The following is a 72089-nucleotide window of genomic DNA, read 5'->3' as shown; positions in this document are numbered from 1 at the left end:
CCCTCCCTCCTGGCTTGCCTGGTCCATTGTAATGCCCCTGATCCGTCCCTCCTGCCCTTTATGGTCTGTTATGCTGCAGCTTTCTCTCCTGTCTGCCCATTATGGTCAGCTAGCTACCATTGCCTCTTTCCCCTCTGTTCTCTGTTGTCCATGTGCATGGTCCTGTCTCCTCCCTATTGCTTTCTATGGATTGTTGTGCTGCACTCCTGTCCCGCATGCGCTGTGTGGTGTATTGTGCTGCTGCAAACCCTGATGCCTGCCCTGTAGGGTCAGTTTGGTGCACCTCTCCATGTCCCTCCTGTCCTCTGTTATCCGAGTCCATGTCCCTACCCCAATTCCTCCTGCCTACCATGATCCAATGTACCATACTTGCGAACATTTTGAACTTGGTAAGAGGGAGATTTTGAAAAAAAACTGGGGTATTGAATTTCCCCTTTGAGTTACATTGAAAAAGAGGAGATTGTAGACAGGAGAGAGATCAAATAAAGCCCATTTGAGCTTAAAAACATTGGACGTTTCCTGGCTGAAACGGGTCTGTTGGCATGTATGGTTGTACTACCACTGCCTCTTCCTTCTGCCCACAATGGTGTATTATATTGCCACAGCCTCTCTTGCCAGTCCTGTATTGTTGGTTTGTTGCCCCGGCCCCCCTTTCCACATCCCTCCATAGTCTGTTGTGCTGCCACTGCCCTTCCTGCCTGCCCAGTGTGGTCAAATTGTTGCATCTGCACTCTCCTACCTGCCTTGAATGTTCAGAGTCCGTACCCCTGGCCTCTGCCTCTCAACAGTATCCCAATGAACAACTAGATTGCTAACATTCTACATTTATTACGAAAGTGTGGAACGCCTGACGTCATCTTGATGTAATCAAAACTCTAATACCTAGAGTATTTCCTTTAGAAATTACATATATGAGAGGGTCTTATTTGCATCAAAATTATGGTTAGTGCTCTAAAAAACTAAAATGAGGACATATTTTCTGAGTTTTCAAATAGCGACAAAGAACTTTTACATTATTTGTATTCTTTATGTTTTTTATCCAGTTAACCACTTGATTAAATGTTGCACCTAGGGGAGAGGATGTGGTGTTACTTCCAGAGCTGCAGACTTTGCAACTGGGGAACCAGGTTGGAGTTTCTGCTTCAGCTCAACATTCTGTGATTCTGGTCAAATCACTTAATCTCCAATGTCTACAACCAAAATGAATTTGGTCTTGTGTGATGTAACCAATGATCATGTAAAGCACTCCAATACCTGACAAGTCTGCACTATATAAAACTGCAAATACTCAAAAAATAAGTGTTTTGCACACTTCTGTCATTGGGCTACATGTGGGCTACATTTGGGTGATATTTGTGCTGCATTTGGGCTCTTTTGTCTCTGGTTGCCATCTTGGGAGATTTATTTGTTATGAAGTTTCCTAATTTCCTCATTTACTGCAGTCTCCTCAGTGGGAATACTTTCAGTTTTTTATTTTGGTTCAATCAAGAAGGCATTCAGATGTGTCACACATTTGCCGTAAATTCTGAATGTTAGCACTCTAGTTGCTCATTAGATCACTGTAGTAAAACTACTGCTCACCAGGGAAGTCTGCTGCTGGTATTCAAAGTGCATGTTTCAGTCTGCATGTCAGAATTTTTTTATGAAATAGAAGAGGATTTGAAAAGTCAAAATGTGCCCTAATTTTTCTTTCTGCAGAACTAATCATAATTTCTATGGCAAAATGAACCCCCTCATTTTGTTCCTTTGAAAATTAAATGTTTTAAGTGTTACCACTTTATTCCAATCAAGATGGCTTCAGGTGTGCCATACTTTTGTCATAAGTAAGACTGTTAGCGCTCTAGTTGTTTGTTAGAACACTCTGGGACATTCTGTCATTGGGCTATACTGGGCTACATCTGGGTGATATTTGGGCTACATTTGGGCTCTTTTGTCTCTGGTGGCCATCTTGGGAGATTTATTTGTAATGAAGTTTCCTAATTTCATGCAGTCTCCTCAGTAGGAAATACTTTCAGTTTTTTACTTTGGTTCCATCAAGAAGGCATTCAGATGTGTCACACATTTGCTATAAATTCTGAATGTTAGCACTCTAGTTGCTCATTAGATCACTGTAGTAAAGCTACTGCTCACCAGGGAAGTGTCAGAAGTCGAGCGTCTTGTACCCTTGTTGTCTGTAAATCACCTTAAAACATCAAGTCCCAGAATGCATTGCATGAGGTAGTACATTGTATGCCTTCCCATGCTGCCGTAGGACAGGTCAGGTGACTGCTATAGGCATATAGACTGTCTGCTCTCATTCCTAATTGCTTGGCCTTCCTTCCTGCCTGAGGACCACGCCCCCTTCTTCCTGTGTGGATCTCGCCGTAATGGCTACTCGCCATTCTCCCTCTTGACCTGTTTTCCTTGGAACCTGCTTTGGGAACATATCCTTCGTCTCGCGCTGGAAGCGCGCTCCTGCCTTGCTTTTGTCGACTGCGTGAAGCCAACGCGGTTGAAACCAATCAGTGTTACATTGTATCCAGCCTATTGTCGACTGCGTGAGGAAACGCGGTTGCAACAATTCCTTGTTACTTTGTATCCCGCTTGTTGCCGTCTGCGCGTGGAAGCGCGGTGGACTAATCTTCGCTTGAGATCAGCTTCTCTACATTCGGTAAGCGCTGGGATATCTTTATGGACATGACCTGAGTAAAGCGTTGTTGAAATCGTACGGGACACAAAAAAAAAAACTGTGTAAACGATATTGAAATCTTTATTTGGGTAAAACGTTACTACAGGATTACAAGCCTTGCCCTGCACAATAATTCATCAGCTCCTGGGACCCTGTCCTGTTTCTTTTTACTTATTGAAACCACTATAAGTGCACAGCATCACGTCGAGATTGAGAAAGGACTACAGACCCTACTCTGTGGGTGGCGGAACACTAAAGACAGCGCGTTGTAAGACGCTGCATGCTCATATTGTTTTTGGGTCCAGCCTTTCTCGCATTGGATTCAGAGCAGTGCAAACTCCTTCTTTTAGTTCATTTCCTTTACAAGAAGAGACCTCAGTTTGTTTGCTACCACCCTTGTTTATGTAAGTATGAGAAGGCATATAATGTAAGAAATCAGTGGGGTTATTAACACAGAGATAGGGTTTATGTATTCCTTTTTGTTTTCTGTCTCCCTGTAGGAACCTGATGTCCTGTGCCTGACTTCTATGTAGAAGACCTGGTGGTCCTTTATGGTCTCTTCACTCTCTGAGGGGTCTACGTCTTACTGTAGTGTGTTCTAAACCTATAGAGGAGTAGACTCTGGGAGAGCGAAAAGATATTATCTTCGCTCCCGTGGATATTGGACTCTCTGTCATTGGAACAAAGACCGGACAGGAAGTCTGCTGCTGGTATTCAAAGTGCATGTTTCAGTCTGCATGTCAGAATTGTTTTATGAAATAGAAGAGGATTTGAGAAGTCAAAATGTGCCCTAATTTTTCTTTCTACAGCACTAATCATAATTTCTATGGCAAAATGAACCCCCTCATTTTGTTCCTTTGTAAATTAAATGTTTTAAGTGTTACCACTTTATTCCAATCAAGATGGCTTCAGGTGTGCCATACTTTTGTCATAAGTAAGACTGTTAGCGCTCTAGTTGTTCGTTAGAACACTCTGGGACATTCTGTCATTGGGCTATACTTGGGCTACATCTGGGTGATATTTGGGCTACATTTGGGCTCTTTTGTCTCTGGTGGCCATTTTGGGAGACTTATTTGTTATGATGCTTCCTAATTTACTCATTTACTACAGTCTCCTCAGTAGTAAATACTATCAGTTTTTTACTTTGATTCCGTCAAGAAGGCATTCAGATGTGTCACACATTTGCCATAAATTCAGAATGTTAGCACTCTAGTTGCTTATTAGATCACTGTAGTAAAGCTACTGCTCACCAGGGAAGTCTGCTGCTGGTATTGAAAGTGCATGTTTCAGTCTGCATGTCAGAATGTTTTAATGAAATAGAAGAGGATTTGAGAAGTCACTCAAAATGTGCCCTAATTTTTCTTTCTGCAGCACTAATCATACTTTCTATGGCAAAATGAACCCCCTTATTTTGTTCCTTTTTAAATTAAATGTTTTAAGAGTTACCACTTTATGCCAACCAAGATGGCTTCAGGTGTGCTATACGTTTGTCATAAGTAGGACTGTTAGTGCTCTAGTTGGTCTTTAGAACACTCTGGGAAGCTGCAGTAGAACACAAAGGAATCAACTGACAGTCTCTGCCCTTGTTGGATGTACATGTTTTACTGAGAATGTCAGACTTCATTCTCACATGACTGAGAAAAATAATGTGAATTTACAGAAAATATGCTCTCAGTTTAGCTTATAGATCACCTTCCAAACCTCTGTGGGAAAAGCATGAGAAAATAGTTTTCTCTCAAACATGATTCATGATATCACAGCAGAAGGCTTTTTCACATGGTAAAATCACCTTAGAACACACCACAATTCCTAAAATGAGTATGGTACCATCAACAAATGATTTATAATGTAACTAAAGTCTTAAAACCTTCTATTAACTGCAATGCTTTTTAATGAGGTGCTAGCATGTATATTGGTCCCAAGATGGCTGCCAACACTTCTTGGATGAAGTGCTGACAGCCAATCAGATCTCACGATGAGATGTGTGGTTAGGCTCCGCCCAGATATATATGTGAATTTACTTTTGATTTTCTCAGGAACTACTGAACGGATTTACACCATATATGCAAAAGGCACATGCCTGACCTGAGACCTACCTCTTTGCCAAATTTCAAGTAATTCTGTTCAGCCGTTCGGGCTGTACCTTCAACTAAAGGTCCTATGGGAAAATGCATGGGGAAAACGCGTTTTGGGACCCCCCCCTTTTTTCCGTTGGAAGGCAATGTTAAAATTAAACAATGTTATCTCTGCTTAGGGAACAGCTACAAAGTTAATTCCTGGACTTTTTAAAATGTATATCACTATCCGAATTCGTTGGTAAATTTGGATCTCTAATAAATATTTCACAAAGGGAAATGCATGATATGGCATGTTTTGAACGCCTCATTTGTAAGCTAAATGATAAATTGCAGAGATTTCTTCTGAAAATATTGATGTGCCAAACTCACCCATACATCCCTGGTGCCTAGAATCACATCCTATTTCATGTTCCATCTAGATTCCTATGTTTCGTTCCCAGCCTCCTTCCTTTTGTGGTTCCCCAGTCTCTGTCCCCTATAAAATCGTTATTTATTTATTTTTCACCCTCGTTATAGGAGGTTGGGAAAAGGGGATTTTCATGTTTCATTTTTTCCTTTTTTGGTGTTTATCCTCCCAATCTCCCTCTTCCGTTGTTATACAAACAGGACTCTGACTTCTGGAGCAATGCACTAGTCCCAGTAATAGGACAGGCATTAAGAACTACAACAATCCCAGAGTCATGGAGAGACTCAATCATCAGTCCTATATTTAAGCAAGGAGCAAGAACGGATCCAAACAACTATCGCCTGATAGCCTTGATAGACACCGAGGCAAAATACTATGCAGGGATTATACTCAAAGACTTGGTTGCCTGGTCCATAAGAAACAACATAATACCAATAATACAAACAGTTTTCCGTCAAGGGCACCATAACCAATATTATGGCCTTAACCATGCTCATGGATGCAGCAAAGCAAGGCAAATATCCCCTATACCTTTGCTCATAGATTACACAGCAGCCTTCGACCATATCGACCGATCCAAGTTTGAGCAAAAGCTGAAGGAATGGGGGATACCGCCACTCTTCCTAGACCAGCTCATAGAGCTGCATACCGATACATGGATAAGAATTAAACTAGGCACTGGAAAGCATGTCTCAAACAAAATCATGACCACAAAGGGATTAAAGCAGGGATGCGTCCTCACCCCCTTGCTTTTTAGCCTCTTCCTGGCAGACCTGCCGGCAGAACTGGACGCTTGCTCCTCACATGCCCCAAAGCTAGGTGCCATGACACTGACAAACCTACTTTATGCCGACAACCTAGTGCTGATCAATAGAACTCCGATAGGTCTCCAGCACCTTCTAGATGCCACCCAAAATTTTTCACACCGGAACGCCTTAAAAATACATTTCAAAAAATCAAAAGTTATGGGCGTAAACCACCACAAGAAGTCAAATCTTCGCTGGCACCTGGATGGGAAATGTCTGGATCAAGTAACAGCCATTAAATATTTGGGCATGCTTTTAGACAAAAACAATTCTTTTAAGCTACAGCTAGAATCCTTAAAAAGGATGGGAGTAATTACCTGCTTGGCGTTAAAACCTCTGAAAAAACTGCTTCCGGACTTAACACTGGACTTCTTTTTAAAAGTCCTGCGAGCGAAACTACAACCAACAGTCACCTATGGGAGCGAATCCACGACAGGAAGAGACGCAGCTATCCTCGACTGCATAATTGCAAACTCCTAACGTGCGATTTTCTAACTCCCCAAATTTGTTTCACCTGCTCAAATAAGACTGGAATTCGGTATTCAAAAACAGGAAGTAGAAAGGCAGCGCACCTTTTTAAAGATCTGGCACAAAATCAGAGCTGCTCACACAGGGTCCCTGAACTATCAGCTCTGGCATGAGCTGACCCGTACCGGAAAGTTGCCAGCTAATGACTACCTTCAGAAATCCTTGCAGGCTCTTGGTCTGACAGAGGCCTGGAACACCCCGATGGGCCACTTGGTTTTCAATAAATAAGTCATAAAATCAACAAGACTCACATCGGTCATAAAGGATAAGAAAGTGGTATCCAAGCGAGCTCATGGTTGGGTCGTGCTTAACAATTACGAAGTTCTTCAATCTCAGCCCTCCCTCAAGGTCGGATACAACCTTATTATCAAAGAAAAATTCCTAAGGCTTCGGTTGGGAGTAGGTCCGATCAGCCCGCTTTGCCACCGTGGGAAGGAAGAGGGAGCGATCAGACCTGCCGTCTGTGTGCGAAAGACACTGAGACTCTGATCCACATCATATGCATATGCAAGAAGCTAGAGGACATTCGGAAGGCACTGTTAAAACCAATATTTAACCAGCATGGAGTGAGGTCCTGCAGGCAGGCAGTGATACTGTGCTTTAACCCAACCTTAGTGCAGCTAAACTGCCGCCTTACAAAATTCGTCGATCTGACAGCACTGAGACTGAAAAAACCTGCTGCCAACAGTTAAGACCTATTACAGAGAGTTGTAGATGTTGAACTGGATAACACCACTGGATAACCAAGAAAGTTTCCATAACTGACCTTATGCTGGCCTTCATGTCTGCGCCAGCAGTGCTAACACAGCTGAAACAATTTTTTTTGTCTTTTAAACACAAAACCAAAGCATTTTTAACCTTGTATTTTATCTTAAATTGTTTTATTAATGTTATATTTTTTTAATTTACCTTTAATGTTTTGAATGCAAAGGTTTTAATTAATCATGCATAATAAATTTACCCTTACCCTCCTCATTGCGGGTGCATGCTTCTTTTTTCCCCTCTCCCTTTCCTCTCTCGATGGTTCTGTTCTGTTCTTCTTTTCCTCTCGTTTGTATTATTATGCATTAACTGCTTTTCTGGGGAACTGGCTTGCAGTTGGATTTTGGGATTGTTTAAAAAAAAAAAAAATGTTGGTTGTAACTGTGAACTGATAATGATGATGTAAAAAAGTCAATAAAAACGATTTACAGAAAAAAAAATGTTACTTTGTTTATATTTCCGCCCTACGTGGTGATTGGTTTGTGTGTCTTTATTATGCCCCACTTCTTACTGTAATGAGAAAAACTCAATTAAGGATTGAAACACAATGGGTGATTTTAAATAGTCACCTTTTACCTGCCTAAATCCTCTTTCTGCCCATTTGCTTATGTTTAAAAGTGTCTGCTAGGAGCTGAATAGCACCTTGATGAGGTGTGAACTTGATTCCGGAGCTGACACAAAGGCCTAAAGGCCTTGAGTATGGGGAAGTATATGCTCTGCTCCTCTGAAAGGATGACAATCTTGAAAGTGCCCATGAACTTAATTAATTTCAAAGAGGCCTACCCTGTCATAGGCAAATGTAGCTAGCACCAGTGCCTCCCTCCTCTTTTGTCCACCTAGCCAACCAGGCACCAATTTCAGTAAGAGAGGAGCTGACTCTAAAACTGATTTTGAGTGACTACAGAAGAGGGATTGCTCATTTCCCTGATCACACCTCTGCGGTGTGCACAGGAGCTTTGCACAAGGGTAGAAGTGTTCTGCCATGTTGGATTTAGGTAAAGAGGGTCACTGTGGGATTGTTTACAGTAAGGCTCTACTGCAAATGTGGCTAGGGTTACCACTAGGAATTCTTTCCCTATTGGTTAAGGAGGTGTCACTCCCACCCACAGGCTCGTGACAGACACAAATGTGGCACCCCTGGGAACACTCTTCAGAACACTACTGAGCGGAAGACAGAACACCTGCAGTTGAGACCTGTGAGAAGAACCATAAGGGTTGGACCTGCTCTTTCTTATACCCAGCATAAAGGAGTGAACTGCAAGGATCAGCTGGCTGACCTCCTCTTAAGCTACAGGGCCATACAACTGCAAGAAGCCCCCTTCCCTGGAAGAGCCCTGCTGACTAGTTTTCACTAGATCTGGCCTGAACCTTGCTGGTGGCGTTTGTGGAGTGAGTCCTGACCACCAAGTGCTGTTCCTGAGGTTCCTGGAGAACTTGGCTGGTGTCAGAGCGTAATCCTCTTGCCAAACTCTAAAAGTTGAAACTTTTTTGAAAAATGTCTGCCTGGAGAACTATTGTAATACCTGGATCAACCTGCCAGCCAATCTCATTGGGCCTCACTTTGCTACATCTCTTGCTTCATCCTTCTCCGCAGCAACAAATCGGATTGAGCGGACTGTTAGGTTTGAAAACCCCATTCTCGTTATACACCTGTTCCGTGTTATATTAGGTTAGCAGTGTGCGGGTAAATTAGACACCATTCGTATCGACGTTATGCAACCCACTGAGTTCTCCCTGCAATGTGCGAGCTTCAGTTAGCAAGTGTGACTCCATTTTGTATTTCGCAATCCCTATTGGGCTGTGTCTGAACTAGGCCCCGTTATTCATCTTGCTTGCCTCAGCCGAACACTGCAATTAGTTATTTTTTTCTTTTCTGTTCAAGGTTACCTTCTGACTTACTAAAGAATAGGACATTCTGACTTCGCATACCTATCCGTTTGTGTAGCTCTGCGCCCACGTTAGGAGACTCTGAGAGCCAGCATGGCAACCTTGAGACTGTGATACTGTGTACCCATCTAGCAGGTGGTAGCCCATCCTTCTGTGCCTCCTTTGTTCATGTTCGGCCTAAGCAGGTAACTTTCCACTGTGGGCTTGGTTGGAGGTTTCTGGGAAGACTGGTTATGCGTTGCAGACTGTTGGGGGGCCAGTCCCTCGGAAGACATCTTAGGGTGCAGGTCAGATTGGACTCCTCTGCAGAGTATTGCTAATAAACAACTGTTTGCATTCTCTACTGTCTGACAGACTCTTCATTTTGGCAGAAGGCGAGTAGGAGTTTGTCGATAACCCAGGTGGCCCCTAAGGGCCACTTCCTTCAGGACTTGATGTCAACGGAGCTCAACCAACGTCAAACTCTCTTTTGCTGCAGCCTATAGCATTGCCCTGCTGATGAAATCTGGCTTTCAGAAAAGAGTGTAGATCCAAAGATAGAAATCCTCACTGTACATGTCATCAAGTACCATCCAATCAATGTCTTTGACTTCCTGGGCGCCGGACCTTTCCTGCTCTCAGCTTTTCCCGTCTTCATCAATGGCTTCACCGAAACCTTGTCCTACGTAAAACCATTGTTGGCAAGCCCGTCTTTGGAGCTAGCCTGCAACCTTGCCTGGCTAAAGACTCTATCTTCTTGAAACGTTTATGAGTGAGAAGAACTTTTCAACTGGTACGAATCCAACCTGTGCACCCAACTTGCATTCTATCGCATCAGCCTTAAATGTCACATTTGTCCCAGTTGCTCGTGGCTGGCACTTTTTGGTGCTATATTCATTTAAAACTTTAAAGATTTATCTCTCCAGCTCCTCTAATTGGATTTTTTTATGTTTTGGTCTCTTGTGTTTTTGACTTTTCATCTGTTTTGGTACTTCTAAATGCTTTACAGTTTTCTTAAGTTAAGCCTGTTTGCCATAGCTACCTGGGGTTGAGATCTGGTTTAAACTACTGAAACCTTTACTTTAGCTAGCAGGAAGATTACCATTATAACATGTTGTGGACTATCATCCTACCAACAAATAATCTACTTTCTCACAAGTTGCAAATGAATTAGAAAATATCACTGTGGTAATTGTCATCAGGCAGTAAACCTGAGTGAGAAGTTAGGTACCTAAGGATGTAAGGAGACACAGTCTGTGAAAGGTAGGACAGGGTGATGCTGTGAATAGAGGTTGGAGGAGCACACGGAGTTGAACTCCTCGTAATTCCACAAAGTTGCACAAAAACTCAGTTGAATTCTGCAGAGTTCTGCAAGCTGACCGAATTGTGGAGGCTGATGTTGAAAGGAGTTGTCAGGCTCCACCATGTAGAAACGCACCTCATCACTCAGAGCCAAGTACTTCTTGAACCCCTGTTACCCCTGCTTCCCTCACAGCCCATGCGCACTCACTCACTGTGGTTCAGCTGGAGCCTCCACAACACATATCCGAGGCCTGGCATGACTTTTTTTCTCCCTCACAAAGCTCCTCTTTGACTGGTGCTGACGTGCACGTTAGCACCTCAGGCCATCTATTGGTCGCAGGCTTCAAGGCTGATGGCAAGGATCGGAGCGGAGCAGCCAGTGTACACTACTGTGTGCCGACTGCTGAGCCCGGACATGGAAGGCAGCAGAGCTCAGCTCGGGTGGGCAGAGGAGGGCAAGGAGGGGCAGGATTTCATGTGACCTTGAGTGCGACTCGAAGGGAGCAGTAAGCCAAGGCAGGACTAGCTGACACACAAGCCACTTCGGCCGTAGAAAGAGCTTAGAAACAAGCCCCGTCCACACAAGTGGATGAAGAGATGTGCTCGCCTGACTATCAGTCTGACTCTGCAAAGCACGCATCACCAGAAAGAGGCCCAAACAATATCTTGATTTCTCAACAACAGGTGGAGGCTACAAATTTAATTAAATTTTCTTATGTCTGGGCGCAAGTAAATTCCATTATGCCGAAGTGGCAGAGTTTCTTTCAAACTCTAAAGCGTGGAGTGAGCAAAACTCCACAACCTGGGTGGTGTCACCGCCCACCACTAGCTGTGAACAACTTTGAGGACTAAAGTTAGTAATTTACAGCAGGCATACAGTGCCCTGATTCAGATTCTTCCTGTGTATAGGAGAGAGATCTAGGGATGTTGTACAGCATGTGAGGCCTTTGCTCCATCTCCCGGGGCAGTGAGTGGTTACTGGGTATTCTTCTTGGTGAGATCTGTCTTTTACCAGATGTTTCAAACAGCATTTGATGCAATAGCTCAAATGACCAACTACTCCTGATTCTCCAAAGATAAATTTAGCAAACACTCATCATTCACTCCAGGAGTTGATACTAGGTTCTGGTGTCTGTACAGGATGACACAAATGTACAGGATGTACAGGAACACACATAATAAAATCCATATAAAAATAGGCTGTTTTACATGAAGTAAATGCAGGGCCTTTAACGGAAGGCACAACGCATAAGGGCAGATGATCCAGGCACCTTGTGGGCCCAACATGCTACCCCAATTACAATTTTAGTGCATAGATGTAATTATGAAAGCTAGATTTAACAGAATAAATTGTATTTTATTTGAACTGATCACAGTCTGTAACATCCTATAGCAGTACGTCTTTCTATCATTGGGCAGCCCTTAGACTAAGTTCCAGACACTTAAACTAACTCAGTCAGTGGATCATAGCACTATATCTGCAATAATATGGTCTCCTTATTGTTCAAGTGTCCACTACAGTTGAGTTTCAAGAACGATTGTTAAGTATGCTAGAACCAACCCCCTGTGATATCATGACCAGTACTAAATTGGCCACTACCCAAAAATGAACAGGGAACCTAAACTATACAAACAGTGCAACACTGGTTTGCAATGCAAAAGTGGACATAGACTTAATTTATTGGGGTGTCCGGTGTAATAGGGCTTCTAAACTCTGGTATCCGTAAATGGGGTTATCAGACTGGCGGGATCAGCACAGATGGCATACTTCTCCCAAACTCATTGAAGAACTTGGAGTAAGGAGAAAAGAGCAGTGGCAGGTGTTTCATTCACTTCTTCCAGTCTTATCTCTTAGTTCAGTGCATTAAAAAGCTTATTCACCTCCAGAAATATAACTCTTTCACTTTCTGATCTCTGACATTCACTTGCCTCTTGAGCTTTCTCATTCTGCAGCTGTGCCCTGATATTCTCCTGTGTAAGCTCCTTGGCTCTTCTTACTGACACCGTCCAACTCAAGCCATTTAAACTCTGTCAAGATTCAGATGATAGAGGAACTAGGAGCAGGAGCTCCCTGAAAGGGTTCTGTACTAGAGTTACCTGCTAGAGTTTGTTTGATGTGTTTGTGAGGTTATAACCAATAGAAGGATTTCACATATATGAATGGCTGCATACTTAGTATTCCAGTGGTTACAGAAATTCAGAATTTCTCTACAGTTATGTAGCACAACACTGAATAACAGAACATGTCTTTTCTGAAGCGCAAGTTCCTCTCTGAGAGGGAATCCTGGCTTTAAATAACAGATATTTATCATTATCCTGAGTTATGAGTTATATAATAGTTACCTTGCACATGGCCAACCATTTTAAATGTACTGACCATTATTTAGTGCTATCACAGGTCTTCTCATATCTGCAAATGTAGCCACAGTTCTTTAACATCTATGTGAGGCATTTTAGCCAAGTCCTAGGACTGTCAGTGAGTATGTCTATCTATGTCTATGTGTAGGTATTTGTAGAGCGCACTGTTACTCAGCAGAGTGTCCTGGCGCTAGGCTGAAAGATCGCAGTATGGGAAGATAACTTAGGGGCAGGAAAACAGCCACGTTTTTAGTTTTTTATCAAAACAATGCTTCATGACTGCAGGGGCATTTTGTTCAAGTGGAAGGGCTCTAGGAAGGAGAGACACTTACCTCCTACCCTGGACTTTTTAAAACGGAGAACATTAGCCAACAACAGATCAGCAGATCGAAGATTTCTGCGAGGAGAGTAAAAGGAAATCCTACGTTTGAGGTAGCTAGGTCCTTCCTCGTAAAGTGCTTTCTGTGTGACAAGCAGAGTTTTAAAAATTATTCTTTTCCTAACAAGGAGCCAGTGCAGGCTCCTCAGAAGGTGTGACACAAGCGAGTTTCGAGGAGCTCAAAAATGGTGCGGCCAGCGGCATTCTGAACCAATTGGAGCCTGTCCAGCAGAAAAACAGGCATGCCGAGGTAGAGTCCATTCCCATAATCCAGCCTTGATATAATCAGAGGCTGGATCACCTGTTGTCTGGGCTGTATCCATGTTGGATAGTTCATTTTACCACTGGTGTCCCAGGGCTCAGGTATAATCACACTCTAAATGGATACGTAATTCCCTTTTACTTCCCAATTTCCTATGGTATACAAGGCTTACTCTATACTTAGGCCTGATTTAGAGTTTAGCAGACAGGATACTCTGTCACAAATGCAACAAAGTATCCTGCCCAACAAATCCTTGGTCTCACCACCTCATTTAGAGACAGGTGGACCATACGTATTTAGTTTATGGAGTCCCTGTTGTCTTTGTGAATCAAATACTTAGGGTGAATGGTTTAATGCCTTTTCTTTCTTGTCTGTCACCACCAGGAAAAACTTGGCAGTGAGAGAAAGGAAAAAAACAATAATGGCCCCTAAACCCTGGAAGATCCACTTCGGAAGTTTGTTTTTGAAAATGAAAAACGATTGGAAAATTGGATGACTGGCCGTCATTGCTGACAGAATTGTCCATCAAACCTTTCCTACATTGACAGGAACCGCCATGACAGTGGTTGCTGTCAATGTAGAGAGATGTCTGTGGGGCCTGCAGACATTTCTAAAGTTGGTGGACAGGATGTCTGTAAGGGCGATGGAGTAAAGTACTCCATCCCCTTGACGGACATTAATCTATCCGTTAAACTCTAAATTAGTCCTTTAAACATGAGATATAAGTTTGGAATTCAGTCGACTCAATGTATAGTTTGTCTTACATCCCACAAACAGTAATCAGCTTTCATTTACATGTAGGACTAGTAGGAAAGTTACAATAAGTATGATACATTAAGTTAGAATGTCCCCTCTTGGGCTGAGATACAACCCCAAATATCATGTGACATATTAGAACCTGAAGCCATGAGAACTAGATTAAACAGACACCTTTGTACCGAGCTTAACAGTGCTCTTTTATTTATGTATTTATTTAGTGCCTGAATCGACCCCCGGAGGGGTATCTCTGCACTGCGTACACGGCTACAGGGTTAGCTGAAGAGCAGGATCAAAACAGAATGGTCTTAAGGCGCTTCCTGAACTGAAGATGATCCGAACATAGTCTCAGGTCAATGGGAAGCTGATTCCAGTAGAGGGGGCCAGGTGGGAGAAAGCTTTACCACCCAACCTGGCTCTTCTGACTCGGGGAACTACGAGCAGGGATTGAGTTCCCGAGTGGAGGGATCTGGAGGGCACATAGAGAGTGAATTTCTCTGCAAGGTATGAAAGGCAAATATTATATAGGGCCTTATGTACAGTGCAGCAGATTTTAAATTTAACTCGTTTCCGAACTGGGAGCCAATTCAGTTGGCGAAGGAGGGAAAGGGAGGAAGTATTTGGGGGGGCATTTAAGACCAGGCGTGCAGCAGTGTTCTGGACCACCTGCAATCTTCGTAACGTGGACTCATTGGCTGAGACCAGTAAGGCATTGCAGTAATCCAGGCAGCTCAGTATAAGTGTTTGCATCAGAGTTTTACGGGTAGAATCCGGGAGCAAGGGAAAGACCCGGCGCAAGAGACCCAACATGTGAAAACAGGCGCCAGCAGTGTGCGCAACATGTTCTTTCAGAGTGAGTGCCAGTTCCAAACATATGCCCAAGTTCTTGACAAGGGACTTAGGGTCAGAAGGGGTGCCGAGATGTATGGCTTTCTGTCCTATGTGTAGCTCAGCCAAATTCAAGATATTATGATTGGTCTGCCCTTTGTCTTAGTTCCCCTTGCTGCTGGTGGTATACTGCATTGTTGAGATAATGCAGCTGTGACAAAGACCGAAAATCCCACCATCAAAAAGTGAGCCAGAACCTCAAATACTGAAGGTATGCTAAATGCTGGAAAAAGAAAACGGGCACACACTGAAGTCAATGTGGAGTCCTTAAAATATGTGCCACCTTGAAATGGCCACTTCCCTACCAACCAGAGCATGAAACACCCTTTTATAACTCTTTCTGACTTTTCTTCAGTAGAAGGGGAGGAATCACAAATAGTCACGGGCATGTTAATTGAGAAGTCTGAGGCCATATTTCCCAGGCTCCTGATGGGCCAACCAAGGAATTAAGGGCCTCATTTAGAGTTGTGTGGATAGGATACTCCATTGCAAGTGCAACAGAGTGCAATACCCACCAAACCCTTGATCCCCCTGCCTGATTTAAGGGCAGATGGACTCTGTGGCGTAATACAGGCCCCGCTGCCCCGCAGTGCAGGGGGCCCCTGAGCTCCAGAGAGGCTCCTCAGCACAGTACCCCAGCCTGAGAGCTCCTGAGTGAGTCTGGATGGGGTCTCCTCCATGTACTTTGCAGGGGGGTCCCCTCACGGTTCTTTATGCCACTGGATGGACTGTAAGTATTCTGTCATCAGATCGTCCGTCAGCTCTGTTGACAGAATACTTCCTCCGAAGGCCCTATACAGTACAAGCCATTGGAGGAAGGACATTACACCATCCGCACTATTTAGGGAAGCTGGTGTAATGCTTTTTTCCTTCCAATCACGGCCAGGAAAAACCTGTGGCGGTGAGGGACAGGAAAAAATCAATAATGACCGCCAAAGAGTGTGGGAGTATATTTTTTTCTTTCATAAAAATAAATCCTAGTTTGAGAGTTTGTTCTTGAAAAGCAAAACAATTTGAATAGTTTGATGTCTGGCTATCATTCCTGTACAGTCAGTTAAATCTTTTCAAGATTATCAGAAACTGCCATGACGGCAGTTCCTGTAAATGTAGAGAGATATCTGTGTGGCCTGTGGACATCTTTACATTTGGTGGGTGGGATATCTGTCAAAGTGATGGAGTAAAGTACTCCACTGCCTGTCGGACATTAATCTGTCCACCAAACTCAAAATCAGGCCCTAGTTTTCCCAGCAGCCACACCAGGTGTAACAAAGCAGGCATCTGGCAAGAATTAGATTGCAACTCGGAATTCAGTCAATGGTGAAGCTACAATGATACAGGTCCAGGTATTGCTTCAAGAATAGTAAAACTACAAGAGCCTTAACCTTGATTCATGCAACCTCCTACTTGTTCAGTATGCAATGTGCCCTAACGGAGAACACCAATCATACATCTCATTTCTTTAATCGTCCATTACACTTATAGGAAAAATGACAAAGTACAGATTCAATAGAATCCAGTTACAGGGAACTGAACAACTTTCATGGAGAGGATTGGCAGGCATCTCTGCTGGCTGTACAAATTCCAGTGTCCTTGACCATCAATCAGTTGCCACCAATAATTGATCTCCCCACGTCCTGGTTAGGGTACATTAGCCAGCCTCTACCTTGGGGATAAACATTGGGTGGCTCTTAGCCAAGTTGCGACTTGTGTTCTGCTGGGGAGCAATGCAAAACATTATACAGCATTTATGATGAGCTTGTAAATAGAAAGTCAGCCAGAAAAGCCAAAAACTGTCACATTAACAAAGCTGTCTGCACAACATAATGACTTATTAATGTGTTTATTTGGTAAATGAACAACACTTGGCTTTTTTGTATTAGAAATGCTTCCTTATGAGGATCAGCAGTGAGGTACAGATATCAGTTTGATTGCTGCAAAAATACATAAACAATGATCACAAATAGTGACAAATGAGAATTAAGTCATGGTTAGACGAAACAGCATTTCAGTACATGATGCGGTTAGGGAAATAGCTATATTGTCCCTAGATCTAATATTTAATATCCAAAAAATGGGTTATTTTATGAGTGATTCTAAATAAACATTTTAACAGTGAAGAAAATTGATTTTGAAGCTCTCTACCATGCTTTACAAATACCTAGTCGAGCTTTTCCCCTATTGTCGAGTGCCAAGCGATTCATGGATGGCCAGTTGCCTTTAGTGAATCCCCAGGGGATGGCAGTATGGAGACAACAGATAGGGTCTTTCTAGCCTCATCAATGAGATATTAGAACATTAGCAAAGGAGAAGAAAAGAAAACTGAACAAGATAAATAGTTTCAATATTATGGAAAATCAATCTCATAAATTCCACATTGAAAATTGCCATAGTGCGGAATATAGCCAAAATGACTACGTATCTGTCTCCTACGACCAGAATATTCTAGATGATCCAAGGGAAGTGCTCTTTTTGTCCTTTGCAGAAAATCCAAGCAGGATCAATTCCTCGTTCTGCATCTTTCTTGTCCCTAGCTGCCTTAAAATTAGAAAAATGTGAAAGCAGTCCATGCTCCCCAACATGACCCTGGAAATTAGTTGAGAGATTACACATGCACAGAAACCTATATAGTAATATTATATCATATTGCATTATCATGATATGGTCACAAGAGGAAAGTTAATTGGTCAGAGCTCCTTAAATTATTAGTAAATGTCATATTGTTCAATCCAATCAACATTTGATAGAGCAGTAAAACTTATCTTTGGGTAACAAATAAGATGAGGTGGGGAGGAAAGGGAATATGGATCATTTCTATTGGTAGAGAGAAATTAATTTTATCCTAGATTTTAAACACTCATTTGTAGTCCAGCTAAACGTTCCATGTTAATTCCCACAGGCATTTTGGTATAGTAGGACAATATAAGGTATCCCAAAGGTGTGGTAGTAGAGTCATGTTCATGGACTGTTTTGCAAGTGAACATTTTTCACCCCATGACATGCTTTACCCACACATTTGCAGTTGTGTTGAATCCCATTGCCATATTGTCAAAATAGTAAAACATGAGTTACAGCATTCAAAACATGCACTTGTGGTGTACAGATAATCTTTCCATGTGAGACTGATTGATGGGTTAGGATGCTAAACATAATGATAGTTAACAACAACATTTTAAATTTTGTCTGGCACTGAGATCATTTGACAAACTGCAGAGAAAAACATCCACCCCCTCCCCAATTCAGTCCATAATCAGTCCTTCTCAGCATTTGAACTAGGGAAAACTAGCTACTTAAACTGAAAAAAACCTGAAAGTTTTAAGATGATACTTAAACTTCAACCCCACATATATGAGGGCAAAAGAAGGCATGGTGCATGCAACTCTAAAGAACCACAAAGAAGACTGAAGTCCTTAGCACTAGCTACTCTCTTTAAAGGGCTTTATGCAGAAGACTAATTTACCCCTCACATTTGGGTGGACACACCAGGAAGACCTGGACCTGCCCTAAGTACACCTTTAGACCCAAGTAAACTATACGGTCACAAATGAATCCTTAACACATAAAATCATTAAATATGTCCTTCCTACTACTGATTTCCCTAACATAATTTAAGTCGTAGTACTCTCTAGATTGGACTGCTCAAAAAGTCATTCACAGATGAAGTTGCTTTTGGCAAACTGAGCTATACATTAAAGAGCACAGAATGTTACCAATTGGAGGAGTTTATCAGTTTTTATCGGGAAATAAGCATTTTGATAAACATATTACAAAACAATACATGTGCACTGAATAGAAAATACATCACACATTCACCCAAAGCCCATAGACCAACAGCCCACAACATGTGGTGGTACTCCGCATTCTCTCAGTGTCAACATAGCGACAAGCTATGCTTAGTGCTATGGTCCAGTGTTTGTAGATTTAAATGGGGTGCAGCCCATGGTCTCCCATGTTACGTCTCAATCATGTGCATAATGTTTTGGGTTGGCTGCAGTGTTCATCCAAAGTCTTTGTCTAGCCTCCATGACCAATGCATCTTTGTGCAGACCCTGAAAAAAGACCTGTGGGAAGAGCATGGCTGATTCTAGGTGCTGGATCACAATGGATACTGGGCCCAAGCAGGGCAAGGATACTAGGGATCCTGGCAAGAATCACATACAGCTAGGAGCCACAGTTCCAAAACAAGACCCAGTTTTGCAGAGCAAAAGAAACGCAAGGCTTGATTAACCATTCCTACTCATGCCGGCAGCTATAATGTAGATCTATGGGCCTGAATCTCCCACAAAGGTTACTGCTATGTGAGATCATCTGAGCAAGGGTTTGGCAGAGGTGGTGCCCCCTCCCCCACAGATGTATAATATCATTGAAAGCATGCTTTTAAAGACCCTCCTATTACTTCATTGAATCAGGACTACAACAATCCCAAATGATAGACCTGAGGATCCTACATTGTGAGCCACTCTACAGTGTGGGCCTGGGAAGGCTGCATGCAGAGATTTTGATAGGACTATGTGATGTACTGTCTAACATAGAAAAGGGCACCCAAACCACCTACAATCCAGCAAAGATTTGTTGAGCACCCAAAGACATTAAAACATAGTGTATGAAGAAGGGGTGCCAAGCAATGAATACAACTACAATGCTTAAATCCGTGTTTCCGCAACAATTTAGGCTAGGAACCTGTACATATGAGCATATTTAGATTCTTGGTCCCAGGACACTGCAAAGGGGAAACCCTTGCAAACCAATAGGCTAGACCAGCATGCAGTGGTTACTGTAAGTGGGAAGACACTGCTGATGCTATCTACTGTGCGAACACAGAACAGCGTGGATGTACCTTCACAATCTGACTTGCTGAAAGCTATCTATTACCCAAGAATAACTCTCAAAATTGAAACTGATATAATTTCAATAGAGCTTTTGACATGTATTCTGTATTTTCTTGAACGGCAACTGCCCAGAAATGGGTTTTCTAGACCCTCTGGTACTAAAGACTAGTCAGCGCACCACCCTCAGAGAGAAACCTGATGGACTGCAACCAACCAGCAACCCAATGACTACTACTTGAGTGAGATGTGTTCAAGGTAACAATCAATTCTGTGAGATGTCACAGGAATAGTTACAGGAAACCAAACCCCCTTTCCTCATGGGAAGGCACACTCAAACATTAGGAAACCAGGACTATATTTGTATGGTTTATTTAAAACCAAAATCATATCCTAGTACATACAATCTGAATAGTTAATATTATAAAAACTAGCAAAAGAGTGGTAATGATACTTATCAGGATGGTGAATAAAAATATTGTAAATTTGTGACAATATCTTTAGATCAATATCTCCAACCCTACCTTCCTTTGATCTAACTTAGCAAAATGTATCAGCAAAAGAGGCCTACTTTGAATTTCAGAGATGGTTCACACCCCCATATCTTTTCTAAGCAATAGAACCGATGTTTGGCAAAGTAACAGCATTTGCTATTGTCATCTGAGTTTACAAGCAGCGGATAAGTGCACCGAACAAAGGTTAGATGTGCCCCGGGTAGTCTTCAGCAAAGGAAGTTGATTATAGTTCTGTATGACCCTCAGTAACAAGTCTCTGTACAAAGTTCCTCTCTATCTCATTTCATTCCGTTTTTAGTTCATATATTGTCTCTGAACATTGTTGAATATTTTCAGAATAAACAATTAGCAGTAATGCCATGGCTGCATTCACTTACACTTTTTTAAACATAGGCAGTTTTTTAAAAACAAGTAATGAGAAGTGAAGCTTTTATGAAACATTGTTCGTTATTTAAAACAATCACTGGTATAGAAAATGCAGTCCATGAAGAAAACCATAAATACATTAAAGCTGACTTAATTATCACTTTGCAATGAATAAGGACATGAATATATATACAATTATATTTTAAACCTTTTATACCTAAATGGACAGTTTATATAATTGGAAAAGGAGGATACATAAAAGTGAAAATATAAGATGATTATAACATGTCTTGGAAACGATAATAAAGTATATGTTATGAATATATATATCGGATGTATGTCGTTACAACGCACACTTTTACAACGCATGCACTTACAACGCATTTTTTACAACGCACAATCCATTACAACGCATGACATTACAACGCAGGACACTACAACGCATTTTTAAAAACTACCTTTACAACGCATTTCCATTACAACGCATACTACCTTTACAACGCATACCATTACAACGCATAATATTAAATTGCATTTAAGGTAAGTATTAGATAGTATAGGGGCAAAAATTACTATTCTAACTCCAGGGGGTGCAACAGTAGGGTAAGTGTTGGATAGTATAGGGTTAAAAATTACTATTCTAACTCCAGGGGGTGCAACAGTAGGGTAAATGTTGGATAGTATAGGGGTAAAAATTACTATTCTAACTCCAGGGGGTGCAACAGTAGGGTAAGTGTTGGATAGTATAGGGGTAAAAATTACTATTCTAACTCCAGGAGGTGCAACAGTAGGGTAAGTGTTGGATAGTATAGGGGTAAAAAATACTATTCTAACTCCAGGGGGTGCAACAGTAGGGAAGTGTTGGATAGTATAGGGGTAAAAATTACTATTCTAACTCCAGGGGGTGCAACAGTAGGGTAAGTGTTGGATGGTATAGGGGTAAAAATTACTATTCTAACTCCAGGGGGTGCAACAGTAGGGTAAGTGTTGGATAGTATAGGGTTAAAAATTACTATTCTAACTCCAGGGGGTGCAACAGTAGGGTAAGTGTTGGATAGTATAGGGGTAAAAATTACTATTCTAACTCCAGGGGGTGCAACAGTAGGATAAGTGTTGGATAGTATAGGGGTAAAAATTACTATTCTAACTCCAGGGGGTGCAACAGTAGGGAAAGTGTTGGATAGTATAGGGGTAAAAATTACTATTCTAACTCCAGGGGGTGCAACAGTAGGGTAAGTGTTGGATAGTATAGGGGTAAAAATTACTATTCTAACTCCAGGGGGTGCAACAGTAGGGTAAGTGTTGGATAGTATAGGGGTAAAAATTACTATTCTAACTCCAGGAGGTGCAACAGTAGGGTAAGTGTTGGATAGTATAGGGGTAAAAAATACTATTCTAACTCCAGGGGGTGCAACAGTAGGGAAGTGTTGGATAGTATAGGGGTAAAAATTACTATTCTAACTCCAGGGGGTGCAACAGTAGGGTAAGTGTTGGATGGTATAGGGGTAAAAATTACTATTCTAACTCCAGGGGGTGCAACAGTAGGGTAAGTGTTGGATAGTATAGGGTTAAAAATTACTATTCTAACTCCAGGGGGTGCAACAGTAGGGTAAGTGTTGGATAGTATAGGGGTAAAAATTACTATTCTAACCCCAGGGGGTGCAACAGTAGGATAAGTGTTGGATAGTATAGGGGTAAAAATTACTATTCTAACTCCAGGGGGTGCAACAGTAGGGAAAGTGTTGGATAGTATAGGGGTAAAAATTACTATTCTAACTCCAGGGGGTGCAACAGTAGGGTAAGTGTTGGATAGTATAGGGGTAAAAATTACTATTCTAACTCCAGGGGGTGCAATAGTAGGGTAAGTGTTGGATAGTATAGGGGTAAAAATTACTATATTATGCGTTGTAATGGTATGCGTTGTAATGGTAGTATGCGTTGTAATGGAATGCGTTGTAAAGGTAGTTTTTAAAAATGCGTTGTAGTGTCATGCGTTGTAATGTCATGCGTTGTAATGGATTGTGCGTTGTAAAAAATGCGTTGTAAGTGTAGTGCGTTGTAAAAGTTGCGTTGTAAAGGTTGTTCCCCATATATATCACACAGTGACAGTCACAACTGTGTCATGATAATTGGGTCAGGCTTTCCATAGCAAGAGCAATGTTTGTTTTGCTAATAACCTTGTTACATTTTGACGAATCTTCCCAAATGTTTTCAAAAAAAGTTCATCCACCTCAGCTACTTCCTGGAATATTTTAATGTGAACCGTCAAGTGCGCACCTTGAAAATGGGGCCCCACATTTTTTTTTCCCCATCCAATGTCCATAGGGGAAAATTAGGCAATGATTCAGAAAAAATAACTGAATAGACTGACATCAAATTTGGGGGACAGCTAGATTTTTACTCAGTGCATTATTTGATCTGATGTCATTTTGTTCAGACGTTGTTAATTAAGGTAAAAAATAAGAGTTAGGTAGTGTACTTTCACGCTGTTTGGAGGCTTCGCAAGAGGACGGATGGACTGTGATGCCATGCGTGTGGGTGGAGATAGAACCAGAATCACTGAGCTGCTGAACTGGCCGGAGACACAAGATGCTTGGCAAGAGAGGAAACTCTTATCCTCCAGCACACGCTATGATCATCATGCAATAAGTACAGTAGGATATGTTAAAAATTTCCACAAATGTCTTTATTCTTGCAATCTTTTGTTCAGCTCTTTAGTCCTTAGCCAACACATGTTTCGACGCATAAGGGAGCTAAGCCCACGACTTCATCAGGGCTAAAAGATACAGAATACACAATTGTACTGCGACTTTCTGTCCTTTATATCATTTAGACCTCAAAACCGGTGACATTTGAGCAAATCAATGCCATATATTCATTTTCTCAATGTGACTTATGGTGGAAACCCATGCACATTTATAACATACATAGTTGGATATCCTATCTGCAAAATCTGTAACAATATATTATACACCTATGAATCCTTATGATAAGATCATACGTTCTGTATTCTGGTGAATCAGTAATCACTTAATATACTGTTTAACATTAAATTGGTGTAACGTAAAACAACAGTTACTTTAGGTTAATTCAGAAGTTTTAATTAGTGGTGCCGAGATATCGCATCTCCAACTATGTTTCCCAAATCTGTGCACATAATAATTTCAATAAAATATAGAAAATCGCCCCTGTGTGTTTATAAGTTGAGCACAGTATTGCTATAGATTATTAGGAAAGTGTACCTGTTTGCTTGTTAAGGACTATCCGTTTAAGAGAAAATATATAAGAGCAACATAAAAACACTCTGCACTTAATCCTAATCCTATACCCATCATGGTAATATCTTATCCAAGTGTCTCAAACAAGTAATACTAAGACCTCCTACCTTAAAGGCGGTTGAATATCCGTCCCGGTGTGGACATAAGAAATCTCTAGATGAAAATGAAAAATTGCAGTATCTTCATCAGATATTGGCATCAGTGAACTAGGGGTCCAGAGTGTTATGTCATACTATTTTAAAAGAAACACTCACCCCGCTCTCCAGATTAAATCGTGCTCTTGATAGGAGCGTGTCGAAGTCTTCTCATGACATGACTTGCATTTCTTGCACACCCTTCTCCTTTAAATACAATCACATATAAGATGGGAGAAATCTATCTATTATTTTACATGCTTCACTGAAAACAGAAAGACACTTGGCTCTTGATCGTGAGCATAATAAATGTATAGTGCTTACCATACTGCGCCCACTATCTTCGTGCCCAGCGAGTGAGTATGCTCTGTCTTCCGCATGTGACCGGCCGGCATGCAGCCTTCATAGATCAATTCACCAAAAGTGAAAGAGGACTACGGTGTAACTATTACAACTTGCCATCCAGAATTTTGGTTGCCATGTTGGCAAATACTACTGAGAGAATATCATCTATTTCATTATTTAAATCTTATTGTCCATACCCATCTCTATTTGTACTAAGAGCCAGTATTGACTATCAATAATTGTGAGGTATAACTACATTCCTCTATCTTGTCTGAATATCGTTTACTCAAGAGTTTGTTTCTTGTGTATGCACAGTTGGGCCTGTCATATTGTCCAGCAGTATCAGTTATTTATAGCTTGATCAGCCAATTTTCATTTACTTAGTATACAAATTACCCTTGTGGTGTATGGATGACAAAACCTAGTACTGGGGATTTAAAATTACATCGAAATAATATTTAGGTCTATTTGTTAAAACATGCACAGTTGGACATATCATATCATCGAGCAGTATCCGTCAATCATAAATCGTTCAGCCAATTTTCCTTTGCTTCGTATAGAAATTATTCTAGTGGTGTACTGATGGCAAAAACTAGTATTAGTGATTTCAAGCGATGACATAGTATTATGTGAGCATCAGTGCGTCCTCAATGAGGTGTTGCTACTAACAGTACATATATGTTTAGTTTATTCATTCGCCCAGAAAATATTGAAGCTCATGATCTGTGTTGAGACCCATTTCAACTCATCTCAAGCGTAAAATCCACATTGCGTCCTTTCTCCGTAGAATGAGTTCTCTGTTCTCCCCTCAGGGGTCCCTTGGCACCTGCTCCATGCCATAAAATCTGAATGATCTCTGTGTTTGTCCTAGATCTCACAAGCCACGTTATGCGCAACTATGGGATATCTCATATGATTGTCTTTTACTGCCCTCATATGCTCACTGATCCTATCTTTGAGAGACCTAATAGTACTCCCCACATATCTGCATTTGGCAAGAAAGGACCTGAAGAACCTGGGGGGTCGTTGGAGGACTGAGACCTGTGGTGGTGCCCGAGTGCCGTGAGCACCGTAAACCCCATGAGAGTCAGGTGTTCTGACGTAGGAGTGGTGTGATGCAGTGCAGTACACTGGACTCCTCCCCTGAGCCCTCCTCCTCCAAGCCGCCTGAGCAGCCCGATGTGGTTCTCCTGCGGCCCTGAGACCTTTCCTGTCGGTGCTTCACTGCCATTACAATACATAGCTAAAAGGAGCCTTAAGATGCAGTCAAGGAGGAGACATGAACAGTGTGTGAGTTTTAAGCCAGCTTATTCCTGTATGTTTGTCTCCAGTCCCTTGCCATCCTCGTCACCCACTACACCTTGCTCCCCATCACACCCTGCTTCTAGCTGTTCCCCGGCTGTGGTCCAAGTCACTGGCATTGAAGCTTGTATGTCTTGCATTGTTTGTCTGACATAAAGATCTTTGCATTGTCAAGGTGGGGAAAGGCAGTGGTGACGACGTTAGAGTGTCGCCGGAGAGAGGTCGAAACCAGTGGATGCAGAGGTGGCCTGTTTAGGTCCAGTGCAGCTACCATCCTACTGGCGTGCTCCCCCCATCGCCTAAGCTACCTTAGCTTATCAGTGATTAAGGCCCAAAATACACCTTGGGTTTCAAGGCAAAGCCTGGTGGAGGCGTCAAAATCAGAATCGGGAGTAACGGGTGTACACATAGTGCCCACTTTTAGCTCTTTACCTACAGCACCTACAATGCCAGTTCCATAGGTGGAATCTAAAGGGCCCAAGTTCCAGCAATGAGTACACAAAACTCAAATGTTTTATATGCTCACAAGACAGACCTAGGGCCTTTTCTCTGAAAACAGAAAAGACTGTCTATACTTCCTCAAGATCTCAATCCAGCGAAAAAGCTGGAGTGGCCTGAAAACCCTGATAAGGTCCAGCTGTGCTTCCCAAGTATCAAGCAATTCACAAAAGGGGAGCGATCAATAGGGACCTCTTGTATTGAAGTTGCTAAAGTATTAAATAAGTCAGCCCCTATAAGCCAGGTACATCAACATTATTCTGAGAGGCCGGCAAGGGGCAGAATGAAACCAATGAGTGAACGCTGTCTAAACACAAAAAACACAAATGTGAACAGGTAACAAAACAGCATTTAAGTGGGGCTGGAGCAACTATCCTCATTTAAACAAATATTGCCATTTCAGAGGGGAGAACCCCTCAGTGGGTCATAAGGATATTATGGAAAACATTAAGCACATAAAACCTATACCAGAAAAAGCAATAAACATAGGGAGAGGAAGCATACAGAGAGAAGCAACCGCTACTAATGAAAGTGAGAATGACTTTGAACTCAAAAACTGGAGCCCAACATCTGCAGGCCCTTGCCTCTTCTCAGAAGTCATAGTCAAGACCACTCCTCTGCCTAACATGTTTTGGAGCCCCGAGGCGACAGCCACTACCAAAGTGGATGACAAAGATGAGGACAATCTGTCCCTGTGTAGAGCTTCTGCAAAGTCTGAGGTGGATGCAGAAGTAGAAGAAGGCCTTGCTTTCACCACAGTAGCAGCAGAATATGACCTACAGGAATCCCAAGTCCAGCGAGTGGGGAAAGGGAAAGAGTTGAAGAGGAAAAGCATACCTGTCACTGCCCTGGACCCCTCAAAGAGTTTGGTTACAGGCTATACTGGTGGCGTAGGAGCGGCAGGTGGCAATGCAATAATAAAAACCTTCATAGCTATTACTAGGGCCATCGGTCTGCACGCCGACAAGCTTGACACCTAAATGAACATGCTGTAAACTCTGGCAACTGTTACAGTCCAACAAGCAGTTGTAAGCATGCAGGGCAAACCACCACCAATGGACTCTCCAGTGCATACCTTCATTATGGCCACAATGGCTGAGTCGCAGTCCTTCAGCCTCGATCAGACAGTAGAAGACCACGCAGCTGGCCAGAAAGTATCCCCACCCCAAGCAAATGAAAATGGGAAGACAGACAACGGCTAAGGAAATTAAATAAGATAATAAAAGGCTTGAATCTACCACTCCCAATCCGGAATATAAAAAGCCAGAAATCCCCGCCCCAGTCCAATTAAAACAGGAACACAAGTAATTTCCAATCTTCATTAGAAATGCCCCTGGTAAGGATCCTACCAATCTAACCAGTAAATTGTCAGAACCCTCTACAAAACCCTTAAAGGATGCTGAAATGGAAACTGATAACACTGAATCTGCTCCACCCGATGTAAAGCCGCAGTTGCCAGAGCAAAATGGCACAAGAGGAGTTGGTAGTGGCAAACAGACATCCAGAAGAGTACACTCGAATAGACCAACACAGCAACCACAACAATAGAGAAACATCCTAATGAAAGACTTTTAGCCCAACCAACGCCACTACTACTCTCAACAATGTCCCAAATGAAAACTGAAATTAATAATGGTCATGGGGAACAACTCAAACAACAACTTTTGGTGAATTGGGATATTCCAAGGACCCAGGAGGGAAAATTCCCTCCCCACGCCTGTGCTATAGAAGAGCGAAGATGCACCATCTATAGTGCCAAACAAACTCCAAACATAAGGACACTCAAAGGAATCATAGGGTTCCCGATATGAGGACAACGACTGAGGTGCCTCCTACGGGTCTTAAAATAATTAATTTCCACCCTGAATACATCTCTCAAAGAAAGTGCGTCAGTTTGAATAGACAATACATACTAAGGCTAGCAGCCAAAATACCAGGTCTGGAAAACGTGAGATCAAAGGATATGGAATATGTGGCTTTCAAGTCCCCGGGTTATGGTGAAAAGAATGAGCGAAGTGTCGTGTAGTTCCTAGGAACTTCCAGGACCTGCGTTTTTTGGATGATCTAAACTGAGGGCTTGGTGTCCCAACCACTTCCGGACCCCCCCACAGGATATGTCAGCCATTAGACCAGCTTGCTCTACAATGCCACTACTACACCCCTGTATCTTACAGTAGTGTAGGTAGTTTCTGGCAACCACTGAACATGACAACCCTGATTGCTCTGAGATCATGCAAAACAGAACAGTACTTTACGCTCAGACACTCGTGCTTGCTTACTCTCAGTAAATAAACAGGAGGACGATTAGGACATTTCAATTAGTATGTATTGGTCCAGCGTCAGTCTTCTGTAAAACATATTTGCTGCAACAATCAAGAGACAGAAGCATACAAAGAGATTGCAATTACCAATATCGTAAACAGTAGATACATTTCTACCATAGTGCTAATAAGATGAACATAAGCAGTTCACATAAAAACAGTAGCAATTACATATTCCTAAAAATGCGCACCCTAAGTAATTTGCCTAAATGTACCTAGCCTAGGGCCAGATGTAGGTAAATGTGAAATACCGATTTCTTAATACCGAATTTTACCGATTCGGAATTAAGAAATCTGTATTTCAGATGTAGGTAAAAATTCTGTAATTTTTAGCGAATCGGTAAAAATCGGAAAACAAATAACGAATTCTTAATACCGATCGGTATTACCGTTTCTTAATTACCGGATCGGTAAATACCGAATCGGTAATTCAAAATTCCTGCAATTGAGGAATCAGCCAATCCTGTGCATCCTATTTACTCCCAACAAGGAAGTGGCCACACCCAAGCAGCTGCACTGAACCAGAAGCTGTTGGAGAGGCAGGCAGCAGAGAAAGACAAACAGGAGCAACTTTACTACCTGACATCAAACACCAGAATTGACAGCCAGGACAGGGAAACTGAAAGGAAAAGAAAAATTACATTTAGTGAGAGGGAGCTGGAGATCTTAATTGAGGTGGTGGCAAAGGAACACACCAAGCTATTTGGTAAAAAAACACTACAAGTGCCTGAGTCACAAAAAAGAAAAATATGGATTGGAATCCAGGACCTCATTAATTCCATAGGTGTGACCCACCGTGACGTGGACGACCTAAAAAAGAGGTGGTATGACCTCAGGAGTATGGCGAAGAAGAGGATGTCTGAAAGGAAAAAGCAAGCAAACCTGACAGGTGGAGGAAAAAATAAAGCACCTGCACTGACTGCCCTGGAACTGCTTGTGGAGTCCACCATTGAGCCTGAGAGTGTTAGCGGCATCGGGGATGCAGACAGCTCAGCCAGAGCTGCAACCAAACAAGGTAAGATGCATGCACACCAAGCTGCACCCCCCACTCCCTAACCCCATTCCCCAATGAGGCAGTGTGAATCCCACTCCAGTACAGATTTTACTAAACACCAGCAATGCATTATGGGAGATGTAGTCAGTGTAACACCTATCATAACAGTCAGCCCACAGAACCCAAAGGCATGTGACGCATATCAGCGATAAGCAAACAGAGGACAGTCAGATTTATTGGCAGACATGAAATTTATTTGTATGTAAATGCTGCCAGACAAGTGAACTAATATACAATCTGTCTCCACAGGCGAGACATCGCGCAGGGCTGCGCCAGGCAAGGCAGGAAAGGCACCCCGGAGAGATAGAGCGGAGGAGGAGGATGTCATTTCGCCTGCGGGCCACACCACAACACCACCACCGTCAACACCACCACCATCAACACCACCACCACGGCATCAACACCGGCATCACGACCGGCATCACCAGCAGCGTCACTAACGCCATCATCTCCAAGACCCAGGAGGCATGCAGTTGCTAGCCTCCAACAGATGGAGTTGTCCGACGAGGACTGCAGGGGGGAAGAACAGCCAACAGTGCCAGACGATGGCAATAATGCTGGTACACAGTCCCCCACAGAGCGACCACACACAGGTGCCAGATGCCGCAGGGCTAGGGCACACTGTCCAGCTTCGCAGGGCGAGGATCAGAGTGTCTATGCAGGTCTGGAGGTGAACATGTTGAAGGTGCAGCGCCTGCAAGGAAAGGTGATCAGATCAGTTCAGCGGCAGATGGGGCACATGACAGCACACTTGCAGTGCATAGAGAAGGGCATCTGCACAATGAACACAACACTGGCTGAGGGAATGAGGGACATGGCTGAGGGCATGAGGGACATGTCCGACTCAGTGAGGCTGCTGTGCAGCAAGATAGACGATGACAGAATGGAAAGGCGCAGGGAGAGGAAGAAAATGGAGAACTACACCAAGGCGGTGAACCGCCTCTCAACTGCCACTTCTCTGCTCTGCAGGCGCTCGGTGGCCATGCAGGAGGAGATGGTACACTGCAGCCGGGATGTGGCAAGGGGGCTGGTGATAGTGACCACTGCACTTGAAGTGCTACAAAATAATCAGGCTGCCAATACTGGTGCAGGTGATGTGGCGGACAGTGAGGAGACAAATAGCCGCAGTAGTGAAACGCCCCATGTTACAGAGTCCAGGAGGCGCAGCAGACGGCAAAGTGGTGGCACAGGACAGATTGCCAGTGAGGACAGTGTACACAGAGGAAGCAGCAATGTTGTGCGTGGGCGCAGGAGGTAATGACAGGCACACTTGTTTTTGATACATGGGTGAATTAACCCATGACGGCGTTGTAGGCTGTTTGGAATTGGGACTGCTATGTTAAGCCCTTCATGATGTGGCGTAGTGACATACTATTAAACTACGTCACTCACACACAATTACTGGCTGTGTCTCCTTACTTACCTAGAAATAGTTCTGTGTAATCTCAGCCCGTCTTTGTCTCCCATCTAGTGCTGGTGCCGCTCCTGCTGCACTGGGCTCTGGCTGTGGACAGTCATCATCATCATCCTCAGAGTCGGTCAAATCTGTCCCTTTCTCAGTTGCCCGGTTATGCAGCATAGCACATCTAGCGATGATATTGCAGCAGATGATGGGTCGGTACTGATGGGTGCCTCTGCTTTTGTGGAGGCAGCAGAACCTGCTCTTCAACAGTCCAAACGTCCGCTCCACCACGTTGCGTGTTGATTTGTGCGCAGCATTATATCGTCTCTCACTTGGGGTTGATGGGTTCAGGTGAGGAGTGAGGATGAATGCCCGCACGGCATATGCGCTATCACCTAGGTGAGAAAGAAAGTGCCATTAATAACAAACACCAACACATTCATCAGCAGTATACATCAGGGTTTGTCCCAGTGATTTACCTAGCAGGTATCCTTCTGCAAATTCTCCCCCAGCCAGACGTGTGTATATCCCACTGTTGCGGAATATGTAGGAGTCATGGGTGCTCCCAGGAAATTTTGCCACGATGTCAGTGATGATGTTGGCTGCATCGCAGATGACTTGCACGTTGATGGAGTGGGTGGATTTTCTGTAATGGTAGATGTACTCGTTGGCTGCAGGTGGGCAGATAGGTATGTGTGTCCCATCAATGCACCCTATAACATGCGGGAACTGTGCCTTTTGGTAGAAGTCTGTTTTTGTTTTCTGCCTGTGTGGTGGGGAAGCGTATGTAGTGATGAATCCTTTGCATCATGGCATCCAGGAAATTGTTAAGGAACCGAGACAGGCAGCTCTGCGACACACCACCTGCCGCAGCTATCACCCCCGGCAACTTCCTGATGCTAATAGGTGGAGGTTACAGAACACCTGGACATGTGATGGTATAGCGTGGGCCCTTGGTGTAGGATGCTCCAGCAGTGGGTGCAGGACCCGTATCAGGTCCAGGATACTCTGGGGGTGTAGCCTGTGCCTTTCATGAATTTCTGCCTCAGTAAGTTGAAATAGTGTGATGCGCTGTCTGTATATGTGCTCCTCCCTTCTCCAGATCGTCATTCCTGCTGCCTGTAGTCGTAGCCGCCTTGCAATAACGTAGAGGGCCGCCATTGTGTTGAGACTGTTGCATTTTGGGGCTGTTTAAATGCTGTGCACATGATTACCACCTGCTTTGAGTCAGTGGTAATTACCGACTCTTAAATACCAAATTTCATGAAATTCGGTATTACCGATCTTTGGTACATCTCTTGTACCGATTCTTATTTACCGAATCGGTATTTGCGGTTTTCGGTACCTCCGATTTGGTAATAAGGAATCGGTAACTGGTTTTCCTTATTTTACCGATTCCTTATTACCGAATCCATTCGGTATTACGAAAAATGCAATTGGCTAAATACCGGTCGGTAAATTTACCGAATTTCACCGTTACCGACCGGTATTTAGCCACCTACATCGGGCCCTAAGATCTGTATGTGCAGCATGTATATGCGTATATGTATATGTGTGCATCCAAGAAACCCCTTGGGAAGAACTAGCCCCCTCACCTGATGGTTGAGAATGAAGCACCCCGTCTCTGCAAGGGATGTCAGACCGCTGCGTGTCGAAGATTCAGTATGCAGGACCCCGTGTCAGCTTGGAAGGGGTTCTCCTCTAATTTGCAGGGGGGATAAGGGTCTCGTATACTAGAGTGGTAATTTGAGGGTTTCTTCTACAATCGATATGTTTTGAAAACAGTCACAAAACTGTTTTGAGAACAATCACTCAATCAAATTTACTTTATTCGGTTTCTGTAAAAAACCATAAAAGTATTCTAAAACTGTACATAGTATTGAATATATTCTGATACAAATTTTTCTTGCACAAATCACATAAATAACAAGTCTAGCTTTAAAATCTCATACAATACATAAAAATATATTATAAAACGCATACACAGAAAACATTAAAACAGGGAGGCAGAAAACAAAATTAAGCACAAAATCCCTGACTAATCTGGGTGCTTCACCAACGTGCCTAATAAGGCACTATATCATTGAAAACAATCATAAATATTTTTCCAAACAAATGCAATCATGCATAGCTGGCTGTTGGCCAAAGCTGAAAAAAGTGGTGACCCATATACAGAATAATTATACCGTGCATGAGGACATGTTTATGTATGTTAGGTACAGGGATTATGACTACAGAGAGCCTGATGTCGAAGAGACAGGAGGAAGCTACCAGGTAAAAGGTCACCTGTTCAGAATTGTTATTGTCCAGTGGATGGGACAAATGTATGCAAAAAGAGGTATACATGACAGGACTAGTCTAAAGGACATGACACCCACTCCTCATCAAAGGGTCAACAGGGTCAGCTAAATTATGATAAAGCCAAGGCCATTAAAAGCATAAAAGCATTCAAAAAAGGTCCTCAAAACTTGTATATGAGGTTATTATTACACTGAGCACCTTGAAAGCAGTTATGCTCAATTAGAGCAGAGAATGAGAAAAATAAAACAAAGTCAGTTACGACCTTCAATTTTGTAAATGCTTAAAAATGCCAAATAGTTCCCCGCACTGAAAAGGCCAGATTGTTTATGAATCCTGTGCCGAAGACTCAACACCGCTGAACATTGTATCTGCAGGTGACAATTCCAGTATCATGTCGAGTGAGCAAAGATGGTCATCTCCCGTTTCCACAGCAGCTTCCGGGAAAGAATTAGATGCCTGCACGGCTGGAACCGATGCCTGTACCTCTGGCGCAGAGCCGATTTCCCTTCCAACAGAAATGCCGTCATCAACATTGGAATACGCTGTGGACAACTGTAAACATGCGCCTGCAAGGGCTCCAGGAGTACTTCTATGTCTGACGGGGCAACGGATGGAAGTGTCCGACACAGGTCCAAGATGCATCCGAATCCGCAGAAGAGGCAGGCAGCGGAACACAGGCAGGACACAGTCTAGCCAGGCTGGTCTAAAAGACAGGAACCAATGCTCACACAGCTCTCGAAGCCGAGGCATACCCAGGTAGTACACCTTACGCTTGCGACAACGTCGTTCCAGCAGTGTTCTCTCCATGTCTTGAGGGATTTGGGTGTCCATTGTGAATCAATAGGAATAAAGTCAGGATGCCTGCTACTGATAGCAGGACCAAATGAAGCCCTCCAAAAAAGGCTTCTAAGTACGGAGTGTATGAAAGCTGGGATTACTCCAAAGATGGTCTGAGGTGGTTAAGAGACCTGATCCAAGATGCTTAAATAAGTGTACAATCCCACTCGTATCAGACATGTCGAAGATACGATGAACCATTTCTCTGAAATGGATTGGGAAGTTCGTACGGACCAGGGCCTGTATCTCTTCTGAAAACCTTGCAACCTGAAGATCAACAGTCTCTCGGGCTGAAGTTAAGGCTACATTTTGTTGAAACAACATGGCTCTCAGTCTGCTTAGAAAAACAAACCGTATACTGAAAACATTCAATTAAGGCCACAGTGGTGCCTCGCTAATTGTGCAGGCTGGGGGAAACAATACTTGCTTACAGCAAACAACCCTGAGATTAACTGTGACTAGATAAGTGATGCCTGGCGCCATCCTGCAGCAGCCTTGATCATTCAGCATTAAATAACTCCCATTTGAAAGTAACTTGAAAACTGGATGAATCACTGCATCTGGGGAGCCTTTCAAGTAGCCAGATAAGTTCGCTTTTGACCTATTACATGCTCCATGAAGCGACACCTCTATACACACTAAAGCCCCAATTAAAGCCTTCTCACAGTCAGTACCACTTAAGAAAACTTCAGTGTCCTTCCTTCTGCACCTATATCTGTACGGTAACTCCCAGGCTTCCTGTATTTACCCTTCACCCAACACTTCATACCTACCTGCTTGGATGTGTCTAAGGCAGTATTGGAGCTCGAATGTTGCGATTGGCAGTGTGATATAGCCATGATTTAACCATTCCGTAGATGGTGACTCTGCTACCGTAAAAGGTCACTTCTCAAATTTTTCAGTGAGTAGCATGGTGTACTTTGCATCTCTGCGTGCCATGGTCAATTGTCTGTCAGGCAGATTATAAGCCGAAAACAAATTTGAGCCATTAATGGCCAGAACGCAATGATTGTAGCATCCAACTTAAAAGCACAATGGAGCGCAAGTGAGATTGATCATGTTGTAGAATAGACAAATCCTGTTCCATTATGTCAATTGCTGAGGACACAATGTTGCCCAGTGAATAAATACGCGAAGAAAGTGTGGTCATACCATTGTCTACCACAGCCAAGGCCTGTTCTAGGTTAATCCTTATCATTCTCCCGTAATCTCTCAGCAGCATCCTATTGGGAGACTTTCCACAGTTCATTGTAGATGGCATATAAGAAGTGTTTTTTACACGGTTTCTTGGGACCGAGAAAGAAATTCCTAAGACCCATGTTGTCTGACAGAAGGGACAAGTATTGTTTCACCTGTACTAGTGTTGAGGTTTTTAGCCATTCTAGGCACAACATCCCAACACTATAAGAAGTCACTACCCCTGGGTCGTCTGTGTGTACATAGCGTGGGACAGGCATATGGATACTAAACCCGCTTGAGGTTCCCTTGAATCTTGATTGACATCTATTTGTGTCGATAGGCCAAACCAACCATTCCTTCCAAATGGGAGCTGATGAATTTTGAGCTGATGAATTGTATGTACCATTCTGTATCATTGTACCCAGTACCTCCCCACTAATCAGTGTATAATGTGATATACCCTCAATAGGTATGGGTGAGGGGATGCATAGTGTTTTCAGGTCTTTTATTTTTGCAAACCCGTAGCAGGTAGTCTGCTGCACTGTACTGTTGAGGAAATATATCTGTTATGGTATGAGGCAAGCTCTAAATAAAGCTTCTGTTCCCTGAACCTGCCAATCTTTCATCCCCCACATGGATTTTGTGTCTATCGTGTCCATCCAATAGTCAGAACCTTGTTTAAACAGTTGGGAGATAAAAGGTGCTGAATATATGAGCTTGGTGTTTGTCAGCATCATTTTCTTCGCAGTTGCATTTGTTTGTACTAACTTATAGTAATATGACATTGGGTCCTGAAAAGTATGCAAATTTCTGTGCAAATGTGGCAGAACTACCTTTCGGCGGTGTCGGGCAATGTTCCCATTGATGGTAAGTGTTAACAGTTTGTGGGACACTAGCTCTGTGCAATAAGTGATGACCATAATGCTGGTAACAATACATACTGTCGAAGTCAGGTCTATCGTCATACAATTACCTGTAAGAAAATGCAGCAGATTGTTCTAAATTTGAGAGCATAGTATTTATAGTCTTAATGTCCCAATCATCAAAGAGTGTACTCGGGGTAATAAAATCATTCAATGAAATTTTAAATGCATATGGAATTTTCAAATGTTCAGTAGGACCAAATACACCATGCGGTACTGGAACTGCTGTAATGTTCATTAGGGACAGGTCCCTCCGTTCACCGTGTGATGACATATTAGGTTTCAGGACCAAGTTCACAGGTTGTACTGCAGAGCATTGTGGGAGGTAATGTCCATTGAGTAGGAGGAAAATGACAGTTACTATACCAATCCAAACTAACAGGAACAGGATCCATAATGCAAACCAAAGATGCAACCAAGGGGACACAAAGTAAGTCTTTTTCAGCCAGAGATAGAATTGTCGAATTTCTTTTTTCTTGGAAATGGGAGGCGATTGCTCAGGTTTACTTGGATCTGAAGAAAAACCATAAAGTAGCCAGACGCAGTTCGATATATCTTTGGCAGCTCAGTAGTGTTTGTAGAACTGGCCGTTGCTTCTTGTGAAGGCATATTGATGTAAAGTTCATTATTGGGCCAAATTGAAATTTGCGTTTCAATTTTATTTGGATGTTGTTCAGTTTCAACAGGTGTAATTCCTACTCCGTTATTTGCTACTCGGCATCTTGTGCAGAGGAGTCTTGAAACGTTATTAGTCTTTCCATCTGAACTTCCCGTATAGTAGCGAGAGGAGATCTGCGGCTACTCAGGATTCCATACGGCCTGCTGTTGAGAATCAGCCCCATAGTATGGTTTGATCAGATCAATGGAGCCGAATCTTCTTTCTTTTTTGCCGGCAAGAGGCAGAAGAAGTACTGTTCTTGTTCCTTGAACCGCCAGGACAGGTACAGGTGTTCTGTAGATGGCCCAAACTCCTTCTTGTCCACAATCTTTTCTCTCACCAGGTCCCCAATCTTTGGCACCCATACAAGTCTTGCCAGAACCGGTTTCACTTCTCCTGTGGTGAGGCGTTTGACTTGGATGTTGTTTTGTAATGCCTGGAATTCATTGAGTTCCTGTAAAATAGCTAAATGATCATTCAATTCAAATGCTTTTACATACGCCACTTCGCTGGAACAATCGAGGTCAGGTACCCACATTCCTGTCCCACTCAGGATCTCATAGAAGATATGTCCTCCCATGGACTTTCTTGGCATATTATTTAGTGCCTGCTGGACCCCATATAGGTGATTGACCCAACTACCACCCACACCTAATACCCTTACTGTTAAGGATTGCTTTAGGTCCCGGTTTTTCCTCTCTACCACTGAATTGCCCTCGGGATGGCAGGGGGAGGAGAACCGCAAGGCCACGCCCATCCCTTCCATGGCATACTTGTAAGCCCAAGAGCTAAACGCAGGGCAACGGTTAGAATGTAACGTGCCAATTGCATATGTCCTGATGAAGACTCACAAATCCTTTATAACAGTTTGAGCATCAGCCAAGCGTTGAAGCTATACCCATAGAAATCTAGAGCATTAATCTATTGCCACCAAGATGTACTTGTAAGCCCCGTCTGAATTTAAGGGGCTGCAGTGATCCAAATAGACACATGCAAGAGGTCTGTCTGAAATGAGTAATGATGTTTGTGGTGTCCATGCTACGGTGGAACCTTTCATCTGCCGGCAGATGTCGCACTTTAAGACATAAGCCTTTCTTTGTTAAAAGAAAATTGGCCACCAGAATCGCCGCTCCAGTAATGAAATTGTAGCAGTGACTCCTGCGTGTGCTGAGCCCAGACCCTCGTGAACAACTAGTATTAAACCTAATCTGCGATCAATGTTTGGTATAACTTTATCCCAAACTCCTGAAATTTGAGCATACAGTGTGTTTTGTGCATCGAATTTATAGGAATACTTGAGTGGAAAGCCTCTCGGGACAGCAGTGCCGTTCTTTGAGGTATTGACAGCTATCAGTATGTCTCCGTCTATCCTCGTGCTAGAACGAGTGATTGCAGCAACAGCAGCAGTTCAGACTGATGCCTTGGCGGCTTCATCAGCCATTGAATTCCCTTCAGTGTGTACTCTAACACATTGATAACTCAAGGTGTGAATAACTTGAGCCCAACGACCATAAAACTAACAGGAACCATTCCAAAACATGGAGATGAAAGAGAAAAGGACAAAGAAAAAGGCAGAAAGAATTTAAGGAGTAAAAAACCTTAGTAATTAACATCTCCTCCCAGGATTTGTCACCAAAACAACTACAAATCTAAATTAAAGGCACATCTTTTATTCCTACATATCATACGAATCTTCAGGAAGCTGAAATTGCATTATTTAGATTCATGCGGTCATTAAGTTAAGATTGAGACATTCTCTTGATAACAAAGGGTCCAATGAAGAGCCTTTGGAAGAATCTGAATACCTTGAATTCAGGAGTAAAAGTACCTTTATGCCGCCAGTGTCACATAAAATGTTGGACACATACAAGACATTAGTCAAACAGGATCTGAAAACCATTGATTTTAAAACTCGCACAAATACTAATTTGTCCAGTTGGTATTTTCTAAAGCTGACAAAGGAGGCGCTCTGATTGTTATGGACAGTGTGTATTACAACAACAAAGTACTAACAAATTTATCCGATGAATCCACTTTTTTGAAATTAAATCATGATCCAACGTCTGCAATCAACGCTGTATTGATCAAAGTACTGGCGAAACCTGTAGACATGGTTTGAATTAGTTCAAAAACATGTACTTTTCTCACTAAACAGTTTCCGAAATTTCCTCATTTTTACATGCTGCCTAAGATTCATAAAAATTTATTGGATCCACCTTTTAGGCCCATAGTCTTGGGATGTGGGTCTTTGTTTGAACCTTTAGGCAAATATATTGATTATTGTCTTCAGCCTATAGTGTGTTCTTGGAAATCTTACATACAAGACACCACTGACTTTCTTTCTCGTCTAAACAAAATGGATCTTGAACACATGGACAAGTGGCTTCTATGTCCTATTGATGTGACACCGTTATACATTTCCATTCCTCTGAGAGAAGGATTGGAAAACGTGGAATGGGCCTTATTGAATCAAACACCCTTAAAAGCTAATTAAGTCTTTCTTCAGGAGGTATTGCAGTTTTGTTCGCAACACAGTTATTTCCATTGGAAGGATGATTTCTTCCTACAAATAAGCGGGACATCCATGGGCTTTGGGGTGCCCCAGTATACTCAAACCTCTTTATGCACAATTTGAACAGGAACATATTTTCACAATTACAGCATGGAGTGAGCACTTAGCGATTTATTGTTGTTATATTGAGGATATTTTTTTCTAAAATGGCTAAACACTGAGGAAATTTTAAAGCACAACATTGAAGTTCTCAACACAAGACATACCAGGATTAAATTCACTCAAATAAGCAGTAATTCGAAATGACCATTTCTAGATGTCTTGATTGAGAAGTGTAACACAGGTTTGAACACTAGTGTACACCTTAAGCCTACAGACTGACATAACGCTTTACATTACCATAGTTTCCATACTCCACATCTGTTGGAAAATGTACCTTATTCACAAATTATTAGAGTAAGCGTATTCCTTCTCAGAAAGAGGAATGTGATACAGCAACCATCAGAACAAAACAGAAATATCTACAGAGAGGCTATCTACCAGTTACAATTGAGAAGGCTGAAAACGGATAAAATTGATCGAACATAAAGATGTATTAATTAAACAAACAGAAACAAAACCGATGGTGTTCGTTTCCAAATTCTCTACCAAATCCAGAAGCATCAAGAAAGCCATTTGTAGATACTGGGAATTACTACAAATTTTAAAAGTTCTTTTGTATTGAAACCATTATTTGCTGACACAAGAACTAGGAATTTGAAAGAGCTGCTGAGCGCAAGTGAGGAGAAGTCCACAATGAACCATCTAGGTATGAAAAAATGGATGAATTGCACACACTGCAACAATGTAATTGAGAGTACTTACATTACCCATCCTTGAACTGGTGAAAGAACCATCTTGAGACATTAATCGGAATGCAATACTACAAATGGGATTTATTGCATCAAATGTCTGTGGACTACTTTATACCGGTAAAACCGAGAGGAAAGTAAAAATCAGGATGGGAGAACATAAGAGTATGATTAGGAACAAGAACACCTATTCCAATTTAGTTGTACATTGGCTGGAGCAGTGCCACAATATTGCACAATCATGCTTCCTGATTTTAGAAGTTTTGAAACCGAAGGAGGGCATAGATCCATATAAAACACTGCTGCAATAAACTTGATACTATGATTCCCTTAGGACTTATTAACAAATTAGATATGAGTTGTTTCTTGTGCGAGAACATGATCTATATCCACAAGCTTACCACAGTCACTAATGTCGATGTGCAAGGAAATCAAATATATACCCTTTAAGAGATCAGTCTGCTATAATACAGTTAGTTATGCCTCTTATTTCACACCTAAAACTACACACAAAGAACATGATTAAGTTGGGTAGAACCACATATTGGGGATATTATACAATTGTGTCCTTCATGAATTGCTTTTGTAATGTTTATAATGTAACGGTTAGAAGATGGGATGTAGTAATATTTTATGAACGTGTTTTTCTGATTTACATAGACATGTGCCTGTCTGTCACAATTCATGATTTTACAACATTTTCACCCATACCAAGATAGTAGTCATGAAGTCACGTAAGTCCATGTGAGATTTAGTCATTAATTAGAGATGACTCTGGCAGGATGAGGTCGATTGATTTATTTTACACACAGGTCTAAGCGGTCCTTTTGAAACACTAAACGGAGGGTTCATGTAGGGTTAGTATACCAACTTTTATATCTGTGTTATGGGATTTAGATGGCTACTGGAGAAACTCTAGAATGTAAGTAAGCAATGGTCCACATGGGTTATTATGGTGGCAGTCTGCCAGTTAAAGGAGTCTCTGCTTGTTATCACTCTCGAGATTTTACCTGAATAGGAAATACTAACATGGCTGCTGTTCTGTTTTAGAGTTTCGGCGAGTTTTCGGACGACAGGGGGCCGAGTTGGCATCCATCTTAAGAGTGTTTTGCTTGTACAACTTGGATAGGGAAAACTAACATGGCTGCCGTTGTGTGTTGGAGTTTCAGCGAGTTTCCGGTAGACAGAGGTGGAGTTAACGTCCGTCATAAGAGTGCTTTGCTTGTACATGCTTAAGTATCTCTTACTTCGCGGTAAATTGTACGAAAGAGAAGGGTCGAGCCACATGTGTCGGGTGTCTTCGGATTGCACTTGGTAAGCCGTTTGTGCAGTGGTGACATGCCTAGAATGGACCCATTATGTTGAAGACATGTTGCATTTGAGCATTTGAGTATAAATGTGGCTTGTATGCAATTGGGACTGTCTCACCTTCATTGAAAGGGTTGTATGTATATCCTGATAAACCCAGGACTACCCGGATCACCAAATTGGTAGAATTCACACGTGTTTGCAAATGTTTAGGTGCCATCATTTCAGCCTGAACTGAACCGAGAGTATCTGTGTGTTGCTGTGTTCACTGATGTGCTTTGAAATCAGGTCTGATTAAGTCGTAGAACATTTTTTACTCTTTCTGCGTAATCTAGAATGTATGTTCTGCCAAAATTTAGAAATCCTAAAATAGATTGCAAAACTTTGTGAGTCTTTGGAGGTTGGAGCAGCGCACACTTTTCTAAAAAGTTGTCTGCCAGGCTCTTGCCTTCATTTGATTGCTCATATCCCAAAAAAAGGACATTGAGATGTGCAATTTTAGATTTCTTGAAATTAAATTTGTAGCCCTTATTGGCAAATCCCACAATTATGTTGTTCACCCTGCCCAAGTGTTCAAGTAATTAATCGTCTGTCAGATAGCTGTCATCTACATAGGACACTGCCTCCTCATCGCATGTTTGTAATAAATCTGACACTCTTCCCAAGAATAGCCCTTATACCCCTGGGGCAAATGACGGAAGTGACGCTGAGTGCCGAGAGCAGAAAATGCTGTCAAATATCTGCTTTCTGGTGCTACATATTTTGGCAGAAGAATCCATTCGCGATATCTAATGTCGTTTTGTATTTCTTCGGCATAATGTTATTCATTAATACGGCACTATGTCAATTTTGAACTGCAAATGATTGGGTGCATGTGTTTAAATGTCTGTAATTCATTACTAGACGATATGAGTTGTCAGATTTCATTACAGGAAACAAAAGAGCATTCGTCGGGAGGTGCAAGTCTCAATCACCCCTTGGTATTCAAGTTGGTCTAAGATTTCTTTCACCTGTCTTTTTGCATCATTTATAATAGAATACAGTCTCTTTGGATTTGAAGTAGATTTTAATGGGATTTCATGGTGGGTAGACTCCACGTCCCACCCTACATGGTTGCAGTATAATGCCGGAGCTAGCCCCACTCCTTTGCGTATTGTTTTAAAGATTCTGGCGCAAGTTCGGAGAAAGCGGACAAAATGACATTTTCCCCTCTTGGGCAATCTGTCACAAACTCAGGCGGCCAATCTTTTTCTGCTAGCAGTATGTTATATTCATATGTTAAGTTCTCCCAAAAGAGACCTTTAACTTTTCTTGAGATGTCCCCCTCTATTTGGAGTGTACTTTCATTCGGACTATGCGGGACAATAAATCTGGTGTCAAGTGTTTCCACTGTGATGTGTTCATTCAATACTGATGTCACCGGAAAATTCTTCAGGTTCTGGTGAGCTATTGTTACTTCTGCCGCACTGTCTAGCATGGGCATGTCTAATTTTAACCCTGCTACTTTCTTCTTTTTGAATTGAGGTTTGTTTAGGTTGTTCTTCCTGTTTGATCTGAAGTATGATGTGTTTTCCTTTTTGTTTTTGGTCGATCTTCTTGCTTTTGTTCTGATCGCCCGTCCCTCTGCGAATTTTTTGATGAACCCTGAAAGGAACGAAAGGAACGAAAGGAACGAAAGGAACGAAAGGAACGTGTCTCAGTATCCTAATACCTGTCAGGTTTCTTAATGTTATCACGATTCCTATGATTGTACCTCTTTTCAGAGGACTCCCATTAGAGAGACCCACCCCTTGATCGTGAATTCTTTTCTGAATTCTTTTTAGAATTTTTATTTTCCAATTTCTTTTTAGAAGAAGCAGGTGCTTGCTTCGATATGTCCTTGTCGGGACTACCTTCCATTTGTGGTTTCCCTGCTTTGGTTCCGAGATTATCGCTACCTAATGCAGCATAGGTTTCTTCGATAATTTTTGGTAATTATCGCTCCTTATTCATAGGAGCTATTTCTCTTAGGCGGCTATGTATGGCCACTGCTGCTGCCTCCCCCTTTATGCTGCTCAGCATGATTGCAGAGACTTGGGCAAAATTACCCATCAGTTTCATTCCCAAGTCCAGGGCGGGTCCTGCCCCGTACTCATTCTGTATCTGTTTCAATACTTCTGGAACAACTGCTATGGAAGAGGTACCATGTATTCTGATGTATAAGGCAGCAAAGATTGTTCCCCAAGTGGTACAATCCTCAATCGAGGGAACCATCCCCATTGGCAAGCAAATGGTTAACATTCTGTGTTTTTCCCGTAGACCAGTATGGGCAAATACTGCTTCCATCTGTGCAATGTTTTGTGCTATCAAGAATAGAATTTGCTCCTGTTCAGATGGTATTGTTCCTATTACTGATTTCAGTGTCTGTGGGTTACTTGTAGGTGTGGTCTGATGTGGAACAGCTGGAGCATTTCTCGCAGGTTGGACTGTCAATGTTCTCATGATCAACTGGACAATGTGTCTGTATAGCCTGACTATGTCTTTGTATATTGTACGGACTTCAGCCACTGGTAGTGTATCTATCTCGGGATGTGGAGTGTATGTCGCTAAGACAGTCCAGATCACTCCTCCTATGCTGAGTGGACCGAGTCTTACGACAGATGTTGTGTGTGGGAGGGCCTTTAAACCAGTTTCTGTGTTGCCGGTAAGTTAACGGGACTTCAATGTTTTCGTATGGAATGTATTTGTCTGGTGGTTCAACCACAATGTGTTTTTTGGAACAAGTTAGTCTATGGATCTGCAGGCCGGAAATGAACCCGCGAATAAAATACCTCTGATCCGAACACCTTGTGTGCCTCAATCATGAAGGTAAAATAGCCACCAGTTGCGGGTACGCTGTGTTCTGACAGCTTTAGAGTTACTGCATGTCTGCAATTCTCTGTGATGTTAAGAGTGTTTGCAAATTCTTCTTCCCCATTCCCTGAACCACTGCTTATGAGTGAAGTCATTTGCAAATGGAGATAAATAAATGTTGTTTAGAAATTTTAGGGTTCCCACACAATGTGGAAACTTTCTACCCTTACAAGCTTGTTAAACTTTCAGCCAATACTCAGAGTATATCTGCTCAGCTGAGGCGGGTTTCCCTTCCCACGTCAGACATCTCTGAAAAAGTGTGAGTAGGACTTTCTGAGAAAGCACGACTGAACTACTCAGATTTACACTGTTAATGTAAGAACCAAACCAGCTTTGGCGGCACCATGTTGTGTAGTTCCTAGGAATCCCCAGGACCAGGGCATTTTAGATTACCTAAACTGAGTGTTTTGTGTCCCAACCACTTCCTTACACCCCCACAGGATATGTCAGCCATTAGACCAGCTAGCTCTACAGTGCCACCACCACCCCCGTACCTTACAGTGGTATAGGTAATTTCTGGCAACCACTAAACATGACAACCCTGATTCCTCAGGGATCGTGGAAAAGAGTACAGTACTTTTCGCTCAGACACGTGTGCTTGCATATTCTCATAAAATACACAGGATGGCAATTAGGACGTTTCAATAAGTATTTATTGGTCCAGCGTCAGTCTTGTGTAAAACATATTTACTGCTAAAATCAGGAGACAGAAACATACAAAAGAGATTATAGTACCAATATAGTAAATAGTAGATACATTTCTACCATAGTGCTAATAAGATGAACATAAGCAGTTCAGATAAAAACAGTAGCACTTGCATATTCCTAGAAATGTGCACCCTAAGTAATTTGCCTAAATGTAAAAATTCGATTGGCCGCACTCTGCTAGTCCTACCAGCGTGTTACCCCAAAGAATTGTGGTCCATGAAGTAGCGTCGGCGGGTACGCCTATGCCAAAAGATTAAAATGAAAATAAGTGTCGCGTTAGCCATCCCTGGACACGTGTTTCGAGGTAGTTGCCTCTCGTCAGCAGGGAGTAGGTATGTGTGTAGGGTTGCTGCGTAGGCTGCCAAAAAATATTCTCAGGTAAAGTACCACTCAAGGCGCGCAGGTGCGTAGCCATGGGCTCGTCAGCCCCACCGGCTCAAGGGAGCCTGAATGTAAACAAAACTCCGATTGGCCGCACTCTGCTAGTCTTACCAGCGTGTTATCCCAAAGAATTGTGGTCCATGAAGTAGCGTCGGCGGGTACGCCTATGCCAAAAGTTTAAAATGAAAATAAGTGTCGCGTTAGCCATCCCTGGACACGTGTTTCGAGGTAGTTGCCTCTCGTCAGCAGGGAGTAGGTATGTGTGAAGGGTTGCTGCGTAGGCTGCCAAAACATATTCTCAGGTAAAGTACCACTCAAGGCGCGCAGGTGCGTAGCCATGGGCTCGTCAGCCCCACCGGCTCAAGGGAGCCTGAATGTAAACAAAAATCCGATTGGCCGCACTCTGCTAGTCCTACCAGTGTGTTACCCCAAAGAATTGTGGTCCATGAAGTAGCGTCGGCGGGTACGCCTATGCCAAAAGTTTAAAATGAAAATAAGTGTCGCGTTAGCCATCCCTGGACACGTGTTTCGAGGTAGTTGCCTCTCGTCAGCAGGGAGTAGGTATGTGTGTAGGGTTGCTGCGTAGGCTGCCAAAAGATATTCTCAGGTAAAGTACCACTCAAGGCGCGCAGGTGCGTAGCCATGGGCTCGTCAGCCCCACCGGCTCAAGGGAGCCTGAATGTAAACAAAAATCCGATTGGCCGCACTCTGCTAGTCCTACCAGCGTGTTACCCCAAAGAATTGTGGTCCATGAAGTAGCGTCGGCGGGTACGCCTATGCCAAAAGTTTAAAATGAAAATAAGTGTCGCGTTAGCCATCCCTGGACACGTGTTTCGAGGTAGTTGCCTCTCGTCAGCAGGGAGTAGGTATGTGTGTAGGCTTGCTGCGTAGGCTGCCAAAAAATATTCTCAGGTAGAGAACCACTCAAGGCGCGCAGGTGCGTACCTATGGGCTCGTCAGCCCCACCGGCTCAAGGGAGCCTGAATGTAAACAAAAATCGGATTGGCCGCACTCTGCTAGTCCTACCAGCGTGTTACCCCAAAGAATTGTGGTCCATGAAGTAGCGTCGGCGGGTACGCCTATGCCAAAAGTTTAAAATGAAAATAAGTGTCGTGTTAGCCATCCCTGGACACGTGTTTAGAGGTAGTTGCCTCTCGTCAGCAGGGAGTAGGTATGTGTGTAGGGTTGCTGCGTAGGCTGCCAAAAAATATTCTCAGGTAAAGTAGCACTCAAGGCGCGCAGGTGCGTAGCCATGGGCTCGTCAGCCCCACCGGCTCAAGGGAGCCTGAATGTAAACAAAAATCCGATTGGCCGCACTCTGCTAGTCCTACCAGCGTGTTACCCCAAAGAATTGTGGTCCATGAAGTAGCGTCGGCGGGTACGCCTATGCCAAAAGTTTAAAATGAAAATAAGTGTTGCGTTAGCCATCCCTGGACACGTGTTTCGAGGTAGTTGCCTCTCGTCAGCAGGGAGTAGGTATGTGTGTAGGGTTGCTGCGTAGGCTGTCAAAAAATATTCTCAGGTAAAGTTCCACTCAAGGCGCGCAGGTGCGTAGCCATGGGCTCGACAGCCCCACCGGCTCAAGGGAGCCTGAATGTAAACAAAAATCCGATTGGCCGCACTCTGCTAGTCCTACCAGCGTGTTACCCCAAAGAATTGTGGTCCATGAAGTAGCGTCGGCGGGTACGCCTATGCCAAAAGTTTAAAATGAAAATAAGTGTCGCGTTAGCCATCCCTGGACACGTGTTTCGAGGTAGTTGCCTCTCGTCAGCAGGGAGTAGGTATGTGTGTAGGGTTGCTGCGTAGGCTGCCAAAAAATATTCTCAGGTACAGTACCACTCAAGGCGCGCAGGTGCGTAGCCTTGGGCTCGTCATCCCCACCGGCTCAAGGGAGCCTGAATGTAAACAAAAATCCGATTGGCCGCACTCTGCTAGTCCTACCAGCGTGTTACCCCAAAGAATTGTGGTCCATGAAGTAGCGTCGGCGGGTACGCCTATGCCAAAAGTTTAAAATGAAAATAAATGTCGTGTTAGCCATCCCTGGACACGTGTTGCGAGGTAGTTGCCTCTCGTCAGCAGGGAGTAGGTATGTGTGTAGGGTTGCTGCGTAGGCTGCCAAAAAATATTCTCAGGTAAAGTACCACTCAAGGCGCGCAGGTGCGTAGCCATGGGCTCGTCAACCCCACCGGCTCAAGGGAGCCTGAATGTAAACAAAAATCCGATGGCCGCACTCTGCTAGTCCTACCAGCGTGTTACCCCAAAGAATTGTGGTCAATGAAGTAGCGTCGGCGGGTACGCCTATGCCAAAAGTTTAAAATGAAAATAAGTATCGCGTTAGCCATCCCTGGACACGTGTTTCGAGGTAGTTGCCTCTCGTCAGCAGGGAGTAGGTATGTGTGTAGGGTTGCTGCGTAGGCTGCCAAAAAATATTCTCAGGTAAAGCACCACTCAAGGCGCGCAGGTGCGTAGCCATGGGCTCATCAGCCCCACCGGCTCAAGAGAGCCTGAATGTAAACAAAAATCCGATTGGCCGCACTCTGCTAGTCCTACCAGCGTATTACCCCAAAGAATTGTGGTCCATGAAGTAGCGTCGGCAGGTACGCCTATGCCAAAAGTTTAAATTGAAAATAAGTGTCGCGTTAGCCATCCCTGGACACGTGTTTCGAGGTAGTTGCCTCTCGTCAGCAGGGAGTAGGTATGTGTGTAGGGTTGCTGCGTAGGCTGCCAAAAAATATTCTCAGGTAAAGTACCACTCAAGGCGCGCAGGTGCGTAGCCATGGGCTCGTCAGCCCCACCGGCTCAAGGGAGCCTGAATGTAAACAAAAATCCGATTGGCCGCACTCTGCTAGTCCTACCAGCGTGTTACCCCAAAGAATTGTGGTCCATGAAGTAGCGTCGGCGGGTACGCCTATGCCAAATGTTTAAAATGAAAATAAGTGTCGCGTTAGCCATCCCTGGACACGTGTTTCGAGGTAGTTGCCTCTCGTCAGCAGGGAGTAGGTATGTGTGTAGGGTTGCTGCGTAGGCTGCCAAAAAATATTCTCAGGTAAAGTACCACTCAAGGCGCGCAGGTGCGTAGTCATGGGCTCGTCAGCCCCACCGGCTCAAGGGAGCCTGAATGTAAACAAAAATCTGATTGGCCGCACTCTGCTAGTCCTACCAGCGTGTTACCCCAAAGAATTGTGGTCCATGAAGTAGCGTCGGCGGGTACGCCTATGCCAAAAGTTTAAAATGAAAATAAGTGTCGCGTTAGCCATCCCTGGACACGTGTTTCGAGGTAGTTGCCTCTCGTCAGCAGGGAGTAGGTATGTGTGTAGGGTTGCTGCGTAGGCTGCCAAAAAATATTCTCAGGTAAAGTACCACTCAAGGCGCGCAGGTGCGTAGCCATGGGCTCGTCAGCCCCACCGGCTCAAGGGAGCCTGAATGTAAACAAAAATCTGATTGGCCGCACTCTGCTAGTCCTACCAGCGTGTTACCCCAAAGAATTGTGGTAGGTAGAGCAGTGTGCGACCAATTGGACTTCTGTTAATATTCAGGCTCCTTGAGCCGGTGGAGCTGATGAGCTCATGGTTACGCACCTGCGCGCTACGAGAGGTACTTTACCTGAGAACACTTATTTTAGCAGCCTACACAGCAACCCTACACACTCACCTACTCCCTGCTGACGAGAGGCAACTACCTCGAAACACGTGTCCAGGGATGGCTAACGCTACACTTACTTGCACTCATGACTCGGGCATAGGCGTACCCGCCGACGCTGACTTCAGGGACCACAATTCTTTGGGGCGACACACTGGTAGGTAGAGCAGTGTGCGACCAATTGGACTTCTGTTAATATTCAGGCTCCTTGAGCCGGTGGAGCTGACGAGCTCATGGTTACGCACCTGCGCGCTACGAGAGGTACTTTACCTGAGAACACTTATTTTAGCAGCCTACACAGCAACCCTACACACTCACCTACTCCCTGCTGACGAGAGGCAACTACCTCGAAACACGTGTCCAGGGATGGCTAACGCTACACTTACTTGCACTCATGACTCGGGCATAGGCGTACTCGCCGACCCTGACTTCAGGGACCACAATTCTTTGGGGCGACACGCTGGTAGGTAGAGCAGTGTGCGACCAATTGGACTTCTGTTAATATTCAGGCTCCTTGAGCCGGTGGAGCTGACGAGCTCATGGTTACGCACCTACGTGCTACGAGAGGTACTTTACCTGAGAACACTTATTTTAGCAGCCTACACAGCAACCCTACACACTCACCTACTCCCTGCTGACGAGAGGCAACTACCTCGAAACACGTGTCCAGGGATGGCTAACGCTGCACTTACTTGCACTCATGACTCGGGCATAGGCATACCCTCCGACGCTGACTTCAGGGACCACAATTCTTTGGGGCGACACGCTGGTAGGTAGAGCAGTGTGCGACCAATTGGACTTCTGTTAATATTCAGGCTCCTTGAGCCGGTGGAGCTGACGAGCTCATGGTTACGCACCTGCGCGCTATGAGAGGTACTTTACCTGAGAACACTTATTTTAGCAGCCTACACAGCAACCCTACACACTCACCTACTCCCTGCTGACGAGAGGCAACTACCTCGAAACACGTGTCCAGGGATGGCTAACGCTACACTTACTTGCACTCATGACTCGGGCATAGGCGTACCCGCCGACGCTGACTTCAGGGACCACAATTCTTTGGGGCGACACGCTGGTAGGTAGAGCAGTGTGCGACCAATTGGACTTCTGTTAATATTCAGGCTCCTTGAGCCGGTGGAGCTGACAAGCTCATGGTTACGCACCTGCGCGCTACGAGAGGTACTTTACCTGAGAACACTTATTTTAGCAGCCTACACAGCAACCCTACACACTCACCTACTCCCTGCTGACGAGAGGCAACTACCTCGAAACACGTGTCCAGGGATGGCTAACGCTACACTTACTTGCACTCATGACTCGGGCATAGGCGTACCCGCCAACGCTGACTTCAGGGACCACAATTCTTTGGGGCGACACGCTGGTAGGTAGAGCAGTGTGCGACCAATTGGACTTCTGTTAATTTGCCTAAATGTACCTAGCCTAGATCTCTATGTGCAACATGTATATGCATCTATGTATAAGTGTACAGCCAAGAGACCCCTTGGAAAGAACCAGCCCCCTCACCTGATGGTTGAGAAAGAAGAGCTACGTCTCTGCTTGAGGATGACACCCCGCAAGGGATGTCCGACCGCTGTGTGTCGAAGATTCAACATGCAGGACCCCGTGTCAGCTTGGAAGGGGTTCTCCACTAATTTGCAGAGTGGAATAAGGGTCTTATATACTAGTGTGGTCACTTCAAGGTTTCTTCTAGAATCGATATGTTTTGAAAACAGTCACAACTGTTTTGAAAACTATCATAAATGTTTTTCCAAACAAATGCGATCATCCTTGTCTGTTGGTCAAGGATGAAAAAAAGTGGCGACCCTTGTACAGAATAATTATACAGTGCCTGAGGACATGTTTATGTCCATCAGGGACAAGGATTATGATAGAATACCGAGAGCCTGGTGTCGAAGAGACTGGAGCAAGGTACTAGGTAAAAGGTCACCTGTTCAGAACCGTTATTGTCGTGCGGATGGGACAAATGTATGTAAAAAGGGGAATACATGACAGGACTAGCCTAAAGGACATGACATGAGATTAGCTTGAAAGAGGCGAAATACGCCACAAGCTTTATAAACCACAAAAAAACAACTACCTAGGCAGGGGAAAAAAAATTGTCTTACACCTTGCCTGAGAAATATTGTGTGTTTTTGAATCTCCCTGCTTCCAACACCGGCCAGTTCACTAGAAAATACGCAAGAGGCTTTAAAACCATTATCAGTCCTGAAGAGAGCCAAAGGTGTAAATGATTAAACAACAACAAATATGCCCTGTCCAAGATGGCCAAGTGAGTCCCAAGGGGAAGTAGATCATTTGTGGCCAGAAGCGTAGTACGTCGAAATGGGAGAAAGCCATGGATGCCCAGTTCGCGAAACTAACAAAGTAGAGGATACCCCTCCCCTTTTTCAATCCAACTAGGTATGTTTAGCTGGTTGCTTAAATGACTGTCCCTAATCAGCGTAAGATATGTAAAGCTAGCTCGACCAAGTGGCAGACAAAAATCTGTTATTGGAACGTGAGGGGCCTATCAGAAAACAAGAAGACAAACTAAGGGAGCTTAGTGAACTCACTAAGTACAACATAATCTGTCTGCACGAAGCCTGGAGCTGGAGCTGTTCCGGGAGTGCGGAAAACTTTTCACCAAACCTGCCCTACCCTCCCAATGTGGTGGTAGCCCTAGTGAAGGGTTCCCAATCCAAATAAAGAGTGATGTGGCAATAAAATCCTCATAGTAAAAATCGACCAACTAAAAAGCAATGGTGACTGCACAAATCCTCTACGAATCATTGTACCTGCTATCAGGTGATCTTCGCCCTTCCAGATTGTACTAGCCAGTCACAAACAAGACTAGAATTCAACCTGCCAAAGCAGGATCTGATTCTATGGGCCAAATTTGGATCTTTTTGCCGAGCATTGCAAATGGCTCCAACTGGCAGAATGAAACATCTGCTTTGGGAGAAAATCCACTACCTCAACTCAACATGGGGTTTTCTCCTGGCACTTTCAATCAAGGCCTTAAATGCAGAAGATCTGCTAAAAAAAAAAGCTTACCACCAAGAATCATAGCAAAATTGCTAACAAAGCAAGCAAAGATAATCTAATGGGAGCAGGACCTAAAGGATCTATAATTCAAACATCATGCACTTGGGCCATGAACCTCTACTCTCCTGGCTCCCTACCTGATTACCTGAGTTCACCTCTCACATAACACATATGTATGCCCTCATGAAAATGAGTTTTGGCCTAATCCCCCTAAGGGGTTATTGGTATGGTCATAAGGAGAGGAAAGTTGACGCACAATGCAGATGGCGTGGCACAACAGAAGATTCCTTAATACACGTAATCTGCATATGTGAAGCTCTGAAAACCTTCAGGCACTACTGGCTCCAGCCAATACTCCGAATCCCAAAAGTACGGATATTTGAGGCTGCTGTCCTAACCTCTTTATAAGGGGATTCATGCCATCTATCTCTGCGTTACATTAAGTTTATGAAATAAGCAACAAGAAATCCAAAAATTTCCATTGGGAGGTAATACATAAACGGAGAATAGCCATACATAAAAACAGAAATCCCTTCTCAGGGGTTGACCGGTTTCTGATGTTTGCTCCAAACTCAAAACCAAACAGCACTAGTTGAGGTGGCATGTCAACAGAGATGCCTAGACCTAAGTTCAAAAAACATTGTATCTCCTTGAGCCAAGGGGAAAGTACGGGGCATTCATAAAGCATATGTACCAGATCGGCTGCCCTCAGGGTACATCTAGGACAGAAAACCCCTCGGTTTGTTCCCCATTTGGCTATCTCCACTTGAGAGTAGTATAAATCAAAGATAGCCATATAATATTGACTTTTATAGCTACCTGAAAAGATAACAGCATCGGCTAATTTAAATACTTCTTGTAAGTCAACACCTAATATCCCTAACCTCCTCTCCCAACGATGCTCAAAAAAAACAAGGTCGTCCTGCTGAAATGCAGTTATTATTTTAGAGAGTTGAGAAATCTTGCATCTGCCTTTTATACATTCCAGTATCGGATTCTTTTCCAAACTGATCTGCCCTCTTAAATCAAGCTTGTCTAAAAAACTTCGGATTTGAAGATATTTGAAAAAGTCTGTGCGTTGCAGCCCGAATCTCTCTTGAAGTTCTAAAAATGACATCAGTTGTTTCTCTAAAAAGAGGTCCCCAATGGTTATAACCCCCTGGGAGTTCCATCTCCCTATAGTAGAATCACAAAAAATTGAGGGGAGTTTCCCTGGTATTCCCACAGGCATATATCGATTATATTCCTTTGACATAAAATATTTACAGAATCTAGACCAAACTACAGCCGCAGCAACCAAAGTCTTAAAACGGGTTATTTTGTAGTAGCTGGGCTCAAAAAATTTAGAGAACATATAGTTGGCTTCCGGGCCCACAATAAGCTCATATATAGATGGAAAGATAGCTGGGTCCATATAAGCCTGAGCACCAAAAAACTAAATTCCCATATGTTGAAGCATGGCCGCCCAATAATAATACTGGGATTGAGGGATATTCAGTCCCCCCCTCGCCCTTGGTAAACTTAGTTTTTTAAAGGCTCTCCTTGTTCTCTTGTACCCCCAAATAAAGTGGGAACACATTCTTTCAATCTTCGTAAAAATTAAATTAGGAACAAGAAGTGGGATCGTACGGAATAAATAAAGAAATTTCGGAAAAACCACCATCTTGATAACATTACATCTGCCATATAAAGATAGATGCAGATAATCTAGATTCTCTAACATTTTATTTGATGTGGTTAAGATTGGATCAAAGTTTAGATTAACAATAGACTGTACATTCACAGCAATTTTAACCCCCAGGTAAATAGCCTCTGTAACTGTGTTAACACCTGGTAGGACATCAGAACCAGTGAAGAGAACTTGTGTTTTGTGTAAATTCAATTTATAGCCAGACACGGCACCGAATTCTGACGTCAGAATTTTAATACGTCTCATCGCGTTACCTACATCCAGTGTAACGACAGCCACGTCGTCTGCGTAAGCTAAAACTTTAATGGGTTCACTCGCAGGCTGAACTGGAGTGATCTCAAAATCATGTTCAATTTTAATCAGCAGGGGCTCAATATAGAGAGCAAATAGAAGAGGGGAGCAGGGGCACCCCTGCCGAGTACCCCTATATATCTTAAACTCCCCTGAATAGTTCCCTGAGATACGGATTGTGGCAGCTGGACAGATGTACATAGCTTGTATAGCTTTAATAAAGGAAGATGGAAAGCCTTTCCAATAGAGAACTGCCCATAAAAATTCCCATGAGACCCTGTCGAATGCCTTCTCGGCATCCAACAGGGCCACCCCTATTGGAACTTCAGAAACCTGGGCCCAGTCCAGGAGAGATATTATTCGACGGACATGGTCCGTGGTGCCTCTGCCTGCTACGACGCAATGAGACTAGTGGTGCTATAATCTTTCCTAATCTTCTAGCGAGTAATTTAGAGAAGATCTTGCTGTCTGAATTAATTAGTGTAATTGGGCGGTATGAAGCTGGCTCACACTCATCTTTCCCTTTCTTTTTAAAGACTATTATAGTTGTCTTGGACCATGAGTCCGGTAATGTGCCGCTGAATGCTTGCTGGAACAGAGATAATAGCGGGTCCCGCAATTCAGCCTGGAAGGAGACGTAAAACTCCAGGGGAATCATATCTGGCCCCATTGCTTTTCCCCTAGGTAAAGATACCATTGCCTGGATAATTTCCTCCCAAGTTATAAGAGTAGACAAAATATCCTTCTGGACCAGACCCAAACCTACAGTGGGGATTTCCCCTAAATAACCCCACGGATCAGATGTTTTTTCGGTCTCGTAAAGCTTTTGATAAAAGTGTTTGAATACCTCCCGGATCCCAGGCTCCGATTTTTGTAGAGACCCATCTATATCGTTTATTTTGTCGATTTTACTTTGTGACTGTTTTTGCCTTATTCTATTGGCCAACACCTTCCCCACCTGTTCCCCATATTCAAAACATTCCCTTCGGAAAGTCTGATATTTAGCAGCTGTTTCATCAGCATATTGTTGACAGATTAGAGATCTCTGTTTAGCCATATTAATCTGTACTACAGAGACATCCAACCGATCTTTAATCTTCTGAGCTAGCTCTCGCTCCAATGAGCTTAGTTCTAACATACCTTGTTCGAGTTTTTGTCTCATAATGTTGCTGAAAAAAAGATTGGAAGCCAAAGTTTAATATGATCCCGGTATTCCTCATCTACTAATAACTTCCTATCAAAAGTCCAATTAGGTCTTGCACGTGATGCAGCAGAGATCTCAAATTTTAGCACAAGGGGGTTGTGATCTGAAATTAATCTCGGCAATATCGTGATAGTGGCATTCGCCAGGATGGAAGATGAAGCCAATATATAATCAAGGCGAAACAATTTATTGTGGGGAGCAGAGTAAAAAGTGCTGACCTGTTGGGTTTTTTTTATGTCGATTCCAAGCATCATACAGGCCCTGTTTCTTTGCTAGATTGCATAAAGATCTAAAGACTCTTAGTTTCCGTCCCATATATATTGCACCTAGATTTATATTAGCTGACTCATCTATGTGTATATTAAAATCCCCACAGAGTATAATAGGATGGGGCCACAGAGCTAATTCCAAATTAAGAGAATCATACAGTTCAGGTTCGTCCACATTGGATCCATAAATAGTACATATAGTTATAACCTCCGCATTACCAAATAGTGCCTCTACAATCACCCACCTACCATTTTTATCCTCTTTATATTTCTTACAGGAAAAAATCCCCGATTTGCAAAAAATTGCTACACCTCTCGTATTTGCGGACTGCTTTGAACAAGCAATCAGCTCCATCCCCATTCTTTTAAGCCATGCCCTGTTGGCCCAAGCGATATGCGTCTCCTGAGAAGGGATTTCTGTTTTTATGTATGGCTATTCTCCGTTTATGTATTACCTCCCAATGGTTAAGCCCAGATTCACCGTCCTTTTCTACGTGGAAGACTAAATTACTATCTCTGTATAACTTAGAAACTGCTCTGTATAAACTTAAAGGCAGGGAAAAGAAGAAATTTGGACTTGCATTATGGGCCCCAATAATGAACTGGGTATGATTACCTTTTCTTTTTTTTCTGGGTTTTTTTTTTTTTTTGTATTGTTTATGCAGTGTAACCACAATTGCTTTTTGTATGTAATTATGTTTGATTGTCTTCTTTTTTTCTTTTTCAGTTTTATGTATCGCCTATGTAATATAATGATAATTATTCTTCGTATGTAATTATGTTATCATCAATGCTGATTTTCAAAAACTCCAAAATAAAAATATAAAAAAGGGAAATCCAAAAATTTCCATGATGGCCATTGTAGGCAAGGAGCACCAGTAATTGCCCTGGTTCTCATAAAGTAAGGAAAACGGCAAAAGACTATTAAAGATGACCCATATATGCTGGGTCTCCGTGCTCTATCTCCTTGGATCACACCCCTCAGAGTCAAACCTCACCAGTAAGGAATTACAAAGCAGCGTGCACTTTGAAACAGCTCACCGCTAGACTATCAATTAAATGTTCACTTGAGGCAAAAAAGTTATGTTTTTATTATTGAAAGCACAAAGCACTTTTCGATTGTTACGGACTGCAATTATTGGGCAACACTTTAACTGTATGGACAGTCCAGATTTTTTTTTTTAAATGTGTTTCTTATCATGCTCTGCCATTGTATGCTTTTAATTTGCTTTTATCTGCTCCGCCCTTTCTCTTTCTCTGCTGAGATGCAATGATTTTAAATAATTGAACATTAATAAACTACTTTACTAGTGCAGTGAGACTCCTGAGGGTGTCCCGCAGGACAAAACAGCAACATGAAGCATTCTGATTAGCTGGGTTGTCCAGCGGAACTGAGGGGTTGTGATTATCTGGCTGCAACATGAAACGAAAGGTTGCTGAGAAACTACAGGACTCGGGGACTTCATTCCTGAATCCTGAGTTTACAGTAAAAATACAGTTTAAGGGGGCTTGGTATGGATACCCTGACTGAGTCCTTTTATGGGGGGGTCCCACGGGGACCCTTCTTGGGGACAACATTTTCTTTTTAAAAATTGTGTTGGGTTATCACAATCCCACAGGAATCCCTTGATGTTGAAAGCTGAAATGGTTTGTAAAGTGCCACCAATTAAGTCCAGCAACATAGACACTGTTGATGTTGAGGATGGAACTAGCACATTTTGCATGATAATACCAATGGAATCCGAAAAGGCAGACACTGTTGGAAGTATGAATCTTACTTACTTTAAAAAGTTTTATATAGCCAAACAGGGCCCATAATGGTATCAGAGCACTTAACACTTGAACAATAGATATGGGGAATATAGATTAGACAACAGGTTGATCGAACGTACAAGGGGAAAAAACATTGTAGGCCAACAGTACAAGGCATGATCATGATCATAGATGATGGAAGCATGTACTAAAGGTGGGGGGCATGAGTTAGAGCAGGCCTGGAGTATAGAGAAACAGGGTAGGTGAAGCAGATAACAAATGTCACAGAGGATGAAGCTAGAATCTAAAAACAAAGTACGAAAAGTGCATCAAGAAGTAAATGTATACAATCCCAAATCAAAATGCAATCATAAAACGTCAGTAATAAACAAAGGAGAGGCTTCCAAGTCTTTGAGTGATTGTCAGGAGAGGGGGTCTAGGGCAGAAATTTGATGATCAATATCGCTTTGACTTCCTTTTTTAATGTTATCGTTGATTTCAGGGGCTAGGGATTTCCAATTTCTTGGGCGATACCCAATAAAACTTGATGGTAAGTTTTCTTTTTCTGGACTTTCTGCGGTTTCAGCAGTAGGGTGCTGGAACTTCTGGAGGATCTGGAACATCCAGATAGCACAAGTTTTTTAGCGAGGTATAGCGCAGTGTTGAAATGTAAGGCTTTATGGGTCATGCATGCAATTTATTTTGTATCCTTGCTTCAAATGGGAGCTAGTCTAGGGATTTCAGCTCTAGCGAGATATTTTGGTATCTTTTTGAGCCACTGATGAGTCTAGCAACTGAGTTAAGAGAGGGCCTAAGTAGAGCCATCTTTGATCTAGGGAGGCCACAGAGGATTGCACTTCCACATTCCAACTTGGAAATCACCAGAGATTGCACTGCAGATTTGAAGTCCTTTGGGGGAAGAAAAGGTTTTATTTTTCTTAGGATGCTCATTTGGACGTTCGCTCCCTTGGTAAGAGCATTCATGTGCTTATGCATGTTTAAGCTCTTGTCTAGCTTTATGCCCAGTGAGCTTGTGGAGTCAATGATGTGTTGCATGCAGTCAGGAGCTGTTAGCTAGTTCATCCATGCACTGATGATGGGTAACTGTTTGGGTGGGGCGATTAAAGGGAATTCTGTTTTCAGAGCATTTAATTTAAAATAATTTAGAGTCAGCCAGTTTTGAGCTTTCAATAGAGTAGTTTTGAGGGACCTGATGTCATCTGGGTAGGAGGCTTCCAGGTACAGTTCGGTGTCATCGGCATACATGTGATAGTGGATATTGGATAGTTCCAATATTTCAGTTAAAGGCACCATAAACAAGTTGAAGAGAGTTGGTGAGAGTGTGGAACCTTGTGGTGCCCCTAGATTAACTGAGGAGGGATTAGATAGGGACTGATTAACCTTGAATATTTGCGTTCTATTGTGAAGAAAAGATGCGTACCAGTTTAGGAGGGACGCGGAGCACTTTGAAGGACCGAATCGTTATATCTGGAATCGCCAATACAGGCTATATCCAATGAGCACTTTTGGACCATTGTAGGGGTATCACCTCTCACAGTGGCAGACTACGTCTCTTATTCAGAGACCATATAACATATAGAGGATATTAGACTCAGCAATATACGTTACTAAATTATTTGTGGTTCTATTACTGCCATGGTACCACATTGACCTATACAAGATACATTGAAGGTCACACGTACATTTTATCACGTGAAAATAAAGTATAGTGACATTTCCCCTCGATAAAGACTCCGTTGTTCCAGTCTGGGACCTGGACTTGGAATTTACAATACAGGAAACTTGTTCCCCCTGTTTATTTTCTTGTGAGACACTGTGCCTGATTTGGACAAGGTTCTGAAGAAGGTGGTTCACGTTGCGTATTACCCCACCGAAACGCACGTCGACCTCATGTGTCCAGACCTTATTGTGTTTTTTTCTTTTATCTTGGTGGAAATGGTTTACATCCTGTGTGTCCCTTCAAAATCCAGATGTGTTTAAGTGTCTTGTATGTGAACGATTGTGAGGAATGTATGTGTTGAAAAGAAGGTTTGTTATTTAATTGGGGGCTAACAATATTGTATTTAACTTTGTATGATTAATTGTCTATATGTACACACATTATTGTATAAAAAAGTAAAAAAACGTTTTTTATCTATTAAAAAATGGCATTTAATGCATTGAAGCAAAAAGGAAAAAAGAAGTTAATGTAAATAATAAATATGACTTCATAAAATCAAATAAGTTGTTGTAATGTTATGAACATTTTATGTATGGCACATATTGATACCCATACCAGATTTAATCTCTTGTAAAAGAAATATAGGTCATTGGGGAGTGTTTTTTTTTGTTCATTCTGGTCGGTTCAGTTCCCCTCTTGCTCCCCCGTGGAAAGCAAGCTTCTCAAAAAACATCACAGGCTCCTAAAAACACAGTCGCTTATAATGGGATGAATAATTAACAAAGCAAAATCAGCGCTGCGAATTACCTACACACGTCCGGCGCTTTGCGAGCATCCCTCGAGACAGCGGAAACTTTCCTGGCGCAAAGCTGAATGGCGACATTGTCGAGCACCTGTTCGCCAGACACCTATAAACACAATGAAGAATCCGGGTTGGTCTTAGAGGGAGGACAAGCCCAAAGTTAAAGGCAGTACACTTATCAGTCCATTACCTGCTGTGTGGATGCAAGCGCATCCTGCTGTGATTAACAATTTTCTTTAATTACATTTGCACTAAAGGCAATTTGCTTTTCCATTAGATCTATTCCCGGGGCTTTCCACGTGCTCACTACCCTACTTTTGGTGGCAATAAAATCCGAGCTAATTTCCGCTAGATTTCAGTTCCAGAAAACTCATCTCCTGATGTAGTTTCATCACTTGATTATTGGACTGCCACGGTGGGGCCAATAAGAATTAATTATTTCCATCCCAGATATGGCGGCCTGACTGTACTCGAAGGGCCAAGTAGATATTTGCTCTCATCGGATTTTAATGTATTTGTTTATAGTTTTGTGACACTATTTTTCTGTATTTGTCACCGATTTTTTTTTTTGTGGTAGGAGAGCAGTTAGGATTGTCGAGTCGGATGTCTCAAGCCAGACGCGTCTGAAACCTCTCGCTGAATGTAAGTGAGTCCCTCATTGCTGTTTGTTATTCCCCCCCCCGCTTCCCATTGCTGACCGAAGTGAGGAAACGCGGTGGTTTCCTTTCCTCATTCCTGCTCGGCGTTGCCAGTGGTGTGTTCCAACACTAGCTGCGCAGCCACCTCCTTGGATAGTGAGTACAATTTGACACCATCAATTGAAAATCACACCCAAGCGCGGTCCTGAGAGCCCTCGTCATCTTTGCAGATGACTTGCTTTGGGTGTAAACAGCGGGTCCCACTCCAAACCAAGAGGTCGCTTCAGGGCTCTCTGCTGGTCCGTGGGATTGTGGGGGCGTCCTTCCCCTTTGTAGCTGCATCCTACAAATGGGCAAACATATCCTCAATTTGTGACCAGCTGAGTCTGCATTACGGAATGCATCTGCTTCTGCCAAAGGTCTCCGCTTATTCGTTATGTCCTGAGCATTTGTCACGCTGCAGTGCTAGGGAGACCATGAATGACCGTCTGGATTGCAGTGTTTTGATCTCACTGCATGCTTTGTGCTGCAGGTCCTGCCTACAGCTTTAATGGTGGAATTGGGTTTACCAGCTTTAAAACTGCTCAGATCTTTTTGCACCTCTCCGGTGCTGATTGCTATTGTAAACAAGCATTGGCATAGCCAATAGGTCTCGCCTTTGGGACCTTATAAGCATTTAGTTATGCAGCACAATATCCTTAATGCAGCAACATTAACTGTTGCATGGCTCAACACTTATAAGGTCCCAAATGCGAGACCTACTGGCTATGCCAATGCTTGTTAAGAATAGGGGTAACCAGTCCAGCTTCAAGACAATCTGGAATAGAGCCTTGGAGCAGTGAGGCATTGTCTATTTTGGTCCATAGTGGGAGTAAGGAAAGTTTAATCTCATTGAGGTAATTCGATGTCAAAGGGTCAATGAAGTGGTTGGATGGTCTTAATGCTGTGAGAGTTTTTAGAATGGTGTTATCATCCAAGATTTTGAATGAGCTCCAAGATGCACTGGCGCAAGCATAGGAGCCAACGACTGGGGAGGGCGGGGGTGATTGTGGTTAGATTGGCAGGAGCTTCAGTGCAGTCCGTAGATCTTATTCCATCTTTTTTGTCTTTTCAATGAAGAAAGTGGAGAAATCTTCGCAATTCAGCTGGGGACAAGGACTCAGTGGGGAGAGATTGAATTTGCAATTTGATTGAAGCTTAACAATTTTGAACAGTGTTTTTGTTCAATTTTCAGCTTGATCAAGTTGTTTAATGAAATAGTTAGCTTTACTGATTCATATGTTTGTTATAAATGTTCCTAAAGATCTCAGATGTGTGAGATGATCAAGGGGCGGCGGGAATCTCCTCAAACTTGCCGCTTGTCTCAGGATAATTTCCATAATCTGTTTGATGAAGGAAAGGTTGTTTTATGGGTGATGGTAGAGCAGGTGGAATCTGCATACTTGCCTGTTGTCACGATCAACCTCTATGCATAGGGATTCACATGATGGGAGAGCAGCGGAAGGAAGTTGTTTGACTACAAGATTGTTATAGTATCTACAGGTGATACCTCCCCTTGCCCAATAGATCTGTCTAACCTAATGGTGTCATAACTAGGAGGGACTAGTAAATCATCGATTGGAGCAGATGAGTCTTTTAGCCAAGTTCCAGTCAACATTAAGACATCTGGATCCTTTATCGAGGATGAGGACAGCGATATCTACTGCATGTCTTACTGCAGATCTGTAATAAAGAAGCAAGCATTTAAGCTTTGAGTTGGTGTTGGCTGCAATTGCATGTGAGGTGGTGACTCGTGTGAGGTTATTCTTGTTTAAGGCTCTGGGATTAGCCCTGGGCTCTCTGTGCAGGTCAGCTTGTATTGTCTCAATTTGATGCTTATTATGTGTATTGTCCGCGTACATTGGGTCATAAGAGCATAGGAGAGAGTTAATATTCATATCGGTCATTGGGTCATTTAGTCTAATGGGTCGAGCGGGGTAATTGGGGAGGGGACAGGTTTTCTATCTAGAGAGGGGGTGAGGTCAGAATTGATAGGGTCAAGGGGAATGTGTGACATGATGGAGGCCTGGAGTAATAGTTAGTGGGATGGGCATGATTGTGAATGTTAGTTTTTGGAGAGTTGCATAGTCACCCCTTATTAGCCAGTTCAGAGGTGAGGAGTAAAATGTTTTGAACATCTGCCTTGAGTTATTGAATGGCTGGGATGATCACATCCAATTTGGGTCTAAATGAAGGGTAAGTGCAGGGATCAGAGGCTTGATGCCGGGGTTGTGTGGCGGGGTGTGTTCAGGCGGATATTGCTGGAAACATGTTGCCCTGAGAGAGCTATCCGAGGCGAGGTGGAGTTATGGGTGGAGCAAGTTATTACAGGCAGCATTAGGGGTCACAGCAAATGGCTCTGATAGCTCTGGAGTGAGAGGGGTCAGATTATTAGCCAGATCTGAGAGTTCAGTATCCGGCTGTGACATTGATGGGTCTACGGGGAGAGATTTGAGTACATTGGTAGTATCAGCGGTAGTGTGGTTGTAGGTCAAGGGTATAGAAGGGGTGACTGTGTGTATATCAAAGGTGTGTACCTCAGTGTTGGATAGTCTAGGAGAACAGTAAGCATGAAAACTAGTTAAGCAAATGTGAGAGATGGACTCAGATTCACCAGGTGGCGATGGAGAGTTGATGTTGAGTATGCTACTATACCTGGAGGAGGGAGGAGTGGAGAGGGAAGGGTTGAAAAGGATGTCATGGCTGGGAGAGGACGGTGCGTGAGGGTCAGGGGGATTGCAGGAGGAATGTGAGCGGCTTTGGGGGGAGGGGTATTTGTGTTAGTCACTGAGTTTTTGATGGTGGGAAAAAAATCATTGAACAGGATTGGATGAGGATAATTCCATTATTGTAAAGGGAGGTGGTTGCTTCAAACTTGTAAGTAGGTGAGAAGGCGACCATGAGTCAGTCCATAGGGAGGTTTTTTTGATGTGGTGATGTTGAGTAATGAGTATAGAACCTTTCTCATTGAGCATGTTTTCTTGTATAGAAAATCAAATCACTAGTTATAGCTCCTCTTTTCATTCAGAAGAAAGGATCCAAGATGAAGGTTTCTGGGTGGGATTTGTGTTTAAAGCTTTAAGATGCGCTCTTTGACAAGTTGGGAGGATATATGATTTTGTAAGCATTAAGGTCTGAGGGCTTCAAGTGAGTAAGTATGGCTCGTGATGATGTAGGGTCCATGGTTAACTAGACGTAGCTGGAGGAAAGTGGAAATATAAGATGTCACTGCTAGCATGGTAAAGAGCAAAGTGTCCTATGGAGTTTATGTCATCTGGAAAATGGAGCGCAGGTTAATAGTTCAAGGATGCAACACAATTGGAGACAAGCCGGTACTGCTGGGAGGCATCAGGGGACACCCAACTACAAATAGAGTTTAACTGGGGCAGAAAGTGGGAGGGGGGGCTAGGGAGGGAAAGTGATAGAAAATGGAAGTATAAATCAAATCCTTACACAATTACGATATGGCAGGACTCTGAAAAACAGTAAGAATAATTCCAGTGGCAGAAAAGGAGCAGATCATATCATAAATTGCTGATAGTATGGTCAGACCAAATGTGGAAGTGGAAGTATTGCAGTATTAGAATGCAAGATAGATTTGTAAGAAAGTCAGTATTACTTAAGAATCCTTCCAAGATAGCCACTTCTCAGTGACGGAGGGGTTCCAGACTTGAGTTGGGGTCTGATTGTAATTCTTCTTTACTTTCGTTAGAACTCCTGGAGGCCAGAGAGTCCTACTTCTCTTTCACTGGAATAACAGATAACCAGTCCCATTTCGATTTCCATTCAACAGAGACCACCATCTTAGAGAGGGTTCTCCTAATTAGACGGGACCATGACATTGCATCCACAGATTTTTGACTGGAAAATATGAGACACATCTAGTGCACGGATAAGGGACCCGCTAACCGGATGCTATCCCACTACAGCCTTAAATCCATGGTGGGAGCCTCCCCAGCCCTGCCAAGTACCACGCATCAAGCATCAAGCGTTAAACTAAAGCATTCTAGTGCTGGTGTCCGCATCACCGCACTAAAATGCTTCGTCACGCCTGTGGACCTGTGACATGACCTTTGCTGATCACAATGGGCTCCTAAAGGCAACCTTGTGCACATCGCTTAATCTGCAAATTGCCGCTGCTAAAGCAATTTAGCCTTCCTGCAGATCTGGGAACTCCTTATTTATACCACAGTGCATATGTCAATCACACAAGACGCAAACAAACTGCCTATAAATGCACCTAAGTAAGTTTTTCGACGTGCTTTCTGACCGACGCGCCCTTCATTAGTGATGCTTCCCGTTGCCCTAAGAAGTTTCACTTTCTATTTCCAGACAAGCAAGAGAGCAATGCGTCAGTACTGGACTTAGTTCTCGACCGCAGGAACGGATCTGTTGTGGCAGGAGATTGGGCTATGCGGTCGAAAAAATTAGGAGATTATGGAGGTTGTTTACATGGCAAAACATTGTTGAAAAGTCAATGCTGTGGGTTTCAACCCTGATTGTTAAAGATTTTGGTTCTTCATCTCAGGCCAGGCACCCAAACGGGTCTATGTGAAAAATCAAGTACTTTTTGCAATATTTGCTTCGCAAAGGGGCTTGTAAAAAACATGGTGGAAAGGCACACATATATGTGTAACTCATTAAGTGCAGGCTGTTCAAGAATCAAGCAAAAATTTGAAGTGTTTTTAATTGTTTTATTTGGTAAGATTTTGGGACCACATCTAAGTCTGAATGAAACATGTACGAAGTGCTTTACCTAGTCAGGGAGTGTTTAGTCCTGTTGCACACTTTAGTTCAGTGACTTCTCACAGTTTGCCGTTGCTCAAATGGGTTTCTGATATGTATATTCATGGCTTGATTTTTCTCACGAGAAAGCGCCGCTCATAGTCATTGAAATGTCACTCATAATTACACTGACATTTTAAAAATGTCACACATAGCAATGTAAAACCTAGGCAGCTATGCCTCCCCAAATTATCTGCTACCCACCTACATAGACACAGGCCAGACTAGACCCTGTTCACGGGAAGAACCGATGCCTTGTTATGGGCCACCTGTCCAGAAACCAACACTGGGTCCTGCACTGCTCTGCGGCGGGAAACAGCCTTTACCACGAAAGCTTTTCTACGCGTTACGTTTACAACGGTACACTTACCTCGTAAACGTCTTGACAACGCGCATTGCTTTCACGACCGTCTTTACCACGCAAGCAACGTCTTCACGGAACATCTTCTTCCTCATCCGATTCAGTCCTTTTTTAGTGTCGGCAAAGACGTGAGAAAAAGGCAAAAAAAAGAAAAAAGGGGGCTTGAGGGGGTCTCCCCCCCCAAAAAAAATGCGTGGTAAAGGAATAATCGAGGTAAAGGATATGCGTCGAAAAATCCTTCCGTTGTAACGCATGCGTGGTAAAGGCATGCGTTGCAACGGAATGCGTAGTAACGACATATATTCCTCTGCGGCAGCATCTGCGCGCAAGGTCGGGCGGGTCTGCGGAACAGGAGTAGGGGAGCAAAACGGTAACCACTCCCTGGCATCACAGCTGGATCCTGCACTGCTCTGCCCTAGCATCCAAGAGCGGGCTGACAGAATTAAAGTCGGGCAAATCTGCGGAGCGGCAGCAGGGAGCATACGGCATCCCCACTCACCTTCAGTCCGCGAAGGCATCGCAGCATAGAGTCTGGGAGCAGAGCCCGAGCAGTGCCAGGTTAAGAGCCAGCCAGTCTGAAATCAGAAGGGCCCTGCGTAACAATGCAGCCATGCACTAGTCAGTCAGCGAAGGCGCCATGTTTTTTGAAGATTGGCAGCGGAGCAGTAGTCTGGGCCAAACCGGGAACTCCAGAAGACCCCAGAGGCACATTGACCACCACTTCAGCGGTGTCGGAGATAAGGGGACATCAGGGTTAATTAAATCAAGGTTCCATTACTGGAGCACCAGGGGAGCAGTGCCCATAATTGGTCGGGCGGATTTGATCAAACAACTTAGCGGAATTTCATATGCAGATTGCAGAGCCGCTCTGTTTGTTGGGCAAACGTTTATTCCGCAGAGGTTAATGACACTTCTTTCTGTTTCAGAATAGCACAACGCTTGCTTAATTTATTGCAGTGCTCATTATCTGCTGTTGGCCAGGGAACATATTGAAACCGTTTTTTGGGGTAGGGTAGAATGTAATAACAAGCATTTTACTTTTTTTTGAACAGTTAACATATCAGCAAACCCTGGGATCAACCCACAGCAACTTTGATTTGTTCTAATTACATATAAACCATTTTCTAAGTATGTATGGTAAAAAATTAATGAAATGAGCATTGTAAATAATTTACAAGCAATGAAGGGCCTCAAAGGGTTAGAAACCCTGTGCAGAGTGATAGAGTCAAAAAGGAGTGAATGTCCAAGTGGGTTGGTACACACAGATGTGCTAATTAATATGCTATTCTCTTTTGTCCAACAATTGAACTCAAAAGGAAACTTCCAGACACGCTGAAGAAAAGCATTGTGTATTCTCGCATACCAGCATAAGGACATGTGTTTTTGACAATCATAAAAATGAAAGTGATTGGCAAGGAGCCACGTAAGATGTGGATCTTCTTCTACAGAAAATGGGTGCTCTCTGTCTGTTCTAGAGACTCAAATTGATGATGCCTCCTTTTTGGTGATCTTTATGTTTTAAGCGCAAATTATAGGGACGTTGACTCATTTATGAGCTGCCATCGCACTTTATTCACTTTCAAAGTCGGTAATGCCCAATTCAATTGTGTTACTGCACACATTTGAGCCTGCCCATGTTGCAAATTATTCAAATCTTATTTCAAAGGATTGAAGGTGGAAGAAATAATGTTTGAGAGTGTGTATATGAATTTTTAAGAGTGTTTGAATACTATTATCAATAACTTCAAATGTGCTTTTCATTATTTTGTCTGTCTCTCTCTAATTCTTGCAGAAGCTTCTTTTTCTGAATTTGCTTGCTCCTCTTTTACAGCACTATGTATTAGGCTACATGCAAATCATGTATTTTTTATGGGATGTGGTTCCAAGAGGAAATTACTTAAATCCATGTGTTCACCAAGCTTTGACATGTGTTCCTTCTCAGCATTCAAACATGAATAAGACAACCATTTTCTTTACTGTAATAGTGAAATATAAATTATATCTGGGGTCTGATCTGTTTGCTAATGGACCACCAATTTTAGAAAGGAACATGTTCATACACACATCAGTCTCTATTGGCCAGAGGTCTATTTTTTCTGAACTCAACATAGGTAAATCATGTGTTGCATTCTTTACTAATTAAGCTAACCTACTATAAGAGTTGTTTTCTTTTCATTTGCAGCCGGAAATTTGTGTCAAATTAATCTTTGCAATTGATGGTGTCTTTAAAGATGCAAAGCTCATGCACTTTTCTGCTGTTCTTTATTGTTTAGAAGTATTCTCTGGGAATCATGCATGTCGTAAGCCGGGTATGAATGCCCTCAACTGCCTAAAATGTGGTTCCCCACACACTTTTGCTTTTACATTTATTGTCCAATATGCATACCCTTACTCTGCAAATGAATCAATAGGCACTGTGGGATAAATACATCTGTGATTGATGATCAAGATATTTTTCAGTTTCTCTACCTTTTTTGGATAATAAATGGTAGATGGATCTGACCACTATTGCGATAAGGAAATAATTTTGGGACATTTCTATAATTGTTTATAAGTGGGACCCAACAATGTACAGACTGTGTATAATTCTTTATTTCTCTGTGGCTGTTTGGTCGATGTAATGTAATCCATAAAGATTAAAACAAAACAGTTCCTGATGATTTTTTGCATTTAAATAGGAATCTTCACTTTCTAATGAGGCACTGGAACTCAGATCAGTCATTAGCTGTTTAACAGCATTTTTGTTGCTTGAATTTGCAAAAGAGATAAGAATTATAGTGTCACCAGGGAGATTTTTAAAGCAGGAATTTTTGAATAATTTCTGCCAGCCCAATAATCTGATAAGAACTCTTTTGCAAACAGCACCATGGGATATGCAGTAATTTTCACAGCATGATAATACCGTTGTGCTGTGTGAGAAGAAGGATGCAGCTGCAATTCTCGAACAACAGAAAACAGCAATGTTTTATCAGGAATGTAGTTTTTATGAAATAAAAGCAAAACAACAACCAATATATATTACATATTAGAATGGATAGAACTCCAGTTGAAATCCAGATGTATGGCCATGGTGGAATATGGTATATGTCAGAGAACCAACAGGAAGCCAGAAGCAATCTGTAGCCCCAACTGATTATAGGAAGGATGGTTATTTCTCTTCTTTCAAAACCCGAGGCAGAGTTATGTTCATATTGCACATTTTCTGGCAGCTGTATCATTTCAATTGATGTGGGAGTCTGTGCTAGTCTTGCAATAGTTGAATGTTTATTTGTTACCAAATATTGCGTTGCTGCACACATCTTTTGTAAGCTTTGGTAAATATGACCACCAATATTGTTGCTGTAGCACTGATGAAGTAAGACTGATTCTAGCCTGATGCAAAGGTATCCCCTCATGAGTTCGAGTCTTGCTAGGAAGATCATCTTAACTCATGACTCTCTGTTCTCAGTTTATATATTATATCTGAACACTGTTTATCTTTTCCGGAAAAATACATTTAGCAGTAAAGCTAATGCTTCATTTGACTTACATACATTCTGTGAAACCTTGCCTATTGCTTAGAAACAATAAATGAAAACTGAAATTATCAGCTTCTAAGAAACATTGGTCATTATTTAAAAACAATTTACTGGAAAAGAACATTCAGTCTGTACAGAAAACCGTGAATATATTAAAACACTCTTAATTGTCAAGTTGCAGCAAATAATGATATGGTTAAATGTGCATTTATATTTCAAACATTTACCAAAATAAACTGTATATATAATTTGAGAAGGTGGCTACCTAGAACAGACAATATATGTTGATTATAACAGCCAGTCTTCTGCAGGTGCGTCTGAAAATAGAAGCGGAAAGAATACTGAGGATTGAGTAGATAGTGGAGTAACACCCTGTAAAGGATTTGCAAATGACAGTAAAGCATTGTTGAAATTGATCAGAGTCTGGAAGCTGGAGTGGAAGTTACTGAAGGGCAATAACAAAGGTGCAGAATATGACATTTCTAGTTTTGTGATAGAGCAAAATGTCCTTCAGTTGAATTGAATCAAAATGGCTCTGACACATAAAAGTATGTCATCATTGTTTTCAATTGAAATTGTGTAGGAAACATTGGCGTCCACACCCAAACGAGGAGTCCAAACAGGGCTATCATAATGTTGGTGACAGAGACACCATACAGTAACAAACAAGCAGATTATGCATGGCGAGTAAAGCTACACAGATATTTTGCAGCAGTTAAAAAAGATAAAAGGAACAGCATTTGAAGTATATATTGATAATCCCATCACAATGTAGGGTAGTCAAAGATGGTATGTCATTCTGTATGTATCCATTGTGCATGCACTGTTGGAAATCCCAAGACTAAAATCTCTCTCAAAGGACTTGAACAGCAAAGAACCACGATTGGTAACGCTGGGATATGGAACACAGGAAGCCATGAGTTCAGATTGGAGCTTAACATGAGGTAACTGCCGGGTCGTAGGCAGGATATATGAACAGAAACTGTAAGAGGGACCACTGATGACAGATAGGGAATTCATGAAGAGTGGGAGAAATTATCATCCTTAGGCAGGATACACTGCTTGTTCATAGATATTTCACAATGGTTTCTGATATAGAAGATTTTCTACTTTATATGCTAGAATTAGGAGCTATCCTGTAGGTATCATTGGCATACCGAATTTGGGCTTATTGAGATCATGGAATTTGGAATGCACCCTTAGTTTGGACTGAGTGGGCTAACATGGCACACAAGAGCTGGGTACTGTACAACCATAGCTTAAAGCTATCTTGCTGCCAGGTCCTTGAGGCATGAATTGGTTGGCTAATCTGAGCGTAGATACCACCTGAAGATTCGATATTAGCTTTATTTAAAGCTGTAATGAGTTTTGAAATTACTTTATTAAGGAACTATTGAATGGTTAAGGAAAATGTTAAGGATTTTAGAGGTGGTTGAGAGGAGCTACTTGTATTGGTAGCTCTTTACATTTGCAGAGTATCTTTCCCATCTGGGTTTTTTCATGTTTATGGAATACCTAATGAAGTTGAGGAACAAGTGTTATATATTTATCATAAATTGCTACTTGAGATTAAATTCTAGAAATAAAAATAGGATGGAGCTGGCATTGTGTAGAGCAAGGGCTGAAGCAGTGGGCTGTAGCTACTAGGGCCATGGTGGTCAATAAGTTATCAAGACTATACACATCTCCGGTTACAACGGGATAATATAAAATTGCTGATCTCAAATGTTTAAGGTCTTAATACCTGATCCAAGAGGTACAGAGAAAGCTCTTTCACAGGAAGACATAGTCGGGAAATGGCATGCTTCGTAGACAAGCATCTAATGCCAAGTGTATCAAATTGAGTAGAAAAAGGGTAACTTTCCTTTGCTTTCTGCTTTACATATGCTAGCAGAGTAGTCACATGGATGATTCTTGGAGTGGTTTTCAAGGCTATTCAAATATTACAAGGCATTAAGGAGAGATATGTGCTTGCACTTGGTCTTCTTGGTGGATTTTCGCTCTTATCAAATATGCTCCAAACATAGAGGAATTTATGTTTTTTGATAATCAGCAGTAATTTCATCCATTCAATGATTACCAATGATATGTATGTGTGACATGAACTATACATTAAATTGAACACAGGATAAGCATCCACCACCGACACACAACAAAGGTAAGAACTGCAATGCACGGAGTGGAGGAATGAAAAGGGAATTCTCTGGAACACATTTGTTGTGATCAGCCTCTAACAGAAAAAGTCTACTTTTATTATTCTGCACCACGTGACACCTAGCTGAAAGTGGAAGTGTGGTAACATTTAGAACTCAGCTGTGGCCTTAGAATGGAGATAGATCATGTGAAAAATAGGGTTGTTGGTTGAGGCAGGTGAAACCCTACAAAAGAAACAGCCACAATTCTTGTCAGGATCAACCACAAAAAGTCACTAAAGAAGCCTGTGCTTAACTTTCCGGTAGCTCGGAACACAAGAAGTCAGGCTTGGCATAGAGGTGATGTGTAAGGCATTTATGCAAGTGCTCAAACAGTAATAAAGTGAAAACACAACACAGGAAAACTCCCACACCAATTTAGAAAAATAGAGTTACATTCGATATATTATTTGACCCCAAAACAACAAAGATCCAATCTATAGAATAGGAGTTATACATTTTGAAAGTTTTTAGTAGAATCTAGCGCCTAAAAGATCAAAGCACAAACAAAAGACATCTAGTTATGCAAGACTGAC

The sequence above is a fragment of the Triturus cristatus genome, chromosome 10, assembly GCF_964204655.1.
Source record: "Triturus cristatus chromosome 10, aTriCri1.1, whole genome shotgun sequence".
Classification (NCBI taxonomy): Eukaryota; Metazoa; Chordata; class Amphibia; order Caudata; family Salamandridae; genus Triturus; species Triturus cristatus.
Note: the sequence above shows the minus strand (reverse complement) of the source record.